We start from the raw sequence: 72,089 nt of genomic DNA, 5'->3' as shown, positions 1-72,089 counted from the left end.
CTTCATACGGGCTGGAATAAGAGAGAAAGAGAGAGAAAAGGAAAAGAAAGAAAGAAAGAAAGGAAGAAGGAGAAGGAGAAGTAGCAGAAATAGGGGTTCAGCAGGGCAGCATATTTCTTTTCCGTCCAGGTGAGTTTGGCTCAACATCTAAGGCTGATTTTTGGATATGTTTAAGCTATGTATGTGTGGAAGTTATGGTAAAAATTTGGTTATTGTTCAACAGTTGGATTTGGAGAAACATATTGTTGAACACAGGCTGTCTGTAGGTTGAATTCTGAATTTTGGCTACTGAAATTTGAGAAAAATAAATAGTTAGGATGCTTATAAAATTATGAAATTTGGTACAAATGATATTTGGGATGTTGAGGCTGCTGTGTTAAAATTTGGTGAATTTTAGACTTGTGGTTTATGAGATATAAATTGTTTTGCATGAGCTGTCTGAGTAAGACTGATTTCTGCAAAAATTCAGATTGTGAAGGGTTGAATGAATGTTTTGATATCTCATGATATAGAGATGATTTGATGCTGAAATTTTTACTGATATTGTATAGGGATGTCTTGAATATATGGTATAAATTTGGGATTTATCTAACGGTTAGATCATTATATATAAATTTGAATGCACAAGCTGCCAGATTGGGTATTAATGGGTTGTGGATTTAAGATTTATGATGGGAGTTTAGTCCAATTTAAGGGGAAATGCTATTGAATTTTTATTGGATATTTAATTTAGGAAAGTGAAGTTATAATTGATTATGATTATTATGGTTCTAGGAGAAATCTTGAAGAATAACAAGCTCAAGGTTGGTTTCAAAAAGGTTAGTGCATATTAACTTCCTAATCTTGTTTACTTATTGAAATTTAGTTTGAATATGAATAAATAATTAAGAAATTGAAGAAAATCATGTGTGAAATTGAGAAGCAAATTTTGGCCAGCACTTATAGGATGAGGAATTGATGAGTTTTATTGGGCTAAAACCTAAATACAAGCTTAGATAGTGACATATGAATGATTGATGACCTTAATTGGGATGTGTTGCATGATTCATGGATTGGAAGCTAGGGTTTTGAGAAGTGAAATTTGGATTTAGCTTATGAAATTGTGAAAGAACATTATAAGGGTCAATTAGTGACCATTTTAGGTATGTTGACCATAAAATGGACTGAAAAATAGGATTGCAAAGTGAAGAGGTAGGCTGCCCTAGGACAAGAAAGAAAGGGACTGAAAATTCAGTCCACTTGCACTGCCATAACTTGGGCTGTGTTGGTCTAATTGGTGTTTGGCCAATTGGACATGAAACTAGGCTTGTAATGGTACATTTTTGCTGAAGAAACCATGTCCAAAAGACCAAAGCAAGAGGACCAAAACTTGGCCCCAATCCGGATACCCTGCAAACAGCCCCTGCAGAATGACCAAATGAACAGTAACTGTTCATTTGGCCATAACTCACTGTAGATTTGGTCAATTGACCTGAACTTTTTACAGCAACAAGTTAAGACATAGACAAACAACTTTCATGAAGAAACCTACCCCAAATTATGACCAGAACCTAACCCAAATGGCAGTCACAGTTACTATTCAAACCTGCAACTCTGCAGATTTTCATTTGAGCAGTAATGTTTGGATGGCTATAACTCTCTCTAGAAAACTCGGATTTAGGCGATTCTTGAACCGATGGAAACCTGAGGCATAGTAGAACATTTCATATGAAGAAAGTTAGACCAAATTATGAACTTAACTTGATCAAATTACTGACCAAAGTTGGACCAAAATCTGCCAAAACCCAAAAGTGCAGCATGAGCGATTGCACGTGAACAAGAAACTTATTTTGGCCATAACTTGAGCTACAAAACTCCAAATGGAGTGATTCAAAAAAGGAAATTCAACTAGACAAAATAAGGAACAACTTTCATGTTTACCATTTCCTCAAATTCCCACTGCAACAATGCTTAATGGAATAGTAAAGTTAAGTTTCAAAAACCGAAAATTGGCAATTTTGCCAAATGACCTAAGCTTTGAGGAAGTGACCGAAACTAACAAGTTTTAAATGCAAAATGTGGTATGTTGGGAATGCCAAAACCAATGTACATAATTTCTACCAAAAAGTCAACATTTTTGTTGACCAAAGAGGTGAATAGTGACACCAAAACTTAAAATTCAAAATTTGAAATTAGAAATGCATCTAGGGGACTTTAAATTACAATTGGCAATTAATACTAGCAAATGTAAAACTCAAAATGTGGGATCTTGGTGTAATTAGAATTAACATATCCCTTAAGTATGAAAAAGTCAACATTTTGGTTGACTAGTAAGGTGAATAGTAATCAAAATAATTAGCAAATTAAGATGAAGACCTAGAACCAATTCTAAGCTTAAATGCTTAGAATGGTATGACAAATGTGGACTATGCATCTTAGTCAAAATTGTTAAAAAGAGAATTAAGAGCATAAATTTGAAAACCATGAAATTTTCATGGATTACTTGAAACATGAAAAATAAGTCACCTAATTGATGTGAATAGATAGTTAGAGCACATATGCTCATCACAAATGGAATTCATAAAATATTAGAAACTCAACTTGAAATATAAAATTTGTAATTATATAAGTAGATTCTGGAATGTATAAATGAGAAAGGAAAAATGTTTTGAATACAATGGTACATGTGAACCATTGTTTAGAATTGTGATCAATATGAATAACATAATGAATGGACAAATAAACCGTATTAATGTATGAATGAGACATTAGTTCTCATTATTGTAAAGAGGAGAATATTTTGAATACAATGGTATAAAAGGATAATTGATGTGAATTGTGATCATATAAATGATCAAATGAATGTATGAATTATGATTGAAATTTATCATGAAATAATGAAGTCATAAAGCACAATATATTAATATTTTAAAATATTAAATGCCCTAGTATACCTAACAAGATTGGTTTGGATAGTTTGGCATGCCAATAGGGTATTGTTTTAGCAGTACTGCGAAAGGAAAGGCTTTATGCCTGTATTCGTGGCTTTATGCCTGTATTCGTGGCTTTATGCCCGTATTCATGGCTTTTATGCCCGTATTCATGGCTTTTATGCCAATTATGTGATATCATGGCTTTTTAGCCATACTGACTGCATACGTGGTTGACGTTCTGCGTCCCATGGTATGACGGCCCGAGGCACCGCGGTGTCCAGTGCCAACGACCCGTTATCCAGTCCAGTCATCCAGTATAGGTTACTTGGGCAGTCAATTAAAGTATTATTCAATTCAGGCAGCTAAGTTAAGTTAAGTATAATGAAAATCCAGTACAATTAAATTAAGTATTGAATGAATAAGCAAAAGAGATTAGCAAAAGAAACATAACAAAAATATAAATTTCAGAACCGTACAGACTTGAAATACAATACAGATAGAATAAATTATATACCTGCTAATATTACTGAAAAGTCATAAACTAAGCACTTCCAAAGAGGAATAAACTAGTATATAAGATCGTTGATACTAGAAATACCATACCAAATAAAATTGATTCTTGAGTATCTGAATTATCATTTATTTCTTTCTTTACTTGTATATATTATTTATGGTTATATTATTGCACCACTAAGCAGAAATGCTTAGCGCGATGGAATTGCTTCCTTGCGCAGTAATCAAGGTAAAACCGTGAGACTGTCGATCGAGATTTTTGGAGTCCAGATCTGTAAGTGTCGAAGAGTTCAAGATTGTCACCTCCTCAGCAATGCATGTAGATAGGGCTCATTTTATACATGTTATGTATATTGTTCATTCCTAGCACATTGTAAATTATTTGTATATCTTATACAAAATAAACTCATGTAATTAACCTATGAATTATGGAAGCTATTCAAAGTAAGTATTTTAGTATGTGAATTGAATTTGAATTATAATGAGATTATACTTGTGAATATTGAGATATTGAAAATCTAATGAGATTTCTGAGAAATCTGAATACTGTATTGAGATACATTATGTTTGAAAATTTTTGAGACTATTAAGTTTGAGAAATTGAGTATATATTGAAATTGTCTTTGGCAGGTTCAGAAGAACTGTTAGTCCAAATTACAGCCGACACTTTGTCGGATTATCGTTAAAATTTTTGAAATTTCCAATTTAGTTAGATTTTGATAAAAGTAAAAATAGCCTAAATCTTCAATAAAGTTTTTGAATAAATAAATCAAGAACTATAATGAAATCAGATAAAATAGAGTGCTCCGGCACACTGAGTGGCATAACTTGCTCGGCTACACTGTAGTCGGGTAAGGGGTGTCACACCTATGTTGGATGACTAGACTGGATAAATGGGTAAACTGGCACTGGGTACCAAATACCTCGGGCTGTCACACCATCGGTTATGTATGTATCTCTCAGTGTACAACAGAACAGCTGATAAGCTGTAATAAACATTAGGCACAAGCCAAGTATCATCACAATATCAGAATGGCTAAAAGCCATAAAATCACAGAATGGCATAATGCCATGTGCAATACTGCTAATTGAACTCTATTGGCATACCAACCTATTTAAACCAATCTTACTACGTGTACTAGGGCACATTACAAAGTTATTGATTGAATTTTCATGCTTTACATGCAAGGTTACTATTTATTTTACTATTTAGGTCAAATTATTGACTTTCCAATGCATAATAGCTACATGAGTCCTAATCACATAAATTTACCTCATTTTGGTTCCCAAAAGTGTTGGCATTAGTTGCCAATCCATACATCTAACCAATGGAGAATAAATCAGAAATTTCAGTTTTGGGTGCTAGAGTTCATTGTTTCATTAAGCTATTATACAGTGAGAATTTGGCCAAATGTTCTTCATCAAAGTTGTTCCTTATTGTGTCTAGTTACATTTCACTTTTTGAATCACTCCATTTAGAGTTTTGTAGCTCATGTTATAGCCTAAATACCATAACTGACCATATTGTAATTTTTCCAAAATTTCTGGGCAGAATCAATTCTGCAGTTTTTGTACACTGACTACAAGTGAGTTTTTGGACATGTTATGGTCAAAAGTTGGGTTTTTTTTCTTCATGAAAGTTGTAGGACTATGTCTCAGCTTTCTATCGGTATAAAATTCATGTCAATTGGACCAATCTACACTGAGTTATGACCAAATGAATGAACACTGTTCATTTGGTCATTTTCCAAGGACTGCATATTGGTCATCGAGATTAGGTCAATTTTTAGAGCCACTTAGGTTGGTTTTCTGGGTAGGGTTTCTTCACCAAAATTGTGGCATTATATATCTAGTTTCACCTTCAACTGGCCTTGCACCAATTGGAGCTACACAAGTTCAGTTAAGGCTCTCCAAACACACTGGACTCCAAGAGTCCAGACTGCAGCACACAAGGCAGCCTACCCTTTCCAACATTCAATGACTCAATTCACTTTATATTAAGTTTAAAACTTACCAAATGGTCACTAACTGACTATTAAAATGTTCCTACACCATTATAGGAGCAACTTCAATTTGGTCAAAATCCTAAGTTCTCAATTTCTCTATTCTTCCATTAACTTACAATTCAAGGTGCTAAGTGTTAAGTTCATATCAAAGGGCAGCTTATATACTCATTTAATCCAAAGAAATCATTAAAACCCTCATAAGTCCATGGCTGCTGAAGATGGGGTGACACTTCAACATGTTTATTTTTGATAGAATTTCACATATCCTAGTTTAGTTTATCATTCTAACAAGAAACTTGAAAGAAAGAGAAAAGGAATTGGACACTAACCTTGTTAGAGCTAACTCTTAAGTTTGCAAAAACTTCCTTTTTCTTCTTCTTTTTGCTGGCTAGAGAGAGTTTAAGATGTAAGAAGCAGTTTTTATGAAAGAAGCTAGTGGTTTTATGGTGTGTTTATAAGAGAATTCTAGTGAGAATGAGGAGCAACAATAGAGGTGTGTGTAGAGACAGAGGTGTGTGTAGAGACAGAGGTGTCTCGGATGAATGGGGAAGAAGATATCAAAATTTGTTTCTTTAATTTGACTTCTTTTTCCCATTTTAAATGAATTTAAATGTGTTTTTAATTTGTAATTGGTTCATAAGGTTTTATTGTGTCATTCTTACATAGGCATGATGTCATAATTAGATATTTGTTTCCATTTTCTTTTTCTTTCTTTTCTACCCATTTTTAATTAATTTTTTTATCAATATTTATTTTTATTTTATGTCATAATAATTATTTAATTAATTGAACAAGTCGGCCAAAAATCATCTCTGAATACGAAATGACCAAAATGTCTTCCGTTTAGTTTATTGAGCCAAAATCGTCTGTACCAATCGAAAAATTTTTCTAAGCCTTTTCTTGGCATTTTAATGCCATAGAAACCTCAATGACTCTTCTTTGAAGTTTCAAAAATTATTTCATAAATTTTCCCCTGGGTTTATGTGACACCCCTTACCCATCTACAGTGTAGCCGAGCAAGTTATGCCACTCAGTGTGCCGGAGCATCAATTCATATTTTAATTATAATTTATCCCTTTAATTCATTTATTTACAATTTTTGATAAATCCAAAATTTTTTCGCAAATTTTATAGAAAATCCAGCAGAGTGCCGGCTGTAAATTGGAAAAACAGTTCTTCTGAATCTGTTTAAAACACTTCCAATATAATTTCCAAATTCAAACTCCATTATACACATTTCAAGTCAATCTCAAAATCTCAATCTCAAATCACAACACTATTTTCAAAATTTTTTTTTTTCTTTTCACTTCATTACTGGAAGCACATTCATAAATATTTCTCAACATAATATACAGAAAATTTCAATAATATGAAATTTCATATATTTACATCATCAAATAATTTCAAGAGTTTATAGTTACACTCCCAAACCTAATACAAAATACAAAATACAAAATGCTATCCAAAATCCTAATGTCCTACCATATGCACAGCAGAGGTGAGGTGACTCTGGACTCCGGATGTAGCTCTGTAGGCTAACCATGTCTGATATCTGCTGGGCTCCCCAGCTAGGTCTACAGTACCTGCGCATGGCAAAAGCGACGCGCTAAATAATTCTTCTTAGTGATGACAATATAAAATAAAATAAAATAAAGATAAGCAGGCAGAATGTATACTTACATTTTTTGGTAGACTTAATTTCTGATATTATTTGCAGTATTATTCGATTTAAATTTGGTAAGATTTATTAACATTGCCCAAGTAACCCATACTAGTCGACTGGACTGGATAAACGGGTAAACTGGCACTGGGTACTAACTATCTCGGACCATCACACCATCAGTCACATTGTGTTTCCCAGTGTGCAACAGAATAGCTAATAAGCTGTAATAATTATCAGGGATAAAACCCGAGTGTAACAACTTAAATAACATAGCCAAAGGCTATTATATCACTGAATGGCACGGAAAGCCATGAAACACAAAATGGCATGAAGTTATATGCAGTACTGCTAACAGAACCCTATTGGCATGCCAAGCTATCCAAACCAATCTTGCTAGGTATACTAGGGCATTTTACACTTTTAAGTCTCACAATTTTAGAAATTCAAGTTTTAGTTTTACTACTCATTTCATTGGTCAACCAAAAGGTTGACTTTTACATGGACAATAGGTACATTGGTTTTAATACTCCCAACATACTACATTTTGCATTCAAAAATTGTTGGTATTGGTTGCCAATACCATTTCTAAGCTTAATGTTAATTGGACAGAATTTTCAGTTTTCAAGCTTTGTGTTTACTGTTCTATTAGTTATTTTTGTAATGGAAATTTGGCAAAATGATCAACGTGAAAGTTGTTCCTTATTTTGTCTAGTTGCATTTTCTTTTTTGAATCACTCCTTTGAAGTTTTGTAGCTCTACTTATGCCCCAAAAACCACAACTATCCGGATTAAAATTTTGTCCAGAATTTCTGGACTGACCAAATCTACAGTACTTGGAACAGTGACTGCAACTCACTTTTTGAATATGTTCTGGTCATAATTTGGGTTAGTTTTCTTCATGAAATTTGTAGATCTATATCTCAGCTTGTTGCTAGTAAAATTTCAAGTCAATTGGACCTTTCTACACTGAGTTATGGCCAAATGACCAAACACTGTTCATTTGGTCATTTTGCCCAGGCAGAATGCAGGTCATCCAGATTAGGGTAAACTTTTGGTCAACTTAGTTTGGTTTTTTGGGCATGGTTTCTTCACCAAAGTTGTGCCATTATGTGTCTAATTTCATGTCCAATTGACCTTGCACCAATTGAACCTCTACAATTCAAGTTATTGCTGCCCAAACCTGCTAGACTCATGTCCAGTCCTGCAGGCCACTAAAGACATCCACACCAAACTCAAATCCCACTACACAATTCTCTTCATTTTTGATTCAAACCAAACCAAATGGTCATTAATTGACCATTAAAACCTACTTTCATCATCACATGTTCAAAGTCTCATTTTTTCACCCCAAACCCTAACTCAACATTACAAACCATGCATTATCATTGCATTTCATCAATCCACTTAAGAGATACATACTGTGGGCAGCCATACAAGCATGTTAACTCTATAAAACTCATCACAATCATACCCTAACCAAGGCTGCTGAAATTTAGGGTTAGCATACCAATAGTATTTCATCAATTTCTTTATCATTTACACTCATTCTTAGTCCTTACACATAAATTTAAAGTGAAAGAACAAGGTTAGGTCACTAACCTCTATGGAGTGAAGTTTCCCACTTGCTAGGGTTCTTGTTTTCCTTTTCTTTTTACTCCCAAAAGAATCTCCAAGGTGTAAGAACACTTTTTTGTGTTGGGAGTATAAGGTTTAGTGGGGTAGAAGCTAGTGAAATCAAGCTTTCAAAAGCTTGAAAATGGGTGGCTATGGAGGAGGGTCACGGCAAAGAAGAAAGAAGAAGAAAGAGTTCTGATTTTTTTCATTTTTTCAGCCCATTTTGTCTCTTTTAAATAAGTTTATGCCATGTGTCCATATTGGGTTGGTTGGGAAAATCTTAATGACATCATTATGATGTCATAAGTCCATCTTCTTTCATTTTCTCATCTTTTCTTGTCTATTTAATTGCAATTAAATTTTTAACAACATTTATTCATATTTTATGTTATATAAATTATTTATTTAACTGGACAAGTTGGCCAAAAATCATCTCTGAAGACGAAATAACCAAAATGCCCTCCGTTTAGCTTAACAAGCCAAAATTGTCTGTACCGATTGAAAAATTTTTCTATGTATTTTCTTGGTATTCTAATGCCATAAGAACCTCAATGATCCTTCTCTGGAGTCCCACTAATTATTTTATAATTTTTCCCCCGGGTCTAGGGTTGCTAACGGCCTTCACCGTTACTTTCCCTTCGAGTTACTCATCCCTGGGGTTTCAGCTCGTTTAACCTTAGTGTATTTGGTTTCTAAAATTTTTCCTTGATGTTTATGAGCATTATTTAGTTTCTTTATAACTCCTCACTCTAGTCTATTTATAATTTCAAACATTCTAGCTGCCCGGACCAACATTGGTTACCGGAACAGTAAGCTGTACGGACTAGCTAAAGTGATGATGTTACAGTTTAGGGCTCCTAGCTGTGAGGACAGCAACTTACCACTGGGTTACCCATCGCTAAGGCACCGGCTTATTTAACTTGTTTGTATTTTATTTCTAAAATTTTTCCTTAATTTTTTTTATTATTATTTGAGTTAATTATGGCTCCTCACTTTAGTCTAAATATTTTTCCAGACGTTTTAGCTGTCCGGACCAACACCAGTCACCTAAACAGTAGAATATACAGAATTGCTACAGTGAGGGTGTTATATAAATTCTATTTTATTTATATTATTTCATGTGTAGAAATTTTTTTTTATCACATTTTATTTTTGTGGAGACCCAGACAGAGTCTCCTCTGTTTTTATTAGTGTATGGCGGGTTTCATTATTTACCTGTTAAAAATAATTTATATCCATTTCATTTTCCATAAACTATGTCATATCATCATAATACTCATAATCATTTCAAGTAAATAAAATACTTCATTTCATTCATACAAAATCAAGTACAATATTTACAATATTATTTACAATTACAAAATGAATTACATCGTTTACTTATGTACAATGGACAAAATACAAAATCTAAACATGCTTATAGGCCTTACCCAAAATAACCGTCTGAGGTGATAACTACTCTGTAGCAGATCTGATCAGAATCCTATCTAGCACTACCGCTACTGATGCTGCTGCTGCTCTCCAGTAACTACGCGATGGAAAAACTAACGCACTAAGCATAACACTTAGTGGTGCATAAAATAAAGAAAAAATAAAACAATTAAAATAATTATTCTATGTGTAATTTCATAAATTTCTAAGTCATTTGCAAATTTTATGAAATCTTGGGAGCAAGTAAGTTATTAGGATTTTCTTTGTTCATTTATGTTATTTTTAATCTTATTGTTCTTATCTATAATCTATTCATGTACTTATTTAAATTTAGGGCTTATTACTCTAATCTATGCCCAAGTAACCTATAACAAATTATAAAGATTAGATATACAGGAGTATACTAGTTAAACATCCATATTTCTAACATATATACATCTGTCATTTCAGGCACAAGGCGAGCGAGCAGGCACAAAGCTAGAAATAAAATCAAGCACAATGGTCAATAGGCAGGCATAAAGCTAGTAGAATAACCATCTTAGATATATATTGTCTATCAATGATTATTCCTGTGGGTAGTACTGCAATTTATAGTCCCTACTTGGTATACCAATCGATCCATGCTATATAAATAAGTCTAGGTATACTTTGTGCAAATTAGTATTATTAAGTACTTGTAATTTCATTATTTTATATTATGTACTAATTGTATTTCATAGCAATTTCATGTCCCTTGTAATGGGAAACATAAGTCTCACATGCATATTCATATTATTTTTATGTCTAGCAAATTATTTTAGTTCATTTTGTATCATATACCAAGTCATTTTATGAACCTTTCTCAAGGTCCAGATTTGGTGTCTTTATTTCACCTAGCAAATTGTTCAAGATGTGGCCACTGTTTGGCCACACTCCCTTCATGGAAGTTGTTCCTCTATGTCTTGTCTTTGTTTTCCTTTTTGAATCATGTCATTTGGAGTTTTAGAACTCAAGTTATGGTCAAATAACCATAACTGATTCCTTAACTCACTCTAGTTCCAAAACTAGGCAAATTCTGGAGTTAATCTTTTCCTAATTATTTGGACATGTTACAGCCACTTTTAGGCCTAATGTTTTTCATAGAAGTTGTTACCCTATGTCTTATGATCACTCAGAATTTTGAATTACAATTTTTCAAGTTTTGTAAAATTAGTTATAGCCAATTAACTGGCCTGGACTTAGGTACCTTGTGTCTACAGGATTCTAGGTTCAGGTCGGTGGTTTTGACTTCCATTTTAGGGTTCTTACACTTAAAATTTGAGGCAATTTTTTAAATCAAAGTTGGAGCCCTGTCTCTTAGGTTTTCATAATAGTTTAGCTCATCCCATTTGGGATTTCCTAGTGGGAGATATGATATAAATACTGTTCTGGGGTTAGGTAGTAGTTGAGGCAAATTCCAGGATTTGGTGTACTAACTTGATCTAACAATTTGACTTAGTTCCCTTAGGTTATGGGTTCTAGTCAAAACACTAATACTGTAGATCTATGTCATATAAAAATTTTGCCATTAGATTCACTACATTTGGATTTTTGTATATCAAGTTATGGCCTTTTTGCCAAAACTAGTAGGGTATGCCTAAGTCCAGAATTTCTGGGCAGTTTGGCTCTGAACAGTTTTGTTGACCTAAATTATGCTAGCAAATTGGTTTGGTTAAAGGCAGATCTGGGTTCTATGATCCTCATGAAAAATATGCTCCTATGTGTAACCTTTCTAATGGTATAAAAATCAGGTCATTCTGGCCTTTCTAGAGGAAGTTATGGCCAAATGAACATTTAGTCATTTCTTCAGGTTTAAGTTAGGGTTACCCAAATTCAAGCAGAATTTAAGTCAAGATGGAGACATTTTTTTGGCATGGTTTCTTCATGAAAGTTGGAGCATTTTGACCCTAGTTTCATCTCCAATTGGCCTCATACTAATTGGAGCAACACAACTCTAGTTATGACTCAATTTTCACACTAGACTCATTGGTCCCAAAACCTGAATGAAAATACACTCTCAAATTTTCAATTTCCTCCAACTCCCATACTTCAATTAGCATACATGGCACTTCTAATAGACAACAAATTATCTCAACATCATCAATTTTAAGCCATAACATAAAATCCCAATTTTTGATCAAAACCCTAACCTCAAATTCCATAATTCATACAATTCAATCCATACAACTTCTAATACACTTATAATCATCAATCATCATCACTAAGCAAGTTTAAGTTAATCAAAATTATCAAAGTCTCCCTCCTACCATGGCTGTCGAAATTCAACCCTTCATAAACTTATCAATTTCTTTTGATTTCATGCAACTTCCACTCATCTCAACATCAATTCAATGTTTAATGAAAGAAAGGAGAAGGATTAGGCACTAACCTTATGTTGATCACTTCTTGACTTTAAGAAAACTTCACTAATTCCAAATTTCTTGGTTGCCACAATCTTTCTTATGGTTTGGGAATAATTTTAATGAAGGGAGGTATGGGTTTTGGGGTGGAAAGCTTAGGGAAAATCAAGCTTTGAAGAAAGAAAATGGAGAAAGCTATGCTTCCATAGTGAATCAGCCAAGTAGATAAACAAGGGAGAAGATGATAGATTTTTATGATGATAGATTTTTATGTCTTTTAATTTAGTTTGTCTTCTTTTTTACTCTTTCTTATCCCTTTTAAATTGTTCGTTAAATTTTCATTGGTTAAAAATTTTAAATGATGTCATTATGACATCATGCTTAGGTAATAAATGTTATTTCCTTCTTTTCCTTTTCTTTTCCCTTTTTTCATTACTTAAATTCATGTTTTAATTTGTTTTATGTGTTTTAATCTCTCATTTCACTTAGCATTTAGGTCAAAATTCATCACTGATGGTGAAATGACCAAAATGCCCTTCATGGTGCTTATTGGGTTTTATTCTTCTGTACCGATTAACTAATTTTTTTTTTGCCATTTTCAATATCATTTAATCCTCATAAAACCTTTAATTTAATCCAAAATATTTATTCTATAGGGTTCCTCGCAGGTTTGGGGTTGGCAACTGTCTTCACAGTAGCTTCCCAGTACGGTCACCCATCGCTGTGACTCCCGCTCGTTTAACTCATTTACAATTCATTTCTTTTATTTTTTCTTAATTTTTCTTGGTCTTTATTTAATCATCTCATGACTCTTCACTCTAGTTCGAGTGTAGTTCCAGACATTCTGACTGTCCGAACAGACATTAGTTATCGGAACAGTAGAATGACAGTAGAATGTACAGACTACCTAAAGTGAGGGAGTTACAAGCCTATTTCTATAACTTATTTTTGTGTAACAACTCAAAATGTAAATGCAAGATGGGAGGCCTTTGCAAGTGCAAATCAATCAAGGGAAATAAAAGAGTTGAAAGTGAAACTACAGACAATTACAAGTAATTATAATGGATTAAAAGAAGTTTTTTATACATTGTATGGATTCATAGCCCAAAAGTATCCTGGATAATTGCAAACACAATTTCCTAGTCATAAGGTAATATATCATTATTTATTTATTTGATATTTAATTGTTTAATTATCTTTGATTAATAATAGTTGTCTTTTTCCCTTCTTTAATAGTGTTTGAAAGCATTAGAAATTAGTATGTTTATTTCCCTTGTAAATGGATCTATATGAGAGTTCATAAGTTACATTTTCTAATCTACCAATATTAGTTTTTTTATGCTAAATTTAAGCTATTACATTATTTTGTTATGAACAGGTCAATGATAATGTTAGTGCTCAGCATGATTGTCCCTTTCCAAATAACATTTTCTCCCACTCAAGTCATGGACCCTAAAACAATGCCTGAATCATTTGAGACTTCATTTAAGTTTAGTATTCATATCTTTCTTTATTAGAAGGTTGAAACTTTTTTCTGGCAATATATTATACTTTTTGAGACTAGTTATTTGAAATTGATATTGAATGGAATATTTTGATGTTATGCTTTAGTATGGAAATTGATTAATTTTTAAAAATTTTACATGTTTATGGATGATTAATTTATTTAATACAACATTTTTTTATAGGTTTTAATTAATTTGATTGTAATTCAAATTGGACAGATGTGAAAGGAATATTTAAATAATCTAATTTATTTTAAAAAATAAAGAAGATTGTAGAGGCAATTTCAAAATACCTCTACAGGTACAACTACTCTTACAATTAATAATTAAAAAGAATACTTTTTTTAAATTAAAAATCTTAAGGGCTATTTTGAATGCCCTTAGCCAAGGCAGTAGAGCACTCTAACGGCTTTTAAATAGGTGATAGAGGTGGTTCGAATAGTTGCTACACTTGATGGGAGAGTGCCGCAACAACTTCAAAGTTGATGGGAATGATGGAGTAGGGTGGTTCAAAATGCCAATACACTTGGCGGAGAGCGCTTAATAATTGTGAATTTAGCAGTATGGTCAGTGTAAGGGCGATTAAAATCACTACTCAAGTTAACAAGAGAACGCTTAAGCATCCTCAAAGTTGGTGGGCATTGATGGCATAGAGGCGGTTCAAAGTGCTGCTATGACCCGCCATTAGCTACCCTGATAATTTGGATAACCACCCCAAATTTTTAGTAGCGGTGTCAATAGCAATGACTTTGGGGAAGTTGTAGAAACCACCCCAACTATCTCCACTGGCGGTTGAAACCACTACTATGCAAAAACAAAAAGCCTCCATAGGTCAACTTCTTTATAGTATTTGGATTAAAAGTATGAGAAAGCAAAATATAAATATTACAAAAATAACCTTCTTACATAAAGAGATGTAGTACCTCATTATTATAATACGAAATAATCATGTCCTTTTTTTTATCCCAATTTTTTTATATACTAGTTTTTTTTTTTAAATGTGCATTGCACATTTTCTTTACTAATTGTATATACTCGTAATTTAATATTTTTTACATATTGTTTTTTATTAATTTTTTATGTGATATAATATTATTATAATATATTAATTATTATTACTATGATAATATAATAATTTTTTACTTTCAATGATATTTATGTTGTATATGTACTTATCATTTTCAAATTAAGTTAATGAAAATGAAAGTATATTAATGGAAATAAGAAATTTTAGATGTGAAATTTATAGTGAAAAATTATTATTATTATACAATTTTATAATTATAAGTATTTTGTAAATATATAAATTTAAGTATTTGTTATTCGTTAGTTTATAAGTATTGAATTTATCAAGATTAATTAGTTTTTACCATTTTATAATTTTTATAAAATATATATAATAATATGAAAAATTTAAACTTTTTTCAACACTATTTAAGAGTTTATACATACAATAGTAATATAATTTTAATTTGGAACAATTTCATAAAATGTTATTTTTTTTTATTTCTAGTTATTTTTAATTTGATTTTCTAATTTTGTTTGACAAATTAATTGTGCACATCCATATCAATAAATTTCAATATTATTTATTTTTATTTGATATATAATATTTTACATAATTTTATTTTTTTATGATAAGGACAAAATCTTTGAAAATGAAATTGAAAAGTATATTAATAATAACAAATTATTAATAAATAATAAATTAACAATTAAAATGTTCTTTTCATATAAAAATAAAAATTTAATGCTAATAAAATAAAAAATGCTAACATTAATATATTATTATTTTAATTAAAATAATTACAGTAAAAAACGTAAAGATAATTATTCGATTTATAGTAAAATATTTTATCAAATTAACTTATAATGTATTTTTAAATTAAATTTTTTATAATTATTTTTTTAGGAGTAAACGTCAAATTTTAATAAAGAAAATTACTAAATCCAAATAAATAAAAATTATATTAAATGATATAATATTATGTTTATATTTAAATATAAATTTATTAAATGGAAATAACAATTCTATATTCAAAATATAATTTCTAATTTTTTTATACATATTTACCAAGCTAGGATAATATTATAACATTAAAAAATAAAAAAAATAATTTTTTTATATATATAAACATTAATATTTTTAAACTTTTCATAATGTATCATTTTAACATAAAAAATAGTATTATAAATTATAATCATCCTGTTAATTACATTAATTTTACAATAAATTCAAATTTAACATATTCTATTAATTATTAATTTTTTAAATAATATATATTTATCTATTGAAATATTTTTTCTTATATATATAATTTATTTTTGCCTTTTTATACTTTGTATGTAATTATATATTATTTAAAAATTTTAGATTTATATAATTTTAATATATATTATATATTAATTAAATATTTTTTATAAATCAATAAATATGAATTTTTTTATCCATTGTTGAATATAATAATAATAATAACAACTTAACAATCAGTAGTATTTACATAAAACTTATAAATTTAATTTTAATTAAAACTAATTTATATATTAATGTAATAATTCAGAATTTTAGAAATATATATAATTAAGAAAATATAAATTTATTTCATCTGAAATATTTTTTCAATAAACTTATAAGAAATAAAATTAAATAAAAATTTCAAAAATATCAATAAAATAATTCATACATTTAGCTGATAACAATTAATTTCTTTTCTTATTTTTTTTATGTAAATTTGAATATAATTATATTAAAATAATTTTGCATAAATAATTATAAGGTAGATAAAAAATTTATTAGGATTTATTAAAAAAGTTATTCATATAAATAAAATATGTTCCTATGTTAGTAAATAATATAAATCATGAAGGTATTTTTATAAAAATTTTATTTAAAATTATATTATAATGAAAATGTAATTAAATAGACTTTAAACACAAGTACGATTAAGAATTTTAGATTTATATAAACTCTTAAATTATATAGATAATTAAATTTTAAATCATAAGAATTTTAAATTTATATAAACTCTAAAATATTAGTTTAAGTTTCTAAATTTAATTTAAAAATTATAATAAATTTTTGTTCGATAATTTTTTAAAAAATAAATTTATAAAAGAAAAAAATATAAATTTAGATTATTAATATTTATAAGAATATTTTTATTAGTTCAAAAAGTAATAATATTTATAGGATTATAATTATAAAATTATTATATTAAGAATTATAATATATTTTTAGTGTAAGTAGAATTATTATTATAATAATATTAAAATTTTAATTTATATTAATTATTATAAAATTTAAAAATAAAATTATTAGATATTTAATGATAATGTTTCGTCGCTAAAAGCTATTAGTGATAATATAATATATTATAGAATTACCAACGTAAAGGATTTAACGGCAAATTTTCTACCGCTAAAAGGTCAATGATAATAATTTTGAAAGGTATTAATTGCTAAAATTATTTATGACATATCTTTTGGTCGCTAAATAGTATTAGCGATGAATGTGATTAGCTACTTGTCATTGTCTTTAATATGCATTATTGGCGATGAATTATTTATCTGTCACTATAAATACACTTTTTTATATTTTTATAAATCATAGATAGATTAATAATATTTTTTATTTATTAATTTTTTTTATAAAATTTTATATTTAATTGAAATTAAGTATAAGTAAAATTAAAAATTTTAAATTTGTATGAATTCTAAAATTAAAAATTTTAAATTCATACAAACTTAAAATTAATTTAAATAATAAAAATATAATAACTTCTTATAAAATTTTATATTTAATTGAAATTAAATATAAATAGAATTAAGAATTTTAAATTTATATGAACTCTAAAATTAATAATTTTAAATTTATACAAACTTTAAAATTAATTTATATAATAAAAATATAATTATAATTAATTTTAAAAATGAATGGCAATTTAAGTAAAGTTAATGTTCCCCTTTATACATTTATATATAATATAGAAAAATTAATATTATAAATTCTAGTAATCCCATTAATTATATTAATTGTATAATTAAACTCAATTTTTTAAATAATATATATTTATCTATTTAAAATTTTTTCTCATATATATAATATTTTTTTTATATACGTAATTATAATTAAAATTTTAGATTCATATAATTTTATTATATATTACACATTATAATTAAATATTTTTTTATAAGTGAATGAATATTAATTTTTTATAATATTTTTCCGCATGTGTGAGAGTGTGTATATATATATGTATGAAATTTTTTTTAATAAATTATAAGAAATTAAATTAAAAAAAATTTCAAAAATTAATAATTAATATATATATATATATTATTGCAATAATTAACAATTTTAGAAATATATTATAACTAAAAATATAAATTTACTTTATATGAAAATTTTTTTAATAAATTAATAAGGAATTAAATTAAAAGAAAACTTCAAAAATTAATAAAAAAATTTATATATCTGGTTAACAAAAATTATTTTTTTACCATAAATTTAAATATTATTGTATTTAAATGCCATAAAAATTTAATTAAGTAAAATTTAAATACAAATAAGATTCGAAAATTTAAATTTATAAAAACTCTAAAATTATATAGATAATTAAATTTCAAGTTATAAGAATTTTAAATTTATATAAATTCTAAAATAAATTAAATAATAAAAAATATAATCGATCTCAAATTTTTAGGATAAAAATTTAGTTGAGTTAAGCTGAATTTAATAAGAAATATAATTATAAATACTATAAATAATAAAGAGTAATTTGGATAAAATTAATGTTTTTTCATTTTTTCATATATTTATATATTATATAGTCAGAGATAATGTATAAATTATTCATGATTAAAATTTTATTTATTCTTTTTTAAAGAATATTTTATTTATTCTAATTATGTATTTTAATATTAAAAAATAATTTTAATAGCATAAAAATAAAAATTTATATATATTCACACAATATGTGGATATTGATCAAATTAATAGATGATATATCTTAACGATCCCTTGAAAATTCTTTTATAAAAAAGTTAATTATTTTAAAAGATAAATTAATACAATTTGAATAAATAAGTTGGCCATGTTTGGATTTTATTATGGGCCAGCAACATAAAAATGAGCCCAAAGCACAGCCATTCCAGACTTAGGGTTTTATGCAGCTGTAAAACTGAATTTTCACTCTCAAGCCAAATAGGAAACAAGTAAAGAATACATATTTGCTATGGATACGCTGAAGTTTATACTTCCAGGCCAATACGCACTCTGAAACAGACTGGAAACAGCAGAAAAAAGGCAGTGACTGCCTTTCGCTTACTTTCCACACACTTGCTCCTATAAAAAGGAGGAGGCAAATTATATAGTACAGACTACAAAGGTTTGCGGCTGCTTAGCCTGTGTTCCACACTTCCCTTGGCGTTCTGGAAGAACTGGCAATACTATTTAGTATTTACTCTCTCCTTTGTCCTAAACCTACAAAACCCAAAACTTTTCTCTAATGATCATTATGACGATCTTACCCTGAAATTACACCTCTGCCACTGGGCATTTCAATCTCTTGAATCCAATTGTTGTTTTCTCTTGTCAAATTCTCTACTTGAATCTGTTAGTCACTGTAATTGGTGTCATCGGGGAGTGTTTATGGTGATGGCGGAGAGTGAGGGTGGGGATGATCAGAAGGAGGTGAATAGTGGTCCCAAGTCCCCCTGGAAGACTCCGGTGGTGGCCGATGCTCCTGTGATGGGCGCAGAGTCTTGGCCTGCTCTTGCCGACGCCCATCACCAACAACGCTCCAAGAGTATTGATTCTGCTACAAAGCCGACTTCTGTTCCGTCTCCAACGCAGGTATTGTTTAGGTTATTCTAGACCAGCTATAAATTTGTATATTGCTTTTTTTGCTCTATATTTATAAGGTTTTTGATCATATAGTTCGTATTTGGTATTCGATTAATGTCCAAGTTACGCCAACTTCTTGTTTGCTACTTAGAATAAATTGCCAATTAATTATAGCGATGCTTCTTGCTGTGCTATTGCATTCTTTTGATTGTTTATCCTTTTTGAGGAATTTTAGCAAATATGGCATATTCAATCCCAAAGGATTTGAAAGATGAATTGATAAATTATGCAATTTGTGTCTGCTCAAATATTTTAATAAATGAAGAAGACAGATGCGCAGATGAATTGTTGCAAGAGTATGCAGGGTCCTATTAAATTTGCACGGAGTTAATAAAAGGAAAATAAAGGATCTACATAGCATAGAGTCTTAGTACTTCTAATTCTTATAAGGACTTGGAATACTTGGACTCTTAAATGGGAAGCATTCAAAATAATACTTTCAAATCCCTAAATAATAAATTCTACTTTTTCCTACATAGGAAATTAATTGTAGCCACTAAGTGAAATAAGAAAGAAAAAAAAAAAGCCTCCTAAGTTGTCAAAATTGATAATTACATTAGAGAAACACGAGTTTTCTTTCCCCTTTCTGCATCATGAAGTTAGGATCCTGAAAATTAAATTGCAGATGCTACTAAGAAAAATGGGTCATGCACTCTGCAGGGGTGAAATTAACAAAAAAAGAACAATGTAAACAGAAACTTCATAGACTTGCAATTTAGGAAATTCATCTCATAGAAAGCTAACATTTTAGAGTTTCTACTTCCTTGGCTGGTTAGGGGTTTAGTTGAAAGTTTGAAAAAATAGGAATTTATGTATACAACTAGTGTTTGTAAGGGTTTTAATTATGAAGCTCAATAAAACTAGAAAGGAGAGGACATAGGGCTGTTATACTGCAGGTTTTTGTGCTGTGAAGGCATGAACAACTTTCATGGCCAGCATTTTAGGAAACTTGATGGTATTTGATGTGGAGCTTGTGATGATAGTGATTTCAAAATTAATTATGCTGAAATTTGTTTGTGAAATTGAGGAGAAATAACAAGATTCTAAGGTTCACACTAAGAATTCCATCAGAATTTATACCCTTGGCACTATAGGCATTACATTATTGAATTGCACCACAATCCAAAGAAGTATAATCATCGCAAAATTCACTTTTATTCATTGACATTTTCCATTGAATTTTGCAAGAATGTTTGTCTAAACCTATGCTGGCCTATTCATTTGGGCTTCAAAATCGGAAATGAAAATGTAATCAAAATCAAACAAAAACCAAATCAACATGACAACTTTCTGTGTGTGTTTGGTTTGACATGTAATCAGAATTTTATTATTATTATTATTATTATTATTATTATTATTATTATTATTATTATTATGATGATGATGTTTTTGGGTAGCTGCTTGATTCTGGCTCATTCGAATTTGGAATTTTAGTCCATATAAAATCTTTGTAATGTAAACATTTTGATAATAACTAATTGAGTGTAGCTGCAGGGGTGTAAGCAAAACAAGTGCTGAGTTTTGCTATATTTAGACTTGGTTCATTCTCTTATACAAGGCTTGAGCTCAAATAAGCCCCAATACTTTTTATCCAAGCTGATTTCTGCCAAGCCACAAATTAGTGTTAGCTTGACTTGACAAGCCAACAAGGTTGAAGTTAGAAAAAAAAAATGAAGCAAGATGTATATTAAGTGAGCAATTACTCTTTCATGATATACTGTGCAATGGTCATTGCTCTAAGTGCAAATTAGCAGTCATTGCTCTAAGTGCAAATTAGCAGTCATTGCTAGTATTAATAACAACAATTGAAAACAATTAACTACATATTTACATTCAACCTTTATGGTGTTATGGAAAGCTATTATTTCTTTCCCAAGAAAAAAAAAATCAACTCCTGAAAGTCAGTTGGTTCTCTCTTCAATTTCAATTTTCTGGCTTTTATGTCATCAGGTTGTTGTTGTTGTTGTTTATTTCTTTATTTATGTTTTTATAAATCTGCTCAAATATAAAAAAAGGTGTGCATTTTTTTCAATAGTTATACTCTTAACACCGTGAATGTTTGCAGTCTTTTTTCATTTGTAATTAGTCTTTTTTCATTTGTAATTTTTATTTATGCTAATTGAAAGAAAATTGAAACGTTTATGTGCTGTTGAATTTTAATCCAATGCTTTTAATTTTGGCAATTGTGGTCAAATTTCTCAAATTGAGTGCAATTTTATCCAAGGACAAGTTAATTTGGGGGATTCTGTTATTGCTATCTTATTTGGTGTGAGTGAGAAATGTCATTGAGTCCCACTCATAACAAATAAAATATTGCTGATGTGGCATGTGGGTCCCACTCATAACAAACAAAATACCTCACTTGGTGTGTCATGTTAAATAACACACTTCTCCCAAATCAATTTTGGTATTCGGATAAAAATTGCACTGAATTCTATAAATTGGGCCTAAATTGCCAAAATTAAAAGCATTGGATTAATGCAATGGAGTGCAAACATTTGGATTTTTTTTTCCCTAAATTTTTGTTTCCTTGTAGTTAAACCTTTTAATTTTAGTGCTATATCTCTTCATTTGCAATGCAATTTTTTCTTTTCAAACAGTTTGTTTGTAACAAGACTGTAACTTGGATGCATATGTATTCAAACAATTCTAACTATCATAGCTCCTCAACTGCAGTGGCCCCCACACCCCACCCCCCCTCCCTCCTCCTCCTCCTCCTCGTCCTCCTCCTCTTTCCTTCCCCTCTTATGTTACATTAATATTTGTTTCATTTCACTTTATTATTTTGTTCTTTAGCAGATGTAAACATCTGTGCAAATGTATGGCCTATAGTAGTGGCACATCATAAAGCAGACCCTAATTTGAGTCAAAGGCTTAATTTCGAAATAAAAGGAGGCAGTCTCCCTCTTGCACTACTCTTCTTTGTATTATTACTTTTTGTTATCATTACATTCCTATATTTAATAGCTCATGCGCCATTTTAGACACACGACCTACTGTTGTTAAGATCTGGCAATTGCTACAAAGCTAAACCTAAATTTGTTCTCAAAACTATATGATTCTTAAAAGTCTAAATTTGTTTATTGATCAACTTTATCAAACTGTAAGAGTCTAAGAAAATAAACAATCATAAACAAGCTACAAAAAATCCAAAAATGAGTCTGATCACAAATATAATTGGCCCAAGATCACCTATGATCTTTTCATTTGTATATAAAACAAGTCCAAATTTTTTGCTCCCACTTGTCCATTCTTTTTAGTGAATGATCCTATAAATGAGATTTTATCAAGTGTATTGATGAACTGTTTGCTGAGTCTCTTGGTTCATTTGCAGCCATATTTAAAAGGAGAGTCTAATAGCTATTCAAAATGTCAATATTTCCATATCTCTTAGCAATTTTATTTAATTTTTATCTATTTCTCTTTAAATTTTTTGTCATTTTTTTTTATAACTAATCATTTTCCTTAATTTTTGTCATAAAATTAAGTGACATTTAGCAGAAAATTGCTAACTTAAATTTTTTTAATCCCTTTCTATAATCTTTCATAACTTTCAAATTTTATTTATTTAATTTCAATTTTCAAATGACAGATGCTACATTGAGAAATAATCTCCCCTCTAGTAAATATTAAGTTTTAATCCTTATGAGTTTTGGAGCCTTAAATGAGAAGACCTTTGGATTACTGGACTCTAAGGGCTTTGTTATGACTTAAAACATAAATAGACTTAGTTTTAGACTCAAAATGTCAGAATGCATTCTATTCTAGTGAAGCTGTATCATTCTTAAATTAAATACGCCTTGAAATCGAATATTAAAACAAAAATACTGAGCCAGCAACCGACTTAATGAACATGAGTAGAAACGAAAAAATTGAACTCACTTAATCTTATATCTTGTTTTTCCTGAAGCTTGTGTGTGTTTTTTTTTTGTCTGGATCATGATATTAATGTAATATTGACGAATTTATGTTATTGGAGCTTCAGTTAGAGCGGATTAGTTAGTGAAATGTTTTGTTACAAGACCTGCAGTTCTGTGTTTGCTGCTTTCACATTCCTAACTGGAAAATTGTCTATTATTTTGCAATACTGTTGCCTGCTAGTAGAGTTCAAATATATTACTAGATAGTTGAGGTAAGATAGACTAGTTGCTGATTTATTCTTATGAATATTTTGTTTGACTTGCAAGAGCATAGTTAGGAAGGTTAGCTTTGCTTTTGGATTTTGCAAATGAAATGTAAGAGTTTTTATGAGGGATGATCCTCCCTTCCTGGTCTTGCAGCTTCTCTGTGAAATTTGCTTTATTTCAAATCATTGCCTTTTCCCCCTCTTCCTTTTTTAATGGATATTATGGTTAGCAAAGCTTAATGTGGATATTATTCCTTTTTGCTAAAATTTTTGGTGGGTTGTTCAGGGATCAGTTGGGCAACACAAGTCAAATGGTTCTGGAAACCCTAATTCTTCACATAAGTATTCATCATCAAGACATCAAAAATTAGGCTCTAAGCGCAACCCAAATGTTGCACCTCCTTTCCCTGTACCCTTTCCTTACCAGCAACCGACTTTTCCACCTGTTTTTCATGCTATGGTGCCTCCACCACACATTGCTGTTTCTGGATATGCTTACCAGCCTGGCCTTGCTCCTTTTCCTAGCATTGAAACTCATTTGGTAAAGTCTGGATCTGATTCTTCTACTGTCCAACCTTTTGTTCCGTCTGTTAATGTTCAGACTCCACCAAGAGGGGATCCCAATGCTTTTGCTGTCAATTTTTCAAATAGAAGACCCAGTGTGCCAGAACCTGGTAGCCATTTGAATCATGCATGGCATCAACGAGCATTTAGCCCCAGAGATAACATGGCTTTGCAACAGGGTATGGGACCAAGGCCTCTAGTCAGGCCTCCCTTATTTGCTCCTGCTCCAGGCTTCATGGTTGCTCCAACCTTCCCTGGTAATTGTTTCATTCTTTTTATTCAGTTTGGAATTTAGTTGTCTTTTGTGTAAATGCACCTCTTTTTCTGCTGGTCTCATCATCATTCCATTTGATTCTCCTTTTGTCTTTTTTGGGTTATTTGATATGAAAATCAAATTCTGTCTAAGTTGATCTGTCTAATTATCTATCATACAGGACCACCTATATGCTATGTTCCTGTTGCACCTACAGGCTCTTTCAGGGGAGGCCACCCTCCACGTTTTATGCCATATCCTACTAGTCCAGGGGCTCCTCTCCTCCCCCAAGAAACACCGTCTTTGAGAGAGAGCATAATAAGACAAATAGATTATTATTTCAGGTAAGCTAGGAAAGGTTGTATGCATGTTATATTTATTGAAAACTGCATGAATGGCACAACCAATCCTACTTTTCCCCTACCGATGTTAGGATTCTGCGATGAAGCTTTATCCTTTATTCCAGGCTGATTTCAAACCTTTTAGATGGGAAACTATTTTCCTACTTTGGTGTATGTCTTTTTCTTGTAGATTCATCATAGTTATTAACCTACAGTGTTATAGGCACTCTCTAAAAATAGGATAGATTTGGTGTCTGCTGTGTTGCTAATGATGGAACTCCAAAGTGACTGTTGATGACTGGGAGTTGTAACTTCAATTGATGTCATTGTCTTATTAGAAATATGATTATCTTTGGCCTATTAATTTTTGCTGAATGTGTCGAATGTTAGATTTAAATAGTACTGTCTAGATTTCCTATTATTTGTGGGCTTACATTTGTAAATTAATAAGCAAACATTTTTTTCTAATGTATAGAAGCATTGCGTTGTTTATACTATATGTATATTTTCTTTTAACTACATTGCCTTTTTATGGCAGTGATGAAAATCTGAAGACTGATCATTACCTAATATCCTTGATGGATGGCCAAGGATGGGTTCCTATTTCCACCATTGCTGACTTTAACAGGGTATGATATCCTACACTATTTTTGTTGTATCTTTAGGTAATGGAGCTTATTAAAATATCTGGTATCACAGGTTAAGAAAATGACTACAGATATACTGTTTATCCTTGATGCACTACAAAGTTCAAGTACAGTGGAAGTTCAGGTTTGCTTTCATTCTCATCATTTTTTTTTGACTGCTTCCTCTCTATACATATGAGCTGAAGTGCGGCTAGAATTTTGTGATACAATAGTACTATAGTAGCATACTAGGTTGAGAAGGTGGTTTGAATGTTCCCAAAATATTACTTTTGGATTGGTTAATCTGATTTCTATGGACTTCTTAAAATTGTAATAATGCTTCTTATTAAAAGGTATTCTTTTTCAGGGTGTTTAATTTTAGCTGGTTTGAATTTATATTATTTTGAAGGAAAAATTTTTTATGACTTATTGCTGGACGTGTTCAATATTAGCCAAATTTGCAAGCGTGTGTAATCTGTTTCCTGCATGGGTCCATTGTCAACACTTTTTGGGCCTTGGTTCTCTTTTCAATCTGAATTTAGTTAATTGTTACTGAATAAATGTATGAAAACAAATATCATTGTCATACATGGTAAATTTTGCAATTGTAGCATACTTAGTAGAACAATTATATTTGTGGTTCAACTAAGAAACTGTTATCAATGGGTTTCAATGCAAGTATAATCATTCAGTTGTTAATGTCATTATTGATGTGGGAGTAAAGGTGTAGAAAAATTTCACTGATTGAGCTATTGTTGCTGGTGGTTCATTTCCAGGTTACAAAATTAGCCTGTCAACATCTTTTAATCTTTTTGTCTTTCTTTTCAGTATTCTCTTATTTTATCTACAACCTAATTAATTAGGCTTAGGGTTTTTAGCTATATCAATTGTGTATTAAATAAATTTTAAGGTATTTTGGATATTAAGGCCTATGTTATCATTTCATTTTGTTCCTTTGAATAATGCTATGGCTTGTAATTTATTATTCGTACATTGCATTTCCTAGGTTGAGTCTTCATTCGTTGAAAATATTATTCAACAATTATGTGCTGATATTGATCACATGGGTTAAAAGAACTTTTCCTTCTAAGAGATGATTTGCCTTAAATGTTGAGTTTCACCTGCTTCAAATCTTATACATTAGATTACTACTGAAATTGATGTTTTCCCACCTGTATTGAACTTGTGAGGCTACTTTTATGAGTGTCTAATGATGATAGCATAATCTGCATTGTGGGATATGTTGACAATTTATGCTGTTTTTTAGTATACTACTAGTTCTTTGCTCAGTCTCAAAGTCGTCCCATCACCGTGATTGGTTTTGTGACAATAGGGTGACAAGATTCGGAGACGTGATGAGTGGTTAAAGTGGATTCCAGCTTCTGCAGAATATACATCATCATCAAAAACTCAGACTTCTGAGTCCCAACTTGTAAATCCTGCTAATGAAGACAATGCAAGGGGTATCTCAAAACAAAATGTGGACTTTTCATTACATAATAATGCAGGTCTTGCGGAGCACACATTGTCAAATGGAGAGGCTCCGGAAATAATACATATAGGTACAAAGGAAGATGAAAGTGCATCTGTTCATGCTGTAAAACAGGCAATGGGTGGTGCCAATGCAGATCCAAATGAAAAGTCAGTTGCTGACTTGAACATTAAGCTTTCTTATCTTGACAGCAGCTGCAATGCTGCATATGTAGCCCATTCTGATGGAACTGAGCCTGCAGTTTCAAAGTATCATGCAGCTGATGGCATGGGAATTTCATTACATTTGGCTTCGCAAAATCTTGGTGATCTGTCTAGTGATTTTGCAAACACATTTATGCTTGATGAAGAGCTGGAGCTTGAGCAGAAAACACAGAAGAGCGATTGTGTGTGTCCAGTTAGAAGGTATTGCTTTTTTTTTTTTTCCCCTTTTTTTCTCCTTTTCTTTTCTTTGGACTCATCCTGTATTATTTTTATTATTATTATTATTATGATTTGATCAGTTTAGTTTATGTTTTAGTCATCAATGAACTCCTTAGTGGGTTAGTCGAACCTTTCATAAGCTTTGAGGTCAGTGTTATTCACCCATCCTACCTCATATGGGTTTGGACTTTGGTTGTGGTTGTCTTTAAGCCAAGCTTGCAAACTGCAATGTGGGAAATAATGTTATGAGCAGTTAACACCTAAAAATCACCTTAGTGCATTTGAAAATTGGAGAGAACATGGGTTCTAAAGATACTAGTCCTGTTGCAATCATCTTCATTATTTTCTTCTGGCAGGGAGTCAGGAAAGGATGTATGACTGGACAATGTTCTAGATCATTGTCAATATCTTCTTTAACTCCTGCTAGGACATCCTCCTTTTCTCTTCTTTTAACATTTTCTTCCGCTAGTGCTTTCAATCTGTTTGGATAAATTATGAAACATGTACAAAACCCTTTAGTAGTAGATTGGTCTTGGCTTTGATGCACAAAACATGTCCACTAGGCTTTGGTTGTTTAGGCTTATTACTTGAATTAACACTACCTTGTGAGCCAAGTGATGGATGAGAATGAGTAAGTTGATCATTTGGAGAAGTGGATCCATTAGATTTGCTTGACTTGCATCTATGCTTGATCTTTGACTGCTTCTCTTAATCTTGGTGAAACCATTGGCAACATCTTCTTTCAAGCTCTTATCCTATTTAAGAATTGAGAGGCAACTTGTATCACATTATCAATCTTATTATGTCTAAAAGGTTCCTCATCTTGTAAATTTGCTGGTCTAAACCTTCTTGTTACATAAAAATAATTGCAACTTTTTTGTCCATGGAGCTGTCAATCTTGTACCAAAGCCATAAAAACTTGCTAGATATACTCTTGAATGAACATGCCGACTCACCAATTGCATAAATTGCATGTGAACCTGTGGCTTGTAGTTTAGTGGCACAAAGTAATGGGCCACAGCAACTTTCATGTCTGTCAGGTTCTACAACAATGTAGTAGTTGTTGATTTTGTTCTCATTAAATTCTACGCATCCCATTTAGTTTACATTCCTCAGGGGGATGGAGATTTGTTTCATCATTCAAGCTATGCCTATACCATTGAAAGAAGCATTATAAGCTATGAATGATCCCATAAAATTGTCGTACATCTAACTTGTCATTATGCCTCAAATAGTCATACGCCCTAAGAATCATAGAGAATTTCATCAAATTGAAATTGCCCCAATTTCCTGGATCTAGAAGCTTTTCAAACCCGTTACACTCTTCTCAAGCTCAAACAATTACTCAGAAATCCATGACCATTTGATGGTAATGGGAAAAGCTTTGAGACTTGAGTTTTAATGGGGGGCTATTAGCTCATTAATTTACCAAAAAACTTGGGTGGGAGGTTGGGGAGGGGAAGCGAAGGTTTTAGCACTTTAGGAACCATGCTGAGAATAAATTAAGAACCTGCCATCAACATCAAAAGAGAATCAAGAAAGGGAAAAATCCATTGTTCCACTCCAAATGAAGGTTACTTAATCTACTGGTATATACATCATGTGCTTCACTGTATTTGGCTCCTATGACTACAGCGATTTCCCTTTTTGATCATCAATCTTCATAACCATTTCCCTAGGAGGCTAGGAGAGCATTGTCTCTAATTTTCTTCTGCAAATAGGAAGAGCAACCTTCAATGATTTTAATAAATGATGCTTGCACTCATACAGTCATATTATTCATTACCCTAAATTAACCATTTATTGATGCCTTGTGGCCTCCTTGTAACTGAACAAGGCATAGGGAAGATAAAGAGTAAATGGATAAATTTGGAAATGTGTTCTTACTGTGTGTTAAGCCTCGCCATAGTGGATATGGATGCCTGTTTTTTCCTTCTCATCCTGCCTTTCTCTATAGAACAGGATCGAGGGGTAGCTGAAAATGCCGTTCGTTTTCAGATTTGTGACATCTGTATAAGCTTTTGTAACCATTTCATTCTATTGTCATACCAATCAACAAGGAATATAGTGTTGATTGTTTCTTGTACTACCTTTTAATGTGGTGACCATTTGTCCAGGATTGATGATGAAGAAGATGAGATATTGGTCAATGATCAGGATGTTCAAAGACTTGTGATTGTCACCCAGGTATTGCTGTTTGGCAGCAAATTTATGTTTTTGTGAGAGAGCAAGCTGTTATCATTTTTTATATTTCTTTAATGATCTATCATCAGATTTCAATATAACAGTGTTCAATATTCTCCTGTAGCATACTGCATACAGTGTGCACAAACATGTCTGAACATATTGGCATGATTGTAAAAATTGCATGATAGTTTTTTTTTTTTTTTTTGGTGACCTCTTTTTTTCTTCATATGCCTATCATTCAATGGTGCCATTTAGAGTTACTTTGGGTTCATTGGTCTCTCTCTCTCTCTCTCTCTCTTTGAAGCTCCATATGCCCATCATGCAAAAGTGACAGTCAGTTGCTTTTGGGGTCATTGGGTCTAAAAGATACACCAAGTAGCTCTATCCTTTATGTTAGTAATGTGGGATATGGATGTGAGATACTTATCCCATTTAGATCCTAGTGCTCATATTGTATGACAAACTAAGAAAAATTTGAGCCCAAAGCTGTCAAAGTCTTGATTTGCCAAATGAGAATAAATTGTGATGCATTTCCTCTACTATTAGAGTTGACTGGAGTAGAGTTTGTTGTTGTCACTAGAATATAACATGGTCCTACAGGGTGACAGTAGAGCTGGATTTTTCTTTTCTGGTGTATAGCCATACTTCAATGTTGTGGGTGGGAGATGAACCAGTTATAGAGGGGAAAAGCATAATCCTAGAGATTGAAAGGTAGATGCAAGTAAAAAAAATGGAAGAGTTGAAAAGAAAACTAGTTGCATTCTTGTTTTGGCTGATTTGTTTATTGTTATTGGCTGCAGTTTTGTTTTTGCAGTATTTTAGGTTTGCATCTTTTGTTCTTTATTTGTTGCCAACTCTTCTTGTTGGAGCTTCAATCTAAAAGGCCTGTTTTTTGTTATCTTGGTTGTGTAAGATTGTTTTCCTTATTGATGTATGTTGAATTTCAGGTTTGAGGGAGCTAGTCTTTATTTGTTAGGAGTGGCTGAGATGATTATAAAAAGAGAAAAGTAGAGCAGATAGCTAGGGGGAAGAGGAAGAGAGACAAATGAGAGAAAGGGGAGGGAGAAGAGATTTTATGCCTTTTACTATATGTTACCTATATACTGACTGGGATTATTCAATGGGTCCATTTTTTTCTTGGTAGGGTAATATATATATATATATATATATATATATATATACACACACACACACACACACACGTGTGTGTGTGTGTGTGTGTGTGTGTGTGTGTGTGAAGAATATGCTTTTTGGTGTGCACATCAGCACCTCAGTCGCCAGACTCTGGCTTGTGATCTCCTTGTGTGAGAAAACTGAAGTTGAATGATGAAAAACTAACAAATTGAAGTTATCTTACCAAACTGAAGTCTGACATTGGTGTAATTTATCCATTTTTAATGCAACCAAGTATGGAATTTCCATTTACAGAAGTTCGTTAACGTAGCATAATGTAAATCAAGAAATATCTTTCCTTTTTACATGTTTAATAGATAGGCTTGTTAATTTTTTTTTTCTACTTTCGGGTCTTTTTTTAATTGAAGAGAGTTCATTTATTTATGTGTTTAGCCTTTTTTTCTGCTTGTCAGCTCCTCTTTCTTGTTTCCTCCTTGGCTGTGCTTTAACATCTATCATGAACATGATTTCTTCATCTGATCATCAATTTGTCTGCATCTTATTTTTGGGATTTGGCTATACAGAATAGCAGACCAAGTGAAGGATTCAAAACTGGTGGTAAAGATGCAAAATCCATTTCCAAGGAGCTTGCTTCTGCAATTAATGATGGTCTTTATTTCTATGAACAGGTTTAGTCTTCTGTTGTGCTATCGTGAGAGTTATGTAGTTGACTTGGTTTAAATTTTACTTCCCTGTGGATTTCCTTGATCTCTACTTCTAATGATCCTTAAAACTTGATTAACTTGATTGCTACAACAGGAGCTTAAAACTAAGCGATCTAATCGCAGAAAGAATAATTCTAGTTTTGAGAACAGAGATGGGAACTCAAGATTTACAAATAGTGCTCCAGGAGTATCACATTCAAAGACTGGTGAAATTCCCACTGGATGTGGTGGCCAAGAAGAGTCTGGAAGCACTACTAATTTAAGGAAACACAGTAAAAGTTTTTCTAAGCAGCAATCATCTCATAAGCAGCGCTTCTTCTCCTGCAACTTTAGAAATCATGGAACCGGCCGTAATTCTTTTGGGATCATATCAGAAAGTCCACCGAGTAATTCAGTTGGATTTTTCTTTAGTTCTACACCTCCTGAAAATCATGGGTCAGTAGAAAGTGACTTGCCTGAGCTTTGGATTTTATTTTTAAAGCTCAAGTCTTCTGCTAGTTAGTTTATATTGCTATAATATTTTATTATTAAAAGTACAATAAAGTCCAAGTGAATTTTTTTTTGAGAACAGTAACAATTAGTTTCAGCAATTCCTGTTTTCAATTGAATATATCTGGGTTTATCTATTTCTTGTTTAGCTTTCGCTAAGCTAATATGCATCTGAATCTCAATTTTACAGTCCTAGGTCATCAAAGTTGAGTGCTTCGCCACATAGCACTCTGTCAGGCAGTAGTCCACCAGTGGGTTCCATGCCAAAGTCATTTCTCCCATTCCAGCATCCAAGTCATCAGTTGTTAGAAGAAAATGGCTTTAAACAGCAGAAGTAAGCAAATTGTGTATGGATGTGTGTGTATTTGTGTGTGACATGATTTTATGGGTCTCTGCATTTGGAAAGTTGGCTTACCTGTGTGGTTGTCTTTAGGTACCTGAAGTTTCATAAGCGGTGCCTAAGCGACAGAAAGAAAATGGGAGTTGGTTGCAGTGAGGTTTGTCTCTGGACATTCTTTCTTGGTGTGTTGTTAAAAGAAACGAAAAGAATACTAAGTTGCAATATGGTGTGAGCTTGCTTGTGCTTGTTTTAGGCTAAATTTAATCTTTTCTTATTTCACTTGCTGAATTTTGTTGGTTGTTCTTCAGTTATTCTCACATGAGAAATTCATTGTCATTTTCTCTCTCTTAACATTATTATACAAGCAACTGAAAGAATCTGATTTCTTATGGCAGTGAGAACCTTCTTATTCAAATGCTTGTTTCTGATGCTTAATCATTGAGTATGAGTATGTATTACATGTAACATATGTTTAGGGCATGTAAGGTTAAAAAATTCGGAGTTCAAAGTTAGTAGGAGTAATATTTAAAGGTGTAACAATTAAGGGAGAGGGTTGTAAAGAAGGGGAATAAAAATTTATAGTACTAATAATTAACTATATTTGGTACGAGGTTAAAAAAGGGGTGAATGTTATAATTATTTATTTTATTATTTTAATATTATATTGTTAATGCTAATAAAATTAAATAAATATTTTTTTATTCCTCTCTACTCTTTCCACTCCTTTAACCTGGGGGGAGGGAGTTAATAAAATACAATACAAGGGGGGTAACCTTTAACCCCTTAAAAACACAAGGTAAAAGGGTGTAAACGCCCTTAACTCTTTTAGTCCTACACTTTTCACCTTTTGACCTAAGGGAAGGTAACAAAAGTGGGGGTTCACCTTTAACCCCCTTTAGAAAAAGAAACAAAACAAGGGAAAAACAGGGTAGGTGTTAACCCACTTAATTCTTTAAGTCATAACTTGCTTTACCACAAAAGAAATGCACCCATATTAATAATCCTGTTGATTTAAGATTATGGCAATTTTGCATAAGCTAATGGGGCTTTTATCGTACAGCCAGACGACCGGCCATGTTATATGGTAGTGAGTGTTGGGCAACGAAGGAGCTGTATGTGTCTAAAATGAGAGTTGCGGAGATGAGAATGTTAAGGTAAATGAGTGGTTATATTAGACTAGATAAAGTGCGTAATGAGAGTATTAGAGAAAAGATAGGAGTGGTGCTAATTGAGGATAAGTTAAGAGAAGGGAGATTGAGATGGTTTAGTTATGTGAAGCATAGACATACGGAGGTTTCAGTTAGACAAGTAGAGCATATTAGGTTAGAGGATAGAAAGAAAAGAAGGGGTAGGCCTAAACTGACTTGGAGGAGAGTAGTACAATATGACCTAGAAGTATTACGTATTTCTGAGGATTTAACCCAAAATTGTTTAGAGTAGAGACAGAGAATCCATGTAGCCGACCCCAATAAATTTTTGGGATAAAAGCTTAGTTGAGTTGAGTTTAATAGGACTTTGTCATCTATACAGCTTCTAAGAACATCCAAAGATTTAATTTTTTTCCCCTGATTTTTGGAATTGCAGTATGTTATTTTATATCCAGTCGTTTATTTTAGCATAGTTTGACATTTTGTTAATTTTCCTGCAGGAAATGAATACGCTGTATAGGTTTTGGTCATATTTCCTTAGAGATATGTTTGTTCCTGCCATGTATAATGAGTTCCGGAAATTAGCTCTGGAAGATGCATCTGCTAATTACAATTATGGGATAGAGTGCCTTTTCAGGTTCTATAGGTATTAATGATATTTTCTGCTTCTTTCATTCTGTTTGCATGTTGGAGCTACCATATAAGATTCTTTTTCCTTGTGTTCCAACCATCAGTTTTTCATTGTTTAGTGGAATGAATAGGTAATAATTATGCTTGCTCACTGTTACACATGCTAATGTCTAGTTGCTGGATATTATCATTTTTTCCCCTTTTTTTTCAGTTATGGTTTGGAGAGCGAATTCAGAGAGGACTTATACAAGGATTTTGAAGAGCTCACTCTTGAGTTCTATCATAAAGGCAATATTTATGGCCTTGAGAAATATTGGTAAAGTTATCCGACTCTTCTTACTGGCATGATGCAGATTTTTAAGTTCCCTCGTTACAGGTTGGAGGAAAACATACTTATTTGACTGCACACACTGACACACACATGCACATGCATGCTAAAACCAATATATACACATCACGAACACACACACACCTAATTTGTTTCATATTGAAAATAATTTATTAAGATACAAAAAGAAAGAAATTAAGCAAAGTGACTATATGCATAGACACCTTTTTTTGTTTTTTTGTATGATTAATTGATCTCCGTAATGGAGGCTTGCCCACCATGTGGTCTTCTTATCTTTTTATTTGGATGAGTGGAGATCTAAGTAATGAAGAAAGAAGAGATTCAAATTGGAGGATAAGATACCCTCCTCTCGATGAAACCAAAATAGTTCACCGCAAAAGTAAAACTAATGAAGTAGCAGCCTCTAATTGCTGAATTATCAGTTAAAGGCACTCCATTAAAACTGCTTGAAGTGGACACCCGTGAGGCCAGTAAAGCTGCTTTATCCTTTAGCGATGCAAAATAAACACTGATTTTGAAAGACCTGAGCATTTTTTTCTCTAAGCAAATGGTCCAAATTACTGCAAAAACTGCAAAATACCATAGTTTTCTGAGCATCATCCCTCTTGGAAAGGGCTCTGCATTTCAATTTCAGAAAAATTCTAGTGTTTCTGGACATACACAAGTAACACAACTTTCCTCAGAAATACAAATAAAGGTTTCAAAATATACTCAACTGTTAGTGCAATGAAAAATTTAGATGAGAATTAGATCCACTCCTGTTAATCAGTTGATTACATTTGTTTGGTCTATATCTGTAACAACTTGGTCTTAAATTTGTTGGGAATAATTTCAGGGACCAAACAAACACTCTTGCTTTAGTTGTTTTTTTTTCTTTTCCCCTCTCTCTCTCTCTCTCTCTCTTTCTCTCTCCAAAGAAAACAATTGGAACTTGGACCACAATAAAAGAAGTTGCAAAAAAAATATTTGAGAATATCCAAAGTCCAAAGTCTCCTACCAGAATGAAGGAGGTTATTTGATGAGGAAAGATGCATAATTTCTATATCATTTAGGCGTCTGGAAATATGAGAATTCCAATAGAGTTGTAAGAGGAAGCTAGAAAATTGTGCACTAGGGGGAGCAGATAGGTCTTATTCGTAAGATTTTCACTGAACCACCATCATTTATGCTAGTTCTGGTGTTGCATAATGGACAGCTGAACTGCTCATACAATGTTATTCTTAGAGGGCAAAGGTTTTAAGCAGTTATGCCAATAAGGTTGTCAATGAATATGATCTAGCTATCTGGCTTGTCATCAGTAACTGCTTGTAGTGGGTGGAGAGTTGGTGAAATTCCTTTGGCAGTAATGGTTCAATAATAAGTGTGGATAGATTGACACCCTGATAATCGTTTATCAAGTCTTTGGTTTCATTCTGTGCTGGAGAAAAATATTAGAGAATTTTGAGTTAATGTTGGAGGTCTTTTTAACTGATCTTCTTAATTTAGTTTGTACATAAGGACTTATCCTAATTGTGGAAGTGCATTTTTGTCTGTTTAAGGCTGAATCCCATACAAAGCTCAAACAAGTTCTAGTCAGTTTTGGTCAAGCTCAGCTTTGTTGAGCTAGACAAGAACAAAAATTTTAAATAATTAAGGCTGAATATTAGGCAAAAACAAATACTTGGGGCCACATTAAATTTATAAAAATATAAATGAACTCTGAAATGGGTTGAAAATGATCTTGTTATGAATGTTATCAAGCCAACTTCATGTTTATTCATTTACTAGGCAAGCTTCTAATTTCTGTTACTTCACAATCGGACAAACAAATTTTTTGAGCTCATTCATGAGCGTTTCAGTAAACGTACTAGTTTGTGGTACCCTCAACCAAAATAAATGAGTTTCAACATTTGAAGGATCGTGATTTTGGTATGATTAGTACTTTGTCCCTTCTTTAATAGATGAGTGCTAAATGAAGTAGGACAAAAGCATTAAATAAGGCTAGAACAAATTTAAACATAAAACATCCTAGAATCCACAATGAAAATAAATTCTAGTCCGCCAGTGTAAAATAGCTTAAATTTTATTTTAATTTGACAATCTCCCCAACTAGCACATAAGATGCTTATATGATTAAAAATCCTAGTTTTATGTGGCCAAGTTTATTAAAATAGGAATTCTGAAATTACTTGAAATATTAAGAAATTAAAATCTTAGGGCTGATTTTGTATCCATTCTATTTTTGGTTTTTGTTGTCCGATTGTCAAAGAAATTTATATAAATAAAATATTTTGGTGATTTAAAATAGAAAAATAAATTTTTGCAACACATGAAAACCGTAAAAAGTAGTTTTCTTGGTTTTATCAACTTATTTTCCAACTTTTTCTTTTCCAAAATTAGACAACAAAAGCCAAAAACATAAAACAAAGTATCAAACAGCTCCTAAAGTAATAAAAATTAAACTTACTAGAATTAAATTGTAAGCAATATAATAGTTACAATGAAATTATAGAGCCATTGAGTTATGCCCTTTCACTTGATGAAGACTCGCTATTGAGTTTCCAGGCCAAAAGTTCTCCCTACCAACTAAACAAATACTTGGAAATACCGAAGTGTCTTTATCTGCAAGCAACTAATCACAACCGATATTCCATGAATTTTTAGTTGATTGATAATACTTTCTAATGATGAACAGATGGAGTAATAATGAAATTGAAATTATTTTTCCCAATATGATCAATATATGTAGCTGTTGGAATCCCATGATTGTAGGAATTCGGATTATTAGGGATTAATTGTTTATAGTTTCCTATTGTAATTAGTTTTCTATTATACATAGTTTCTTATTTAGGTCCAACTTTGTATATAAATAGAAGTTTCGTAAATCTTTTAATTATCAAGAAATATGACCGGTTTTCTCCCAAAATATTAGTGTTAGTATGGTATCAGAGCATTTGATTTATTAGGGCTATCTCATGGGTACTGTTATGGGCATGGACCAATTTTTTGGCATTTTAACTGTTCATCACGTGTCACGCCTCTACCAGCTCTTATCCTTGACCTGGTTTGCATTTTTCCTTTTTTGGTGCTTATTTTTATTTTCAGTGCAATTCTCTGTTGTTTATTGAAGCATGCCCGAGGAAAAGAATGTTGTGACTGAAATAAAAATGGGCTTTGTACATGATTGCCCCTCTTTACAAATTAGTCTAGTGAAGCTTGATGGAATTTATTATCTTGCATGGTTAAGATCCTGTCTCTTGTTCATTCAAGTTAGGGGACTATAGGCGTATATTACCCAAAAACCATAAATTACTAGTTCTAACTATAATGAGTGGGAATCAGAGAATTCACTTGAGATGTCTTGGCTCACCATGGTACCTCAATAGAACCATTGGGTACTGTTCATGAGTGTGGACCATTTTTCTAGCATTTTAACTGTTCATTGTGTGGCGCGCTTTTATCCAGCCCTTGTCCTGGACTTGCTTTGCATTTTTCCTTTTCTGGTGCGTATTTTTTATTTTTAGTGCTATTCTCTCTTGTTTATTGAAGCATGATCGAGGGAAAGGAGGGTGTGACTGGATTAAAAATGGGCATTGTAAGTGATAAGCTCTCTTTACAAATCAGTCTAGTAAATCTTAATAGAACTAGTTATCTTGCATGGTCAAGATCCTGTTTCTTGTTCATTCATGCAAGTGGACTACAGGGGTATATTACTAGGGATAATCTGAAACTAGAAATTGTTAGTTCTAACTATAATGAGTAGGAATCAGAGAAATTACTTGTGATGTCTTGGCTCACCATGGGGCCTCAATGGAACTATTGGGGACCTATGGGCTACAGGACTCAGGTCTATCATGACATCCATCAACGTCATTGCTCAATAATTCCTTGCTAATTTCAAGATCTTCAAGTATTTGCATGCCTTTCTTGTGCTTTTTATGATCACACAAACCATCATTTCTTTAGTTTCTCAAATCTCAAACAATTTCTTTTTCTTTCCCTTCAATTTAATCAAAATATTGCACAAGATTTGTGCAACATGCTCCCTATTCAACCCTATTAAATTTAATTTGTTGAGAAACTTTTGCTTAATCAATATTAGGAATCATCGTGACATTTTCTTTCCCATTAACCTGTTGCATCTTCTTGTCTTTGAAGTCCATGATTTCAACTTGGATAGAGGTCTTAGCTTGCATCAAATATTGAGGACTATAGTTTTCGGAACATAAATTATCTTGTAATAATGGCATAAAATCCTCACTTTTGAAAAAAAAAAAATTTATTCATTCATTCATTCTCGACCATGAACAAATTTTACCATATTTCAAAAAAAAAAAAAAATTATTCATTCATTCATTCTTGACCATGAACAAATTTTACCATATTTCATTGAAATTTAAACCACCAATAAGTTGTTCTCATCTTTCAATTTTAAAGAGGCCAATTTTATTATCTGTTCAAAACTGCTTGATGAAGTCTTATAGAAATCACCATCAAAATAAGGAATACCTTCAAAACCAGGAACATGTCTATGAATAAACTGATTGAGACTGAAATCTCCATTACAGTTTTTTTTTTTTTTTTTTTTTTTAATTTAAATCATCTTTATGATTTAAAAAAAAAAATTACTTTTGAAAGAATCTTTTCTTAGCAATCAGTTTCAATGAAGAGATTGCTTTGGACCCTGTAATATGCTGTCAAAAGACCAGAAGAAATCTAACTCGGTTACTTGCTGACATAGCGACCAAAAAAAAAAAAAAAAACTATCATTATTAATTTCCATTATAAGTCTTGACATTTATTGGAGAGCCTGCTGCCTCAAATAAAAGTCCTATCTAGCAAGGAGTAAAATCCTAAAGAAATAGGGAAAGAGAAGTCAGCAACATGAAAGTCCTAAATGAAATTGGAATTGGCTACAATATCTCAAATCCTTGAGGAAAGAGAATAAATAAAAGAAACAATTAGTGTTTTCTAAAGGAAATAGGAAAAGAAATCAGACCCTTGATTTAAAAAAGTGCTAAATCATTTTTTTTTGGCACCCTTGTTAATTGTAGGACACTGCTTGGGTTCTCCTGGCCAGATGATGTAGACAACATGAACATATAATGACTTACCTGCTATGTGGCAGTTGTCATTCTATGATTTCCTGACCATGTGACAGCCATTTGTGACTGTTGTAGTCTGTGTATTCTTGCGGCACTTGTGCCACAAGACATTGAATTGAAACCAAAACGCAGAATATGGTATAGTGAAATATATCACTGCAATTGAATGTGATAATATTATGCTTTCATGCAGTACATAATTTAATTGCCTTGAGAACCAGAAACTCTATAATGCTGATAAAGAATGAAGAGAAAACTACCCCATCAAACGCTATTAGCTAGTCTGGAAACAAAAATGATGTCCTCTAGAGACCTGAATGCTTGTAGCATGCGAGTTCATTTGGAAAAAGGATATTTGGCTTTGGATGTGCCTAAATTCCCAAGAATTGCTGGAGTGTAGCAATGTTCATTGTATTTCCTATTTTAAGACTTAGGAAATGAAGTGGAATTACCAATTTGCATGATCTCATTTTTTGCCTGTGAATTAGATCCTGCAGAATACACAAATTTGGGTTTGATTTTATAATTATTATTGTTGTCTATGTTAGGGCATTCCACCATTATCGTGGGCTACGTGAGCACAAAGAACCACTAAAGAAACATCCAGAATTGGATAGATTGCTCAGGCAAGAGTATTGCAGCTTGGAGGACTTCCGCACCAAAGAGAAGAATGTAAAAGAGGAGAGTCATTAGCTGGTAATAATGCAAATCCCTGATGGTGACATCCTCCCAATTTTGAAAATCAATTCTGATAAGCAGGGAGAGACTTGGCTTATATTTTGTTGGATGAGAAAATTTGGTTTTTGTATATTGTATTTTGGGGGAGTTGTCATTTGCATTATATTGTATATTGTTTTTTTTTTTAAAAAAAAGAAATCTAATTTTAGCCTGATTATTGTTTATTGATATTATCTTTCCCGTGTTCTGTTATTACCTGTCTCATTTTCTGCAGTTGTCAATATTTGTGCCTTCTGGAACACTGATTTGGATACTGGATACAGTTTTGATGTGATTTTTTATTTTCATCAATTTGATTCAAATTAGGATTCATGCTTGAAAATTTTGTAGTACTAGGGACATTTTGATGTTATTGCATTAAAGCTTAATTGTTAATGGTTTTGATGTTTGTATTTGTGTTCATACAAATCGCATTTGGTGTACCAGCACATCTAGCAATAATGAGAGAAATAAAACTGTTTGAAATAACAATTGTTTAAAGGCTAAATTACAATTTAGTACTTCAGGTTATTTAGGTCTTGTAGTTTTAATATCAAGCAATTAAGTTCAAACATTTTAATAATCGAACTGTTTATTCCTGCAGTTAGAATCAAAGTTAATTCACTCGTTCATCCTGCATCTTGCCAACAGCAGCATTGTTAGTTTTTCATCGATTGAGATTTCTGAGAATGTCAATCTTGACATTGTGTCGTCGTGCCTGGCTTATTCTCTGTGCGTGCGGTACATGCTAAGGAAGCGTTTGTTAATCATGGTCATGAAGAGGACTACTGATTATTGGAGCATTCTGGTGTGAATGTTGGCGGCTGCGTGGTTTGTGCTTGGATTCGCCCATGAATTAATGGCGAAGTAGCGCTTTGTTAGGGTTTTTGTAGTTGAATTGGAAATTTTCAGTTGGGACGGAATTCTAGAAATGCTGCCAAGCCTTGGATAAAGTAGAGGTGCGAACTACGTCTCTTGGTGATAGAAAAAAAAATAAGATGTGGAGCACAAGGGTTTTGGCCAACTGAGGTAAATGGTTACTGGTGTGAATTGTAGTGCTGGTGGCATCGATTTTGTATTTGTATTCTCCATGATTTCCAAGCGAGACACTGAAGATGGGAACTCTGTCTCCTCTTGCAACGCGATAGATCTCAAATTTAATTTTGATGTGTTGCATAAGAGTTTCGATTAGACTTTTAAGAATTCTTTTTTGATGCAAATAGTTCCTGAGGCATCGATTACAGCTGAGATGGGCATCGTGTTCTTTGAAAATGGAGGTTATGTTGTATGGTTCTCGTCTGCATTGGATCCCTGGGGATCCTACAATGGATGGATGAAATGGCTAAGCTGAGGCATTTTGGGAGTTAAAAAATAATAAATACATGACCAAATATCATTTCACACTGACTAAATATATCATTTCACATTTACACATCTTTTCTATTGATATGACGATTATAATAATTGAGGTATATTATAAGATATTTAGGTATCACGAGATTTTTTTTTTATATTTCACCGTAATTATGTTGATCAACTTAAAATTAATTTAATTAACAGTAAATTAATTTTGATCGTAATAATAGTGACTAAATTATTCAATGTTAAAATGTTAAAGACTAAATTTATTGACATTAAAACTACTTTGGCTAAATTGTAGGTTTGAACAACTCTAAGACATTAAATTAAAATTTACCCTTGTTAAATTATTATGGTCATGCATCTACAACAATAAAAAAAAAGGGGGTTAATTGGCCCTTCTTTATTTAAGAATTACTCTTGTATATTTATATATTTATATTGAACGCTCTTTACAAATGAATAATGTATTTTCATTAATAGAACGTTTCAGAATTTTTTTTAGATCCACCAGTACATACATGGCATAACTCTATATAAATAATAAAACTTCACAAATCTCAATATATTCACAAAAATGAAATTTAGCCGCACAATGTTCATAAATCTACATTGGAAAAAATGTTCATAAACCTAATTATATATCCCAAATTCAACCAATCAATCCTTTCTCTTTTTCTGAGATTTTCTTCGCATTCTCTAGTGGAATTTGCCCCTTCCGGGCAAGGAGAGCCCTTCTCCTTGTTTGGTTTTTGTGGGTTCTCATCCTCCTCTTGCCGTATGGGGTTGTAAATGGATTTGTTTTGAATTTTTTCGGTTTCTTTTGCAGGTTTGGAGATACTAGAGAGGGTGCTTGACGGATGACCTACTTTTATGGGTGGTAATATTGCTTCGACTCTGCTTGGGCCATGGCCACCTGGGGTGTAGAGATTGTCTAAGTGAGGGTACTACTTTACTTGTCGGTTTGGAGGATGGGTATTTATGGGGACGTTACTGGCATCTTTGAAAGCGCCCAATCCTTACGCTCTGCCGCACCTCCTCGTGGAGCTTCCTAGATTCTGTGATTGTTTGTGATCTTGAGATGAGTTTGCAATTTTTTCGTACAGGGACTGGTTGAAAATGAGTTTCTATTCTCACATTCAGTGTCTGTCTTCTCTTTTCTGTGTGCCTTTATGGTTCTTCAGTGCTGTGTCCTGTGCTTCGTTTGCATGTTGCGGCGGCGCTAATATTTGCTTCCTCCTTTTCAATTGAGTTGGATCTTAAGTTGCCCTATAAGCTCTAAGGGTTTTTTGCTTACTGCACTTTGAGCCTTTTATTTGTATGAGGCTTGTGGTGGTTTGTATTGGGTTAATCCTGTAAGATATATTTGGTATAGTATGATGAAAGTTGTAATGTAATTTTAATTATACTGTATATTTGATTATATTATTTGATAACATAAATAAAAATTATAACTTAAAATAATTTGTAATTATTATTACATATAAAAATGATATGATTATGATTAATTATTTTAATTTTTTTTTATTTATCGTAAATACTATTATCATTATTATTATTATCTCATCATCACTGCTAGTATCACCGTTATTTTTACCCTACTTATATAACTATCATCAAAATCACAATTATAACTATATAATTACTATTATTACTATCACCACCACCGTCACTATAATCACCACTATAATTATTTAGTTATTGTCACTATTATTATTATTATCTCACCTTATTATCACTATCATTTAATTATCATTATCACCACTATAATTACTGTTTAAGTACCACTACTATTTGATTACCAATCAATATAACTATTATAATTTATTATTAATATTATAAATAAATTAAATATTAAAATAAAAATTATAATTATATTATATTATTTTTATTTTTATTTTATAACTAAATATAAAAATATTATATTATATTATAACTTTAATTATATTATATAATTAATTATATTATATTCTATTACCCTATATTGAACAAACCAATTAATCTCCCCTTGTACCTTTTTTTTCATCCGAACGAAATTATCCTATCTTAAAAAAAAAAAAAAAAAAAAAAAAAAAGCAGCTAAGTATCATTTGCGAAAAGATTCCCACTTTCCTCTTGTTTAGATATGGCTAAAAGGTACAATAACACGCCAACGAAACTATCAGACTTCAAGGTTCTCTCTTGCCCCAAGATTAAAAAATGGCCTCTTCCCTGGTTCTCTCGAGTGCGTTCTCTTCCGTAACTCGCCGTCCCAGTATCCCAGTACAACCTCTCTGCCCAATCTTAATTCCCTCGTTCCAAAAATCCACTAATTCAAAATTCTTTAGACCAATCCATCTGTTTCCCTCAAATTATGTGTCTTTTTCCTGGAAAATTTCGACCCACAGTTCCCTTAGATCAGATGCAGATACAAACAGCTCCGTCTCTGAAGAGTCGCTTGTGGGTGAGGACTCGGCAGCGTTCGAGTTGGGTAAACAGAAGATGCTATCTTGGATATATTTCAGTGTGATATTGGGAGTTGTTTTATATGTGCTTGATGTGGCTTGGATTGATAACTCTACGGGATATGGAAAGCTTTTTATCGACGCTGTTTCCGGTCTTTCAGAGAGACATGAAGTGAGTTATTGATTATTCATCATATTGATTATACTGAATATTCGTTTTTATCTCTGTCGTTAGTTTGTTCTGTGAGAGCTATGCATCAAATTGAATTGCAATATCACAATCGACAATAACTTTTGCAGGCTGTAATGTTGATTCTGATTTTCATTTTCGCCACTGTTCACAGTGGCTTGGCAAGCCTCCGGGATATGGGTGAGCAACTTATTGGAGAAAGACCATATCGTGTTTTGTTTGCTGGGGTCTCTCTTCCATTAGCTGTTAGCACTGTCGTAAGCTCCCAGCCTCTGGATAGGATGGAATTCTTTTGTTTTTGAATTCCCTTCTTCAGCCTGCAAGAAGTTTGTCTTACACCTGATTTTTTTATGTGTTTGTATTTCAGGTGTACTTTATTAATCATAGATATGATGGAGTTCAATTATGGCAGCTTCAAAGTTCTGTAGCAGTTCATCAACTTGTGTGGCTTTCTAATTTTATTTCTTTCTTTTTCCTCTATCCTTCTACTTTTAATCTATTAGAAGTAGCAGCTATTGACAAGCCTAAAATGCATCTTTGGGAAACTGGAATAATGAGGATCACGAGGCACCCTCAGGTGGGTTGTTTTATTTAATTCTTCCTTTGCATGTACACAAACTTCTGTTTCTGAGCATCTGAAGGAAATTTGCTATGTATTTATTATTATATAACTAGAATGGACATTAAGCTGAAATTTAATAATTTTTATGGCCTAAAATTCAGCCTCACCGTTTTATGGTATCTCCAAGCAATCTGTAAATTTGTGGACAACTCAACTATCAGAATTTATCATGCTGTTAACAAATGAGTTCTTTTTGGCAAATATTAGATTGGATATTTTTGGCTGCAAAACATGTGGGTTTTTGACAATTAATATGGAATGAAGTTGGGAAATTTTCTGTGGGTTAGAACACATGTTACTCCTTCAAATTGAAATAGCACCATATGGCATTGACTGAAACCCCCCCTTATTGAATCTAAATTTGATTTTGCAAATGTAGACATTTTCTTTTTGTCCCAAATGGAAAAAGCCTCATTTCATGTGCTACCAGAGTAATGGAATACTAATCATTCTGCTTGTTGACCAAACAATCCCTGGCATCTCTCTCTCTCTCTCTCTCTCTCTCTCTCTCTCTCTCTCTGTGACAGACACTCATGAAGGCTAAGTTTTAGGCAAATCTACATTCATACGTGTTTCTCTTTTTAGATGGTTGGACAGGTGATCTGGTGCTTGGCTCATACAATTTGGATTGGCAATTCTGTAGCTGTTGCTGCATCTATTGGTCTAATTGGACATCACTTATTTGGCGTGTGGAATGGAGACAGAAGACTAGCAAAGCGATATGGAGAGGGTTTCGAGGCTGTGAAGAAGCGGACAAGTATAGTTCCGTTTGCTGCAATCTTTGATGGTCGTCAAAAGTTACCCACAGATTATTACAAGGAATTTCTCCGGTTGCCATATTTTTCAATTACTGCATTGACTCTAGGTGTGTACTTTGCTCACCCACTTTTGCAGGCTGCCAGTTCCCGGCTTCATTGGTAAGCATTTTCATCTTCATTTTATCAAATTTAAGGTGGTTTGTAATTGCGCATGGTTAATGTAAAATAGACACATGTATCCATTCTGAAAGGGGGAAAAAAACATAGCCTGTTCACAATTCTTGCCTTGGTGGGTAAGTAAATGAATGATGGATATAATTGCATGCACATAGAACTTGAATCCATATCAAAGCGTTTTTAGCATGTGTACGTAGAGATATTAAAAGGCGTGTTTAGCAGGCGAAAGGATATAGATCAATGTTCTACTGTTATGGTACCTTATGGCACTATTGAGAAGATTTTCTAGCTTATGGGTTAAACCGATTGATGAACTTTGCTTTATGATTTTATCCTCTAGTTTTAGATTTGTGTTCTGTTCAGTTGGTCAGTAGCTTGTGGAGCAGCACAAAATTCAGTGATGTTTGTATGACTAGTTAAAGATTTTCTTTATCAACAGTTGGACCAAATCACCACTATGCTGCAAAAGAAATGTGTACTTAGGGGACAATTTGACTCCAATTATACTGCTAATAACTAGTAAATGATTCACTACAAGTTTTTTACTTCAATGAATAAGTGTTTATTTGGTATTGATGGTAGAGCTACAGTTGAGAAAAAAAAAATGCATCCTTGAATATGTTAATTAAATGATGTTAAAAATTAGTTTGAAGTTAAATTTGATATATTTTAGTCAAAAACTCGGAAAACAAATAACAATGTTTTAAATGGGGCCTTTTTCAAAGGCAGCTTTTGGGCTTCATGATTGCGATCCCAAGTTGTCTGGACTTTGTACTGTTGGAGGCTTCCTGAGACCTGACGGATCAGTGGATTTAGTTAATTGACCAAATTGGTAATTTTCATAATAGCTTGTTAAAATCAGTCCACCCAAGAGACAAAATATATAATAAATAGAAGCTTGGCCGCGGTAAATTCAGATGCACAAAACGCTAGAGAAAAATTTAGGTCAGACAATAGGGCTCTAAAATATATTAGAACAATCTAAGTGAAGGAATTTTGTAACATTTGCTTGAATTACGATTGCTTATGTTAAAGAAATTTTCTTAAATTTTAATATTATGGACTGAGAAATCAGGGCGTTCAAACTTCATTTGGTTTCTATTTGAGCAAATGAATTTATTTTTTTTAATAAAAAATTTAAATAAAAATGAAGTAAAAATAAAATAAGTGTATCAACCAAGATTTTTTCTATTAGGTCAATGCAATGGTTGTAACAATGAAAGTTAAATATTAACCATGTGTTCATGTTGCCATTAACGATCAAAAAATTATTTTTAAAATTTTTTAAAAAATTATCTTGAGATATATATATATATATATATATATATATATATATATATAATTTTTATTAATTTTTCATATATTATACTTTTAATTTAAGAAAGAAAAGAAGGGGTAGACCTAAATTAAGTTGGAGGGGAGTAGTACAACATGACTTAGAAGCATTACATATTTATAAGGATTTAATCCAAAATCGTATAGAGTGGAGAAAGAGAATCTATATAGTCGACTCTAAATTTTTGGGATAAAAACTTAGTTGAGTTGAGTTGTATACTTTTTAGTTTGAGAAAATAATGATATAAGATAAGTAATAATATAAAATAACATAACGTCTCCTTCAACTTTATAGTGTTTAATTTTTTTTTTATGATATTATTATAATAGATTAATTAAATTTTAGAATACATGTTTAGTGTAGTGTTTAAATCATTATTTTAATATAATTGTTGAATATTTTGAATATATTTAAATATAAATTTTATTTTTCTATTATTTATACAGAGTAAAATCTCCTTATAAATGATTTTTTTCACACACATATATATAAAATACAGCTTATTTAACTTGATAAGAACTTTTGTGATTGCCATGGATATTCCTATTGATAGTAATACTATTATTTTCATATTTCAAAGAGTAAAAACATCCTCTTGACATTTGATATTGTTTGTCTTTTAGCTTTATTTTCTATAATTGTAAAGTATAAACGAATTGAGAATTGTTTTCTTTTGAAATGAGATGTGTATCTTTAATTTTTTATGTGTAATAGCGATATGCTTCTAAGCATGTTATCCTACTATTTACTTTTGCATGAATTATATTTCTCCCAGGTTTCTTTAAATGTTAAGCACTGGACACCTTTTATTGTTAGTAGGTTATCAAATGATTTCAAGTCTTTAATATAGCTTAAGAGCAATCTTAAGTAATATTTTTTACTCTCTATCAAATTCATTGCATTTACACAGCTTACTTGTCTTGCTTTTTTTTAGAACCATAATCAGCCATACTTATTTAATTCATAATGTTTTAAGAATTTCTTGTACAATAATCGTCTTGTAACTTCATCGATCGAGCATGTTTTGAAAAATTCTGTTAGCATTATTCTCTATATATGATCCCATTACACATCATGTTCAAGGATCGTGATAGCTATATTAATTATCTGATTAATTTTATTTTTATGGCTTAACTATTTCAAATTTTGAAAGAGCTTGATCCTAGCATTTCACAACGATAGCAAATATTTTTCAAAACAACTTGTCAGAACAACATATTTTTTTAATAAAAATTAATATTAATAATTTATTTAAAAATTTTAAAGTGTAATTCGCTTTAATCAAGACAACTTGAGATTTTATAGTTCTATAAAAGATTTTAATACTATTGAACTAAACCTTATTAGTTTGTGTGACATTATTGTTTAAATTTTTATTAAAAAATATTACCTTAAATATATTAACTAAATGTCATGAAATTTATATATTTTAATAATAAAAACTTTAAAATATTTAAATAATCATTAAATTATATTTTTATTATTTATTTATTTATTTTAATTTCTTACACTTCAGTCTTGAAAAAAGAAAGGTTTAGTTTTATTTAATAATCATTATTGTTATTTTAATTTAATTTATTATAAAAAGTTTAATTTAATTTTTTATTATATTTTATTGCTCTAATATTATTAATAATAATTTTTTATTGAAAAATTATAAAAGATTAATAATATATAAAATAAAATAAAAATTTTAATTATAGTACATATATGTTGATATAATCCCCATATATAATTTATTATAGAAAATAAATACATAATTTATTATATTATAAAATTTTAAGTTTCTAACATACGATATAAATGATAATAGACTCCAATTAGTGTTACAATACGATTATAAAAATTTAAAAGCAATATTTTTTTCTTTTATATAATTTTTTTTCTTTAATATATTAATTAAAGTAAACTGCATAAAAAATTAATAGTATTTTCAGTTACTAATCTATGAAGGAAAATAATTAATCTAAGCAAATTGTAGCAAAAATCGATTCAGTTTGGATAAATGAAGAGAAAAGCTTCTTTACAGCGGAATATATTATTTTAAACAAATTGATCTTTTGGTTTATTAATATTTTTTATTTTTCACTTATTAATTTTTTATTTCAATTAATTATTTCTTATAAAATTTTATATTTAATTGAAGTTGTATATAAATAGGACTAACTAAGAATTTTTAAGTTATACGAAATCTAAAATTAAAAATTTTAAATTGATACAAGCTTTAAAATTAATTTAGATAATAAAAATATTATTATAATTAATTTGAAAAATAAAAGGCATTATTGACAATGTTAATGTCTCTCTTTCATACATTTATATATAACTAGTTTTTATCCCTACGTAAGTTGCAAGTTGATTTATTTATTAATAAACTTGTGATTTAAAATTTTCTTATATATTTTTCTTTTAATTTTTCATATATGATAGTAGCCAATTAAATTTAGTTATTCATTAGTATGATTACATTTTACTTCTAGTTAAAGTTGATTTAAAAAAATTATAAGAAAATAAAATCAATAAGTTATATTACTTTATTCAATTAAAATATTATAAACAAAACACATAAAATAAAATTTTGAATATATATTACTTTTGTGATTAAAATATTATATATAAGTTACCATAAATATGGTATAGGAATATGAATATTTTGATTTTATATATTAAAATTTATTATTCACTAAAAGTTATTTTCAAAATATTTATTTTTAAAAATTTTTAATAAAATTATTATTAGTCCATTTAGAATAGAAATTACAAAGAAAAAAAAATGTGCTTTATTGTTTTACTTTAACTTAATGCAATAAGAATTTTAGAACTAATAATTTTTTTGTAAGTATGTTTTAGTTTGGTATTTTTGTAAATAATAAAAATAATGAAGGGTGTTTTTGAAAATCTTAATGTTCCCTCTTCTCACTTTTTAAATTTTTTTTTCAAACCTTTTGCTATTATAGTCAATTCTTTAATTTTTAAGAATTTTATCTTATTTTAAATATTTATTATTTTTAACAAGCAATTAAAATTGAAATAAATCGACAATCAAAATTATGATATATCAATTGACTAAAAGATAAACTAGTAGCCAAAATTACATCGAGTTAATTTTGACTATAGGTTAAAAAAAACTTTGAAAATCATGCTAAAATTGTAAAAAAAAAAAAAAAAGCTATGATTATGAAAATTTGAAAAAAATGTTATTTAATATTATGCCATTAAATTATATTTTATTATTTACTACTAATAAAATTATCCATGAGTTAGGATTTTTATTTTATATAAGTATTTTTTAAAATAAAATTTATAGTATACTAAGATTTTAATATGTTAATTATTATTTATTATAAATTAAAAAATTATAAAAATAATTTGATCAGCTCATAAATTCTCTCATTCATATTTTTAAATTTATTAATTAATTATTAAAAAAATAAGACTATAAATTAAAAAGTTAGATTAGTGATTGAAATATATATATATATTTAAAAATAAAAATTGAAATATTTTAAAAAATATATACGGTAAATATATTGATAAAAACTTAAATCATATAATTTAAAAATACATTATTATAATTATATATTAATTAATGATTAGAAAAGAATACAAGTTTTATATATATATATATATATATATATATATTGAAATATTTTAAAAATATATATGATAAATATATTGATGAAAATTTAAATTATATTAATTTAAAAATAAATTATTGTAATTATATATTATGTAGTAATTTTATTTTTAATATAACTTTAAATACTCATATATTTATATAATTAAATAAGGCTAAATGATTAAAAAAAATAAAAAAAAAAGCCTTTATGCTAATTATCAATTTTAGTCAAAACTTTAATTTTATTAATATATTCAATAATTTTAGTACTTTTATTAATTTTAACAAAGTTTATGTTGATAAAAAAATAATAAATAAATAATTTATTTAATATTATTCTATTAATTTTTAATTTTTTTCTCTCTCTTTCAACTTATATTTTTAATTCACATATTTGTTATCATTTTATTTTATTTTTTAAAAAATAAATATTTAAACATAAAATGAATAAATAACATAACCAAAATAAATATAATTACAATTTTCAAAATGATAGAGAAATTAATTAAAATAAGTTTTTATCAATTTAAGAATAACTATAAAAATTGGTATAAAAATAAAAGGATTGGCTATTATTAATACTCAACTCAACTCAACTAAGCCTTTATCCAAAAAATTTGGAGTCGGCTATATGAATTCTCTTTCTCCACTCTAAACGATTTTGGGTTAAATCCTTTGAAATGTATAATGCTTCTAGATCATGTTGTACTACTCTCCTCCAAGTCAGTTTAGGTCTGCCACTTCTTTTCTTTCTATCATCTAACATAATGTGCTTTATTTATCTAACTGGAGTCTCCGTATGTCTACGCTTCACATGACCAAACCACCTCAATCTCCCTTCTCTCAACTTATCTTCAATTGGCACTACTCCTACCTTTTCTCTAATACTTTCGTTACAGACTTTATCTAGTTTAGTATTGCCACTCATCCACCTTAACATTCTCATCTCCGCAACTCTTATCTTAGACACATACGACTCTTTCAGTGCCCAACACTCACTACAATATAACATGGCCGGTCGTATGGTTGTACGGTAAAATTTTACTTTCAACTTATTGAGAATTTTGTGATCACATAAAACTCCGATAGCACGTCTCCATTTCAACAATCCGATTTTAATCCTATGACTAACATCCTCCTCACATCCCCCATCTACTTGAAGGACTGAGCCGAGATATTTAAAGTGATTACTTTGAGATAATACCACTCTATCCAAATTAACTCCTTCTCTATCACCAGTTCGGCCTTCATTGAACTTGCAATGCATGTATTCTGTCTTCGTTCTACTTAACTTAAAGCCCTTTGACTCTAGAGTACTTTTTCAAAGTTTTAGCTTTCTATTGACTCCTTCTCGCGTCTCATCTATCAGAAATATATCATCCGCAAACATCATGCACCAAGGGATACTCTCTTATATATATTTCGTTAATTCATCTAAAACTAATGTAAAAAGGTAAGGGCTTACAGCTGAATCTTGGTGTAATCCAACTGAGATAGGAAAATTTCTTGTGTCCCCTCCCACTGTGCGCACAATAGTAGTTGCTCCTTCATACATATCTTTCAACAATTGTATGTACCTAATAGATACCCTCTTTTGTTCTAACACTCTCCATAATACGTCTCTTGGAACACTATCATAAGCCTTCTCCAAATCTACAAAAACCATATGTAGATCTTTTTTCACATCTCTATATTTCTCCATCAAGCTTCTAATGAGAAAGATCGTTTCTATAGTTGAATAACCAGGCATCAAGCCAAATTGATTAGGAGAGATAGAAGTGTCATGATGTAGTCGATGTTCCACAATTCTCTCCCATAGCTTCATAGTATGGCTCATGAGTTTAATTCCCCTATAGTTTGAACAACTCTGTATGTCTCCCTTATTTTTAAAAATGGATACTAAAATACTCATCCTCCATCCCTCAGGCATTTTCTTTGAGTTTAGAATCTTATTAAACAATTTAGTTAATCATGCCACTCCTATATCTCCCAAACACTTTCACACTTTAATTGGTATTCCATCAGGTCCACAGGCTTTACCCACTTTCATTCTCTTAAGTGCTTCTTTTACTTCTAAAGATCTAATCCTTCTAGTATAATTCACATTCTTTTCTATTGCTCTGTAATCTATATTCACGCTATTACTATTTTGACTATTATTAAAAAGATCATCAAAATAATTTCTCCATCTTTCTTTAATGTCCTCATCTTTCACCAACACTTTTCCTTCTTTATCCTTAATGCACCTAACTTGATTGAGATCTTGACATTTCTTTTCTCTCCTTTTTGCTAATCCATAAATATCTTTCTCCCCTTCTTTAGTTCCAAGTTTCTCATACAACTTTTCAAAGGCCTACGTTCTTGCTTGACTAAATGCCTTTTTTGCCTCTTTCTTTGCTATGTTGTGCTGTTCATATGCCTCATTATTATCACACTTAGATAATTTCTTATATCATTCCCTCTTTCTCTTCACTGCCTTTTGTGCTTCCTCATTCCACTACCATCTCTCTTTTGAGGGTGGTCTATGTCCTTTAAACTCTCCAAGTACTTTTCTAGCTACTTCTTTAATCTTTGATGCCATCTGTATCCACATACCATTGGCTTCCACATCCAACTTCCATGGTTCGGACTCGAGAAGCTCATTTTTGAACTTCACTTGTTTTACTCCTTTCAACTCCCACCATTTTGTTCGAGCTACACTATTTCTTTTAACCTTACTTGAATTGTTTTTAAACTTGACATCTAAGACCACTAACCGATGTTGGCTTATTAAAGCCTCTCCCGAAATAACCTTACAATCGTTGCATAGAGCTCTATTTGTCTTCATGGTTAAGAGGAAGTCAATTTGGCTTCTATGTTACCACTTTTGAAAGTCACTCAATGTGGCTCTCTTTTTATTAAGTAGGTATTGGCTATTATTAATAATATAGACAATTATTTGAATTGCTTTTGTTAATTAAGTAATCCAATTAGTCTAATTACTAAAATTGAAACTAATGTAAAAATTTGAAATTAAATTGTTAAAATCAAAAAGTTTAGCTAAAATTGAGAAAAACTTATAAATGTTTTGATTTTTTTAATCATTTAGCATTAAATACTCAACTCAACTCAATTAAACATTTATCTCAAAAACTTTTAGTCATTAAATAATAATATAAAATTTATTTGAATAGGTAAAGTTTTGAAATAAATGAATATTAAAACTTGATATTATGATTTTTTTATATTTAATATAAAATAGAAATTTATTTTTATTTCAAATGATTGATTATCTAAACAAAGTCTAAATAATTATTATGAATAGTATTTTTCTAAAAACTTATAAATAAATTTATAAAGGATAATATTTTATTGACATAAAAGAATAAAATTCATTTGAAAATAGGACTAATTAAAAGAAATTCTAAGTACTTATTGTTAATTTTATTTAAGATTCTAATTAATTTTATTCTATTTACCTAAATTAATCAAAATTCAAATGCAATTATAAAAATTTTATTAAAGTTTTCGATAAAAATTATTTTTTAATATTATATTGAAAAATAATTTAAGTAGTTGATTTGAGTTTATTTTTTATTTAGATTATATTATCATTTTAAAATTTATTATTTACAAAATTTATGTCTTTAAATTATGTTTACTTCTATTTTCACATGAATTAAGAAAATATAGTTAATGTAGCAAACACAATAAAATTTATTTAGTTTTTTTCCAAATCTATCCCCATTGATATTGCTCCATTAAAAATTAAATAATTTACCGTACTAAATTATTTTTGAAACCAATTGTACTTTATTTTTTCAATGCATATTAAATAGGAGCATATTAGTAAACTAATAAATAAACTATTATTTGAAAAATGAATGTGGACTATAAAAATGTAACACTCCTTACCCGTCTACAGTGTAGCCGAGCAGGATATGCCACTCAATGTGCCGAAGCACCAATTCATGTTTTAATTGCAATTTATCCCTTTTAATTCATTTATTTACAATTATTGATAAATCTAAATTTTTTCGTAAATTTTATAGAAAATCCGGCAGAGTGCCGGCTGTAAATTGGAAAAACAGTTCTTCTGAACCTGTTTAAAAACACTTCCAATATAATTTTCAAATCCAAACTCCATTAAACACATTTCAAATCAATCTCAAAATCTCAATCTCAAATTACAATATTATTTTCAGAATTTTTTTCTTTTCACTTCATTACTGGAAGCACATTCATAAATATTTCTCAATATAATATACAGAAATTTCAATAATATGAAATTTCATATATTTACATCATCAAATAATTTCAAGAGTTTATAGTTACAATCCCAAAACTAATACAAAATACAAAATGCTACCCAAAATCCTAATGTCCTACCATATGCACTGCAGAGGTGAGGTGACTCTGGACTCTGGATGCAGCTCTGAAGGCTCACCCTGTCTGATGTCTACTGGGCTCCCCAGCTAGGTCTCCAGTACCTGCGCATGGCAAAAGTGACGCGCTAAGCAATTCTGCTTAGTGGTGACAATATAAAATAAAATAAAATAACTAAAATAAAATAATATGCAGAATGTGTGTTTATGTTTTTGGGTAGACTTAATTTCTGATATGATTTGTAGTATTATCCGTTTAAAATTTTGTAAGGTTTATTATCATTGCCCGAGTAAACCATAATAGTCGACTGGACTGGATAAATGGGTAAACTGGCACTGGGTACTAAGTACCTCGAACCATCACACCATCAGTCACATTGTGTCTCCCGGTGTGTAATAGAACAGCTAATAAACTGTAATAATCATCAGGGTTAAAACCCAAATAAATCAACTCAAATAACATAGCCAAAGGCTATTATGTCACAGAATGGCATGGAAAGCCATGAAACACAGAATGGCGTGAAGCCATAAGCAGACTGCTAACAGAACCCTATTAGCATGTCAACCTATCCAAACCAATCTTGCTAGGTATACTAGGGCATTTTACACTTTTAAGTTTCATAATTTTTGAAATTCAAGTTTTAGGGTTACTATTCCATTCATTAGTCAACAAAAATGTTGACTTTTGCATAGGCAATAGGTACATTGGTTTTAATACTCCCAACAAACCACATTTTACATTCTAAATTTGTTGGTATGGATTGTCAATACCATTTCTAAACTTAATGTTAATTGGACAGAATTTTCAGTTTTCATGCTTTATCTTTACTGTTCCATTAGTCATTTTTGTAGTGGAAATTTGGCAAAATGATCAACATGAAAGTTGTTCCTTCTTTTGTCTAGTTGCATTTCTTTTTTTGAATCACTCCATTTGGAGTTTTGTAGCTCAAGTTATGGCCCAAAAACCACAACTGGCCAGATTGAAATTTTGTCCAGAATTTCTGGACTGACCAAATCTACAGTACTTGGAATAGTGACTGCAACTCACTTTTTGAATATGTTCTGGTCATAATTTGGGTTAGGTTTCTTCATGAAAGTTGTTGGTCTATATCTCCGCTTGTTTCTGGTAAAATTTCAGGTCAATTGGACCTTTCTACACTGAGTTATGGCCAAATGACTAAACACTATTCATTTGGTCATTTTGCCCAGGCAGAATGCAGGTCACTCGGATTAGGGCAATCTTTTGGTCTACTAAATTTAGTTTTCTGGACATGGTTTCTTCACCAAAGTTGTGCCATTATGTGTCTAGTTTCTTGTCCAATTGGCCTTGCACCAATTAAACCTCTACAATTCAAGTTATTGCTGTCCAAACCTGCTGGACTCATGCCCAGTCCTGCAGGTCACCAAGGGCAGCCACACCACACTCAAATCCCACTATACAATTCACTTCATTTTTTATTTAAATAGAACCAAATGGTCACTAATTGACCATTAAAACCTACTTTCATCATCACATGATCAAAGTCTCAATTTCCATCCCAAACCCTAACTCAAACATTACAAATCATGCATTATTATTGCATTTCAACACACCACTTGAGAGATACAATTTAAGGGCAGCCATACTAGCATGTTAGCTCCATAAAACTCATCACAATCATACCCCAATCAAGGATGCTGAAATTTATGGATTGGCATACAAATGATATTCAATAAATGACTTTGTGATTTGCACTCATTTATAGTTCTTAAACATGAATTTAAAGTGAAACTCAAGGTTAGGTCACTAACCTCTATGGAGTAAAGTTTCCCCACTTGCTAGAGTTCTTGTTTTCCTTTTCTTTTTGCTCCCAAAAGAATCACCAAGATGCAAGAATACTTTTTTGTGTTGCTAGGCTAGGGTTTTGTGGTGTAGAAGCTAGTGAAATCAAGCTTGAAAAAGCTTGCTAATGGTGGTTATGGTGGATAGGTCACGGCAAGGAGAAGAAGAAGAGAGAAGGTTCTGATTTTCTTCATTTTTCTAGCCCATTTTATCTCTTTTAAATAAGTTTATGCCATGTGTCCATATTAGATAGGTTGCGAGAACTTTAATGACATCATTATGATGTCATAATTCAATTTTCCTTCATTTTCTCTCTTTTTCTTGTCTATTTAATTTCAATTAAATTTTTATCAATATTTATTCATATTTTATGTTATATAAATTATTTATTTAACTGGACAAGTTGGCCAAAAATCATCTCTGAAGACGAAATAACTAAAATGCCCTTCGTTTGGCTTAACGAGCCAAAATTGTCTGTACCAATTGAAAAATTTTTCTAAGTATTTTCTTGGCATTCTAATGCTATAAGAACCTCAATGACCCTTCTCTAGAGTCCCAAAAATTATTTTATAATTTTTTTCCTCGGGTCTAGGGCTCCTAATTGCGAAAACCGCAATTTCTCACTAGGTTACCCATCGCTAGAGCACTAGCTCATTTAACTTGGTTGTATCTTATTTCTAAAATTTTTTCTAAATTTTTCTTATTAATATTTGAGTTAATTATGGTTTCTCACTTTAGTTTAAATATTTTTTCGGACGTTCTAGCTGTCCGGACAGACACTGGTCACTAGAATAGTAGAATGTACGGAGTTGCTATAAGGAGGGTGTTACAACTCTCCCCCTCTAATAAAAATTTCGTCCTCGAAATTTACCTGATGCAAATAGTTGGGGGAACTATTGCCTCATCATCTCTTCACTTTCCCAAGTTACTTCTTCAGTGTTGTGGTGCCTCCAAAGCACTTTCACCAGTGGAATTTGTTTATTTCTCAGTTCCTTCACTTCCCGAGCTAAGATCTATATAGGTTCTTCTGTATATATCAAGTCCGGTTGGATTTCAATCTCTTCCATGGAAATGACATGTGAAGGGTCTGAGCGATATCTTCTCAGCATAGAAACATGAAATACATTATGAATTTTATCCAGTTCTGATGGTAAAGCTAGCCGATAGGCCACTAGTCCCACACGTTCAATAACTTCATATGGGCCGATGAACCTAGGGCTTAACTTACCCTTCCTTCCAAACCTTAGTACTTTCTTCCACGATGAGACTTTGAGAAACACTTTATCGCTAACTGCATGTTCTATCTCTTTTCTCTTCAAGTCAGCATAAGATTTTTGTCTATATGAGGCAACCTTCAGGTTAGCTTTGATTATCTTCACTTTCTCCTCAGTCTGTTTCACCAGGTCTGGTCCTACCAGCTTATCTTCGCCCAATTCAGTCCAACACACTGGGGTTCTACATTTCCTCCCATATAGTGCTTCATATGGAGCCACTTGAATGCTAGCTTGGTAGCTATTGTTATATGCGAATTCTGCCAGTGGGAGGTATCTATCCCAACTCCCCTCAAACTCAATGACACAAATCCTTAGCATATCCTCCAGGATTTATCACATAATTCACATTGTTACTATCATTTCAATTTATTAATTGCGAAAATTCAATTAGTTTCTAGGTTTACCTAGATTACTCGTTCTGATTATCCATCCGTCTGGGGATGAAAAGCCGTGCTAAAACGAAGTTGTGTGCCCAAGGCTTCTTGCAACTTTTTCCAGAATCTCGATGTAAACCTTGGGTCTCGGTCAGATATGATGGAAAGTGGGATTCTATGCAGTCTAACTATCTCACTGATATACAATTCTGCTAGCTTCTCCAGTGAGTAGTCAGTCCTAACTGGCAGAAAATGTGATGACTTCGTCAATCTATCCACTATCACCCATACTGCATCATGCTTCTTCTGGGTGAGAGGTAAACCACTAACAAAATCCATAGTGACCCGGTCCCATTTCCATTCAGGTATGCTTATAGGCTGTAGCAATGCCGATGGAACTTAATGTTCTGCTTTAACTTGCTGACATGTCAAACACTTAGTCACATAGTCAGCTATATCCCTCTTCATACCAGGCCACCAATAATGAGGCTTCAAATAATTATACATTTTTGTGCTTTCCGGATGCATAGCATAAACACTAGTGTGTGCTTCTTTCAGAATACTAGTCCTCAGTTCCCCATCATCTAGTACACACACTCTTCCTCTGTAATTCAGACACCCATCTGCTTTCACATCATATTCGGTTTCCTTTCCCTCTGAAATTTTACCCACAATGGCTATTAATTTTTCATTTGCCCTCTGTCCATCTTGTATCTACTGTAGCAGGGTTGGCCTCACTTGTAACTCAGCCAAAATAGCTCCATCTTGAGCTAAAGACAGACAGGCATTTAGTGATCTTAAAGTTGTGATGGAGTTCCTGCTTAAAGCATCAGCAACCATATTTGCCTTCCCAAGATGATAATCAATCACACAATCATAGTCCTTTAGGAACTCAATCCATCGCCTCTGTTTGAGTTTGAGCTCCTTCTGGGTTGGTAAGTATTTCAGACTTTTGTGGTCTGTGTAAATGTAGCACTTTTCACCACACAAGTAATGCCTCCATATCTTCAGTGCGAAGATAATTGCTGCTAACTCTAGGTCATGAGTAGAGTAGTTCTGTTCATATGGCCTTAACTGCCTGGAAGCATAGGTGACCACTTTCCCCTCTTGCATCAACACACACCCTAGCCCATTATGCGAGGCATCACTATAGACCACAAAGTCTTTTCCTGACACTGGCTGTGTTAACACTGGTGCTTCTGTCAACATAGCCTTCAGCCTCTCAAAACTGGCTTGGCACTTGTTGTTCCAGCCAAATTTCACATTCTTGTGCAACAACTTGGTCATTGGAGCAGCTATAAGAGAAAACCCCTTCACAAATCTTCTGTAATACCCGGCTAGCCTCAAGAAACTTCTGACCTCAGTTGTATTTCTGGGAGGCTTCCATTCCATCACTGCTTCTATCTTTTTGGGATCCACTCTAATCCCCTCAGCTGATACTATGTGTCCAAGAAAGGAGATTTCACTCATCCAGAAGTCACACTTGGACAGCTTAGCATACAGCTTTTTTCTCTCAGGGTTCGCAGAAGAATCCTCAAATGCTCATCATATTCTTCCCTGGTCTTGGAATACACCAGAATATCATCAATAAAGACCACTACAAACCGATCTAAGTATGGATGGAAGATACGGTTCATAAGGTCCATAAATGCTGCTGGTGCATTTGTTAACCCAAATGGCATCACTAAAAATTCATAATGCCCATACCGGGTTCTGAATGCAGTTTTTGACACATCTGCATCCTTTACCCTCAACTGATGATACCCTGATCTGAGATCAATTTTTGAAAATACACCGGCTCCCTTCAACTGATCAAACAGATCGTCAATTCTGGGCAACGGATATTTATTCTTCATAGTTACTTTGTTCAACTGCAGGTAATCAATACACAATATTAAAGTTCCATCCTTCTTCACAAACAGCACCGGAGCTCCCCATGGTGACACACTGGGGCGTATGAACCCCTTATTAAGTAACTCCTGCAACTGAGTTTTCAACTCCTTCAATTCAGTGGGTGCCATCCTATAAGGAGCAATGGAAATGGGTGCTGTACCCGGCATTACCTCAATAGCAAACTCGACTTTCCTTTCTGGTGGTAAACCAGGCAACTCTTCAGGAAATACATCTGGGAAGTCTCTTACTGTGAGTATATCACACAAGTTTGGCTTAGCTTGCCTAGTATGAACCACATATGCTAGGTAAGCTTCACAGCCTTTTCTCATCAATCGTCTTACAACTGTGGCTGAGATAACATTGGACAGGAAATCTATCCTTTCACCCACAACAGTAATCTCATTACCCTCAGAAGTTTTCAGAGAAATCCTCTTTAATTTGCAATCAACTATTGCCTGATGACGTGACAACCAGTCCATTCCCAAAATCACGTCAAACTCGTGGAAGGGCAATTCAATTAGGTCTGCCAAGAATTCATACCCCTGAATCCTCAACGGGCAACCTTTATATACCTTATTCACTACCACACTGTGGCCTAGTGGATTTGTGACCAGAATATCTTGCTCACTCTCCTCTACTGGAACTCCCCTCTCTATGGGTAGTTTGATGCAAATGTAGGAATGAGTGGATCCTGGATCTACCAATGCATGCACAGAAGTATTGTAGAGGGAAAACGTACTCCTGATGACATCCGGGGCATCTTACTCCTCCTGAGCTCTGATGGCATAGGCCCTGGTAGGTACTCTAGTATCTGGCCTCTCAGCTGACTTGGATGCAGGCCTCAGTGATGGATCAGCTACCTCAGATTTACCGGGCTTCCTACCCCTTTGTGGTGCAGGAGCAAGTCTATCAGTTTGTGTTGGAGCAACTGTAGTAGTCCTCTTCGGACAATTCTTGATCTGATGTTCTGTAGATCCACACCGTAAACATGCACCGGTCACTCGCCAATAGTCTCCCTTATGCTACCTCTGGTAGTACTGATAGGCAGAAGATGCTGGGGCTGGTCCCCTAAACACCGTCCCTGGAGAGCTGCCCACTGATGGTGTGGACTGGCCTCTCCTAGGTGTGAGCGTGTGCAGGCCCTCGAGACCGACTACGACCTGTGGTGGTCCTAAACTCTGAGCAGGAGGACCTTTACTCTTCTTACTGGGAGCAGAAAATGTACTGGACTGACCCAGACCCCTCTTCTGCTATCTTTCCCTTCTATTTTGTTCATTTATTCGGACCCTTTCCACTTTTGATGCAGCATCAACTAGTTTAGCAAAATTTGTGATCTCCAATGCTGTTATCATAACTTTGATATTGTCATTGAGTCCTTCTTCAAACCTTCTACACCTCTCTGCCTCTGTAGGGACTATCTCCCTCCCATATTGGCTCAGTCTGACAAACTCACGCTCATATTCCACCACTGACAATTGCCTCTGTCTCAGACTGATAAATTCTCTTCTTCGCTCTTCTAAGTACACTTTGCTAATATATTTCTTCCTGAACTCTGTGAGGAAGAATTCCCAGGTGATCCGTTTTGGTGGCACCTCACTAGTTACTGTGTCCCACCACTGATATGCATCATCCTGAAGTAGGGACACAGCACCCACCGAGTTACGCTCGAGTGCGGTTTGCATTTTCATCACTCTGATGGTTCTATCCAACCAATTTTTTGCGGTCATGGGATCATCATCCCTCTTCCCAAAGAAGTCTACAGCCCCATGTTTTCGCAGTTTCTCCAGATGAGATTTCTGTGGTGCTGGTGGAGGTTGTGGTTGTGGTTGTGGTTGTAGTGGTGGAATTGCCCCCATCATTTGCAGGTAGAATTCAGCCATTTGCTGAAATAGCGCAAACTGAGGTTGGGCAGGTGCCTCAGCTACTGGTGGAGCAGATTCTCCCCTGCCTCCAGATTCAGCCCTTGGTGGAGCACGACTCTCCACCTCTTTATCAACTGCACTTTGCGAAGCAGGATCCATATCTTATTCAAAACAAGAAAACAAACAGATCTGCATCAGTGTCACCTCAACACTTACAAATGCAATGCAATGGTATGCACTCTATCTAGGCCCAGAAATGCCTAAACCGATACTCTGATACCACTAAATGTGACACCCTTACCCGTCTACAGTGTAGCCGAGCAGGATATGCCACTTAGTGTGCCGGAGCACCAATTCATGTTTTAATTAAAATTTATCCCTTTTAATTCATTTATCTACAATGTTTGATAAATCTGAATTTTTTCGCAAATTTTATAGAAAATCCGACAGAGTGCCGGCTGTAAATTGAAAAAATAGTTCTTCTGAACCTGTTTAAAAATACTTCCAATATAATTTCCAAATCCAAACTCCATTAAACACATTTCAAATCAATCTCAAAATCTCAATCTCAAATCACAAAATTATTTTCAGAATTTTTTTCTTTTCACTTCATTACTGGAAGCACATTCATAAATATTTCTCAACATAATATACATAAAATTTCAATAATATGAAATTTCATATATTTACATCATCAAATAATTTCAAGAGTTTATAGTTACAATCCCAAAACTAATACAAAATATAAAATGCTACCCAAAATCCTAATGTCCTACCATATGCACTGCAGATGTGAGGTGACTCAGGACTCCGAATGCAGCTCTGAAGGCTCACCCTGTCTGATGCCTGCTGGGCTCCCCAGCTAGGTCTCCAGTACCTGCGTGTGGCAAAAGTGATGCGCTAAGCAATTCTGCTTAGTGGTGACAATATAAAATAAAATACAATAAAATAAAATAAAATATCTAAAATAAAATAATATGCAGAATGTGTGTTTACGTTTTTGGGTAGACTTAATTTCTGATATTATTTGCAGTATTATCCGTTTAAAATTTTGTAAGGTTTATTATCATTGCCTGAGTAAACCATAATAGTCGACTGGACTAGATAAACGGGTAAACTGGCACTGGGTACCAAGTACCTCGGACCATCACACCATCGGTCACATTGTGTCTCCCGGTGTACAACAGAACAGCTAATAAGCTGTAATAATCATCAGGGTTAAAACCCAAGTATATCAACTCAAATAATATAGCCAAAGGCTATTATGTCACAGAATGGCATGGAAAGCCATGAAACACATAATGGCATGAAGCCATATGCAGTACTACTAACAGAACCCTATTGGCATGCCAACCTATCCAAACCAATCTTGCTAGGTATACTAGAGCATTTTACACTTTCAAGTTTCACAATTTTTGAAATTCAAGTTTTAGGGTTACTATTCCATTCATTAGTCAACAAAAATGTTGACTTTTACATAGGCAATAGGTACATTGGTTTTAATACTCCCAACATACCACATTTTACATTCTAAATTTTTTGGTATGGATTGCCAATACCATTTCTAAACTTAATGTTAATTGGACAAAATTTTCTGCTTTCATGCTTTGTATTTACTATTCCATTAGTCATTTTTGTAGTGGGAATTTGGCAAAATGATCAACATGGAAGTTGTTCTTTATTTTTTATAGTTGCATTTCCTTTTTTGAATCACTCCATTTGGAGTTTTGTAGCTCAAGTTATGGCCTAAAAACCACAACTGGCCGGATTGAAATTTTGTCCAGAGTTTCTGGACTGACCAAATCTACAGTACTTGGAACAGTGACTGCAACTCACTTTTTGAATATGTTCTGGTCATAATTTGGGTTAGGTTTCTTCATGAAAGTTGTTGGACTATATCTCAGCTTATTGCTGGTAAAATTTCAGGTCAATTGGACCTTTCTACACTGAGTTATGGCCAAATGACCAAATACTGTTCATTTGATCATTTTGTCCAGGTAGAATGCTAGTCACCTGGATTAGGGCAATCTTTTGGTCCACTAAATTTGGTTTTCTGGACATGGTTTCTTCACCAAAGTTGTGCCATTATGTGTCTAGTTTCATGTCCAATTGGCCTTGCACCAATTGAACCTCTACAATTCAAGTTATTGCCGCCCAAACCTGCTGGACTCATGCCCAGTTCTGTAGGTCACCAAGGGCAGCCACACCACACTCAAATCCCACTGCACAATTCACTTCATTTTTATTTAAATAGAGACAAATGGTCACTAATTGACCATTAAAACCTACTTTCATCATCACATGATCAAAGTCTCAATTTCCATCCCAAATCCTAACTCAAACATTACAAATCATGCATTATCATTGCATTTCAACTGTGACACCCCTTACCCGTGTACAGTATACCCGAGTAAGTAATGCCACACGGTGTACTGGCACTCTCTAATATACCTTACTTAATTTGTGTCATGCTTTTGAAGTTAATTTATGAAATATGATTTGTTTTAACCATTTATCAAAAGTATTATTCATTTGAGGTTCCGAAGATTTTAAGGAAAATCCGGCGGAGTACCGGCTAAAAATGGAGAAAAGCTTCTTGAACTGTTAAAAACACTTCCAATATACAATTCCATTCATACTCAACTCCAATATTATCAACAAAACTCAATATCAATATCTCAATAATTTGTCAATTTCAGGTCTCAACAACCTTTTCATTTCTCAAAACATCCCTTTCTCAAGGTTCTCATATATAAACAACCATTAAATACTCAAATTAATACCATACATGACCATAAATCTTTATTATTTACATGAACCTCAAAATACATTACATAAATCCCAAATACATATGAGAAAATAAAAAGTTCATTACAAAATGACAAAATGACATCTAGTGTCCTACCAATGCACTGCAGGTGACGAGGTGACACGGACACTGAGCAGAACTGCCGGATAGACTCACCCAGTCTGTGGTCTACTGGGCTCGCGATCGGGATCTCGGTACCTCACGGCGTGGCAAAAGCAACGCGCTAAGCAATAATGCTTAGTGGTGCAATAATGTAATAAAAGAAAATAGCAAGAAAATAAATGTGTAGAGAATGTGTATGCTTTCTTTGTTTGGTATTGATATATTCATTGTTTCATTAACGTTGTTCACTTTTATTCATTTGGTTGCCCCAAGAAACCAACACTAGACACTCGGATCTGGATAACGGGTAAACTGGCACTGGGTACCTAGTACCTCGAGCCGTCACACCATCGGTCACATATGCATCTCCCGGTGTGCAACAGAACAGCTAACAAGTTGTAAATAATATCAGGCACAAGGCCAAGTCTCAATGCAAAGTCAGAATGGCCAAAAGCCATGAAATCACAGAATGGCATTTTTGCCATGTGCAGTACTGCTAACTGAACCCTATTGGCATGCCAAACTATCCAAACCAATCTTGTTAGGTATACTAGGGCATTTGAAACTCTTAAATTTATCAATTTGTGAATTTCAATTTTTTTGGTGTCACTATTCATCATTGGTCAACAAAAATGTTGACTTTTAGAATAAAAATGTGTACATCAACTTTGGCACTCCCAACATACCACATTTGGTGTTTAAAACTTGTTGGCATTAAGTGTTTTTGCCATTCCAAAGTGTAACTCAACACAAACAGATTTTTCAATTTTGGTGAGTCAACTTCATTGTTCCATTGGACACTGTTACTGTTGGAATTTGAGGAAATGTAAAACATAAAAGTTGTTCCTTATTTTGTCTAGTTGAATTTCCTTTTTTGAATCACTCCATTTGGAGTTTTGTAGCTCCAGATATGGCTCAAAAACCCAAGCTGTCCGGATATGCATTCTGCAGAAATTTACCATATCTACAGTGCATGAACAGTAACTTGAGTCACTTGGTTGAATGGGTTCTGGCCATAATTTGGGGTAGGTTCCTTCATGAAAGTTGTTTGTCTATGTCTTAACTTGTTGCTGTAAAAATTTCAGGCTAATTGACCAAATCTACAGTGAGTTATGGCCAAATGAACAGTTACTATTCATTTGGCAAATTCTGCAGAATTCAGTGCAGGGCATCCGGATTGTGGCTGAGTTTTGACCCTTTTGCTTTGGTCTTTTGGGCATGGTTTCTTCAGCAAAAATGTGCCATTATAAGCCTAGTTTCATGTCCAATTGGCCAAACACCAATTGGACTACCACTGCCCAAGTTATGGCAGTGCAAAGGGACTGAATTTTCAGTCCCTATGCTGCTGTCCTAGGCAGCCTGCAATCCTCACTTTGCAATCTCATTTTTCTGTCCCATTTATGGTCAACACATCTAAAATGGTCACTAATTGACCATTACAATGTGCCCTAACAATTTCCTAAGCCAAGTCACACTTTCACCTTTCCAAACCCTAATTTCCATATGAATTTTTACAACATGCTTTAATTAACTATCTCATTCCATAATCACATGCATACATGGTTTAATCTTGATCTCTAGTCCACTTTAAGTCCATCAAAACACTCATTCCTTTTTATTCAATAGGGCTGCTGAAACCTAGGGCATGGATAGACATAGATTTCATTCATTTTAGTCACAAATTCCTACTTATTCCAAGTCTCTAACATAGAATTTAAAAAGCTTTAGATGTATATATGCACTAACCTTGTTTGGGAAGAATTTTCCCAAGCAATTCCTTCACTTTCTTGGCTCTTCTTGGCTGCCAAAGGCTTTAGCAAGGTGCTAGGGCAAGTTTTAGTGAAGCTAGGTTAGGATTTTATGGTGAGACAAGGTAGGAAATCAAGCTTGCTTGGTTGAGCTCCAATGGAGGGTGGAAGGGAAGGGTTCACGTTTTGGTGGAGAAGAAGGAGAAGAAGAGCAGCTGGTTTTTAATTCCTTTAGCCCATTTTTAGTCTCTTTTATTGGTTAACTAATTGGTTATTTTATTGTGATTGGAGGAAATTTTTAAATGACATCATAATTTGTCATAATTTGCTTTTTATTTCATTTTTCTTTTCTTTTCTTTTCTACCACATTTCAATTTAATTTTTAGCAATATTTATTCATATTTTGAGTCATAATAATTATTTACTCAACTGGACAAGTCGGCCAAAAATCACCTCGGAAGGCGAAATGACCAAAATGCCCTCCGTTTGGCTTAACGGGTCAAAATCGTCTGTACCGATTGAAAAATTTTTCTAGGTATTTTCTTGGCATTCTAATACCATGGGAACCTCAATTACCCTTCTCTGGAGTCCCAAAAATTATTTTATAATTTTTCCCCCGGGTCTAGGGCTCCTCGTTGTGAGAACCGCAACTTCCCTCCGGTTACCCATTGCTTGGGCACCGGCTCATTTTGCTTGGTTGTATTTTATTTCTAAAATTTTTACTAAGTGTTTCTTATTAATATTTGAGTTAATTATGGTTCCCGACTTTAATTTTAATATTTTTCCGGATGTTCTAGCTGTCCGGACCGACACCGGTCACCGGAATAGTAGAATGTACGGAGTGGTTACCGGGAGGGTGTTACAACTCTTCCCCTCTAATTTAAATTTCGTCCTCAAAATTTACCTGATGCAAACAGTTGAGGGAACTGTTGCCTCATTGTCTCTTCACTTTCCCAAGTTGCTTCCTCGGTGTTGTGGTGCCTCCAAAGCACTTTCACCAATGGAATCTGTTTGTTCCTCAACTCTTTCACTTCCCGAGCTAGGATCCGTAGAGGTTCTTCTTCATATGTTAAATCCGGTTGTATTTCAATTTCTTCTCTGGAGATGACATGTGAAGGGTCTGAGCGGTATCTTCTGAGCATGGATACATGGAACACATTGTGGATCTTGTCCAGCTCTGGTGGTAAAGCTAGCCTATAGGCCACTGGACCCACACGTTCAATAACTTCATATGGGCCAATAAACCTAGGGCTCAACTTACCTTTTCTTCCAAACCTCAACACTTTCTTCCATGGTGACACCTTGAGGAACACTTTGTCGCCAACCACATATTCTATTTCTTTCCTCTTCAGGTCGGCATAAGATTTCTCTGCATGCGAGGCAACCTTTAAGTTGGCTTTGATTGATTTCACCTTCTCCTCACTGCTTTCACTGTGTCCGGCCCTACCATTTGTCTTCGCCAATTCAGTCCAAAGACACCGGAGTTCTACATTTTCTCCCATACGATGCTTCATATGGGGCCATTTGGATGCTAGCTTGATAGCTATTGTTGTATGCGAGTGCGGTGGGAGATATCTATCCCAACTTCCTCAAACTCAATGACACAACTCCTCAAAGATATCCTCAAGGAACTGACATATATTTCGTGTTATTGTCATCATTTTAGTTCAATATTTGTATCAATTTCATGGGTTTCAATTGTTTACCTGGATTACTCTTTCGGATTGCCCATCCGTCTGAGGATGGAAAGCTGTGCTGAAGTGGAGTTGTGTACCCAAGGACTCATGCAACTTCTTCCAAAATCTCGATGTGAACCTTGGGTCTCGGTCAGATATAATGGAAAGTGGGATTCCATGCGCCTAACTATCTCACCGATATACAATTCCGCTAACCTCTCCGGTGAGTAGTCACCCTAACTGGCAGAAAGTGTGCTGACTTCGTCAGTCTATCCACTATTACCCATGCTGCATCATATTTCTTCTGGGTGAGAGGTAGACCACTTACAAAATCCATGGTGACCCGATCCCATTTCCATTCAGGTATGCGTATAGGCTATAGCAAACCTGATGGAACTTGATATTCTGCCTTGACTTGCTGACATGTCAAGCATTTAGTCACATAGTCAGCTATGTCTTTCTTCATACCAGGCCACCAATCAAGCTTGGTCATGATACATCTTTGTACTTCCTGGGTGCATAGCATATACACTAGTGTGTGCCTCTTTTAGAATACTAGCTTTCAATTCCCCATCATCTGGTACACACAGTCTTCCTTTGTAATACAGACACCCATCTGCTTTCATCACATAATCAGTTGCTTTTCCCTCTGGGATTTTGCTCATAATAGCCATTAGCTTCTCATCTACCTTCTGCCCATCTAAAATCTGCTGTAGCAAGTTTGGCCTCACTTGCAACTCAGCCAAGATAGCTCTATCACAAACTAAAGATAGACGGGTATTCAATGATCTCAAGGCTGTCATGGATTTTCTGCTCAAAGCATCAGCAACTACATTTCCCTTCCCAGGATGGTAATCAATTACACAGTCATAGTCCTTCAGGAACTCAATCCATCGCCTCTGTCTAAGGTTGAGCTCCTTCTGGGTTGGCAAATATTTTAGGCTCTTGTGGTCTGTGTAAACGTAGCACTTTTCACCATACAAATAATGCCTCCATATCTTCAGTGCGAAGATAATTGCTGCAAGCTCTAGATCATGGGTAAGGTAGTTCTGTTCATGTGGCCTTAGCTGTCTGGAAGCATAGGCGATCACTTTCCCCTCTTGCATCAATACACACCCTAACCCATTATGTGAGGCATCACTATAGACCACAAAGTCCTTTCCGGACACTGGCTGTGTTAACACTGGTGCCTCTGTCAACATAGCCTTCAATTTCTCAAAACTGGTCTGACACTTGTCATTCCAGTCAAATCTGACATTCTTGTGTAACAACTTGGTCATTGGAGCAGCTATTAGGGAAAATAACTTCACAAATCTTACGTAATACCCACTAGCCCCAAGAAACTTCGACCTCGGTTGTATTTACGGGAGGCTTCCATTCCATCATCGCTTCTATTTTCTTGGGATCCACCTAATCCCATCGGTGACACTATGTGTCCAAGGAATGCAATCTCATTCAACCAAAAGTCACACTTGGACAACTTAGCATACAGCTTCTTTTCTCTCAGGGTTTGCAGAACAATCCTCAAATGCTCATCATGTTCTTCACTGGTCTTGGAATACACCAAAATATCATCAATAAAGACCACTACGAACCGATCTAAGTGTGGATGAAAGATACTGTTCATAAGGTCCATGAATGCCGCTGGTGCATTTGTTAGGCCAAAAGGCATCACCAGAAACTCATAATGCCCATACCGGGTCCTGAATGCAGTCTTGGGCACATCTACATCTTTCACCTCACCGGTGATGATACCGATCCGAGATCAATCTTAGAAAATACTCGCTTCCTCGCAATCGATCAAACAGATCATCAAATATAGGCAACGGATAATTCTTCTTCACAGTCACTTTATTCAACTGCCGGTAATCAATACAAAGTCTCAAAGTCCCATCCTTCTTTTTCACGAATAGCACTGGAGCTCCCCATGGTGACACACTGGGGCGTATGAACCCCTTATCTAGCAACTCTTGCAACTGAGTTTTCAACTCCCTCAATTCAGTAGGTGCCATCCTATAAGGAGCAATGGAAATGGGTGCTGTACCCGGCAGTGTCTCAATAGCAAATTCGACGTCCCTTTCTGGTGGCAAACCAGGCAACTCTTCAGGAAATACTTCTGGGAAGTCTCTCACTGTGGGTATGTCACTCAAGTTTGGCTTAGCCTGCCTAGTATCCACCACATGTGCTAGGTAGGCTTCACAGCCTTTTCTCATCATTCTTCTTGCAACGATGTTGAGATGACATTGACAGAAATCATCCTTTCCCCTACAACTGTGATCTCATTACCCTTAGGGGTTTTCAAAGAAATTCTCTTCAATTTGCAATCAACTATTGCCTGATGACGTGACAACCAGTCCATTCCCAAAATCACGTCAAACTCATGGAAGGGTAACTCAATCAAGTCTGCCAAGAATTCATACCCCTGAATCCTTAAAGGGCAACCTTTGTATACCTTGTTCACCACTACACTGTGGCCCAATGGATTAGTGACCAGAATGTCTTGGTCACTTTCCCCTACCAGTATCCCCCTTTCTACGGATATATTGATGCAAATGTATGAGTGAGTGGATCCTGGATCCACCAATGCATGCACAGGAGTAGTGTAGAGGGAGAACGTACCCCTGATGACGTCCGGGGCATCTTGCTCCTCCTGAGCTCTCAAGGCATAATTTCTGGCAGGTGGTCTATTATCTGGCCTCTCTGCTGGCTCAGATGTAGGCCTCTGTGATGGTCCCACTGCGTCGACCGCGATTTTCTACCTCTCTGTGGTGCAGGGGCAGGTCTGTCTGCTTGTGTTGGAGCAGCTGTAGTAGTTTTGCATAGACAGTTCCTTAACTGATGCTCTGTTGACCCACACCTCAAGCAGGCACCAGTCACTCTCCAACACTCCCCCTTATGCCATTTCTCGGCGGTGTGGACACGCGAGAAAATGCCGGGCTGGTCCTGAACCCCATCCTTGGAGAGCCGCCCACCGATGGTGTGGATCGACCTCTCCTAGGGGTGAATCGTGGCTCGGGCCCCGAGACCGACCACGACTCGTGGCTGACCCGAACTCGTGCGGAGGACCTTAAACTTCTTCCCAAATCCAGGGTGGAACTAGACCGACTGGTCCCCTCTTCTGCTGTCT

General features: G+C 33.0%; 2 protein-coding genes and 1 long non-coding RNA gene across 4 annotated transcripts; all 3 read left to right on the top strand.

Moving 5' to 3' along the window:
• Positions 1–19,384: 19,384 nt before the first annotated feature.
• On the top strand, positions 19,385–40,746 carry LOC110632173 (uncharacterized). Of its 2 annotated transcripts, XM_021780295.2 has the most exons (14): positions 19,387–19,876; positions 24,340–24,874; positions 25,052–25,214; positions 25,750–25,840; positions 25,911–25,982; positions 27,171–27,733; positions 29,869–29,938; positions 31,636–31,740; positions 31,871–32,211; positions 32,456–32,599; positions 32,699–32,762; positions 34,254–34,399; positions 34,595–34,699; positions 40,365–40,746. In XM_021780295.2, exons 1-14 carry the CDS (start codon positions 19,673–19,675, stop codon positions 40,507–40,509), a joined length of 2,748 nt encoding a protein of 915 aa, XP_021635987.2. In that variant the 5' UTR covers positions 19,387–19,672; the 3' UTR covers positions 40,510–40,746. The 2 variants fall into 2 exon arrangements, 1 of the variants encoding a protein (XP_021635987.2); XR_002490628.2 differs by lacking the exon at positions 34,254–34,399 and having other exon boundaries at positions 19,385–19,876; positions 40,365–40,508.
• A 1,333-nt stretch (positions 40,747–42,079) lies between these two features.
• LOC131173118 (uncharacterized) lies at positions 42,080–43,298 on the top strand. The gene is made up of 2 exons (XR_009143314.1): positions 42,080–42,646; positions 42,722–43,298. It is a non-coding gene; the product is annotated as an uncharacterized LOC131173118 (long non-coding RNA).
• A 707-nt stretch (positions 43,299–44,005) lies between these two features.
• Positions 44,006–46,184, top strand: LOC110632161 (15-cis-zeta-carotene isomerase, chloroplastic). Its single transcript, XM_021780282.2, has 4 exons — positions 44,006–44,508; positions 44,637–44,783; positions 44,894–45,103; positions 45,734–46,184. The coding sequence occupies exons 1-4, from the start codon at positions 44,092–44,094 to the stop codon at positions 46,067–46,069; spliced, it is 1,110 nt and encodes a 369-aa protein (XP_021635974.2). The 5' UTR covers positions 44,006–44,091; the 3' UTR covers positions 46,070–46,184.
• The last annotated feature ends 25,905 nt before the right edge of the window (positions 46,185–72,089 follow it).

Source organism: Hevea brasiliensis, chromosome 2 (assembly GCF_030052815.1).
Source record: "Hevea brasiliensis isolate MT/VB/25A 57/8 chromosome 2, ASM3005281v1, whole genome shotgun sequence".
NCBI lineage: Eukaryota > Viridiplantae > Streptophyta > Magnoliopsida > Malpighiales > Euphorbiaceae > Hevea > Hevea brasiliensis.
The sequence above is the reverse complement of the archived record's forward strand: the minus strand, read 5'-3'. Positions and strand labels throughout refer to the sequence as shown.

Coding starts and splice junctions, on each gene's coding strand:
- LOC110632161 (XM_021780282.2), top strand. CDS start 44,092: ATGGCCTCTTCCCTGGTTCTCTCGAGTGCGTTCTCTTCCGTAACTCGC. Junction 44,509..44,636: donor GTCTTTCAGAGAGACATGAA/GTGAGTTATTGA, acceptor TAACTTTTGCAG/GCTGTAATGTTGATTCTGAT. Junction 44,784..44,893: donor CATTAGCTGTTAGCACTGTC/GTAAGCTCCCAG, acceptor TTTGTATTTCAG/GTGTACTTTATTAATCATAG.
- LOC110632173 (XM_021780295.2), top strand. CDS start 19,673: ATGGTGATGGCGGAGAGTGAGGGTGGGGATGATCAGAAGGAGGTGAAT. Junction 27,734..29,868: donor TGTGTGTGTCCAGTTAGAAG/GTATTGCTTTTT, acceptor CCATTTGTCCAG/GATTGATGATGAAGAAGATG. Junction 34,700..40,364: donor TATGGCCTTGAGAAATATTG/GTAAAGTTATCC, acceptor TGTCTATGTTAG/GGCATTCCACCATTATCGTG.